Source organism: Loxodonta africana, chromosome 1, assembly GCF_030014295.1.
Source record: "Loxodonta africana isolate mLoxAfr1 chromosome 1, mLoxAfr1.hap2, whole genome shotgun sequence".
Taxonomy (NCBI): Eukaryota; Metazoa; Chordata; class Mammalia; order Proboscidea; family Elephantidae; genus Loxodonta; species Loxodonta africana.
In genome coordinates this window covers 219,391,805-219,463,893 of record NC_087342.1, presented here as the reverse complement: position 1 = coordinate 219,463,893, position 72,089 = coordinate 219,391,805, and the positions used below count along the sequence as shown (strand labels likewise).

The 72,089-nt window shown below is 43.1% G+C and overlaps 2 protein-coding genes across 3 annotated transcripts; both read left to right on the top strand.

The window, feature by feature from the left end:
- The first annotated feature begins 45,632 nt into the window (after positions 1-45,632).
- Positions 45,633-52,829, top strand: LOC100655023 (UL16-binding protein 1-like). 2 transcript variants are annotated; one of them, XM_010602827.3, is made up of 5 exons: positions 45,633-46,123; positions 47,741-47,974; positions 48,236-48,511; positions 49,088-49,195; positions 50,433-52,829. In XM_010602827.3, the coding sequence occupies exons 1-5, from the start codon at positions 45,919-45,921 to the stop codon at positions 50,447-50,449; spliced, it is 840 nt and encodes a 279-aa protein (XP_010601129.1). In that variant the 5' UTR covers positions 45,633-45,918; the 3' UTR covers positions 50,450-52,829. The 2 variants fall into 2 exon arrangements, with proteins under 2 accessions (XP_010601129.1, XP_010584580.1); XM_010586278.3 differs by having other exon boundaries at positions 45,634-46,123; positions 49,088-52,826.
- A 3,832-nt stretch (positions 52,830-56,661) lies between these two features.
- LOC104845422 (UL16-binding protein 1) lies at positions 56,662-59,933 on the top strand. Its single transcript, XM_064294922.1, is given in 5 exon segments — positions 56,662-56,722; positions 58,848-59,003; positions 59,006-59,093; positions 59,223-59,238; positions 59,342-59,933. Coding segments are annotated over 5 exon segments (612 nt in total). The 3' UTR covers positions 59,633-59,933.
- Positions 59,934-72,089: the final 12,156 nt, after the last annotated feature.

Here is a 72,089-nt window from a genome sequence, read left to right as displayed (position 1 = left end):
AAAAAAAAAAAAAAAATGCTGCCATCAAGTTGATTCTGACTCATAGTGATCCTACAGGACAGAGTAGAACTTCACCATAGGGTTTCCAAGGAGCAGCTGGTGGATTCAAACTGCTGGCCTTTTGGTTAGCAGCCATAGCTTTTAACCACTGTGCAAAAAAATCATTCATAGAACAACCGTATTATGAATCATATTCAGAGATGCTATACTATAAAACTTGGCTTTAGAGATAGAATCACTGGTTTTCAGAGTTGGAGGAAGCCTTGCTCTACCTCCTTTTTCCATATCCAGATAAGCAAACTAGACCAGAAGAGGTCACGTGACTTGTCCTGGTTCCCCTAGCAATAGCGTCCCAGGAAGAAACAGGACCCCCCACCACCATCACCACCTCTTCCGACATTGTTGCCCTTCCACTAGCCCACCTATATGCAGTAAGAATTTATTGTCTTCCAACTTGCTACGTGGAAGGTAAAACACCTAAAAGACACCATACTGTGACAAATGAAACATCCCTAATAAAAAAAGACAAGTCAGAAAATTTGGCAGAAAGAGAGACATTTCCAGTGGCGACAGGTTTTAGTCTAATTTGTTTTGGAATGAGGAAGACGCAAAGATTTACCCAGTCAGATGCTTTTCATTATTGGACATACTCATTAGTTAAATATTCTTGCTGACCCTAATTCATGTTTAGTATTTCAGCCACCAAGATTTCAAAATTTGCTTTGCACCTAAAATCATTATTATCAGCATTACAACCTCAATGTACAAACAGATTGCATTCAAAAGTTTATTTGTTGCCCTGACAGGGAGCACAACAGAGAACCCCTGAAGGAGCAGGAGAACAGTGGGATGCAGACCCCAAATTCTCAGAAAAAGACCAGACTTAATGGTCTGACTGAGACTAGAAGAATCCCGGCGGTCATGGTCCCCAAACCTTCTGTTGGCCCAGGACAGGAACCATTCCCAAAGACAACTCATCAGACATGGAAGGGACCGGACAATGGGTTAGAGAGAGATGCTGATGAAGAGTGAGTTACTTGTATCAGGTGGACACTTGAGACTGTGTTGGCATCTCCTGTCTGGAGGGGAGATGGGAGGGTAGAGAGGGTTAGAAACTGGCAAAATTGTCACAAAAGGAGAGACTGGAAGGAGGGAGTGGGCTGACTCATTAGAGGGAGAGTAAGTGGGAGTATGGAGTATGGGGTCTGTCACATAAGCTTATATGTGACAGACTGACTTGATTTGTAAACTTTCACTTAAAGCACAATAAAAATTATTAAAAAAAAAAAAGTTTATTTGTGCAACATTTTCTAGAACCTGGAACTTGTTTTCTATCAGAAATAATTCTACAAGTCAGAATTAGACTCCCAGCTAGTTCTTCCTAGGAATCTATTTAACTCATAAGGCCCATAACGTAGCTCAACTAGCACACTTAGCACTTTAAAAACGAAAACAAAAACCCATTCCCATCGAGTCAGTTCCAAGTCAGAGCGAACTTATAGGACAGAGTGGAACTGCTCCATAGGGTTTCCAAGGCTGAAAATCTTAATGAAAGCTAACTGCCACATCTTTCTCCCAAGGAGCAGCTGATGAGTTTGAACCTCCGATCTTTCAGCTAGCAGCAAAGTGCTTAACCACTATGCCACCAGAGACATGCCACCTGCCAGTCTACCTGTCCTCCAGCACCCATTTCAAGCTTACCTCCTCTGTGATGCATTTCTCAATCCCCAGATACGGTTTCTCCAAACACTTATGTTCTCATGACATTCTAGTTAGTTATGTTATTTGTGTCATGTATTTACCAAAGACAAGCTCCTCGAAGACAGGGCCTATCGCTCCCATGTCTTCTACTTCCTGCAGTGAATTACATATTGTGTCTTAAATGTCATAGATGCTCAACAAAAATATTTGCTGGATTAAATTGTATCATGAATTAAGATTACCAATTTAAATCGCAACTGGTAATAGTCGTATCACCAATATATTCACCCCAAGTAGAAAGGAGATAAATGTAAAATAAGAAATGCTAACCAAAGGGATTTGGTTCCTAGAATTGCCATAACAAGTTATCACAAATTGGGTGGCTTAAAACAATAGAAACTTATTCTCACAGTTCTGAAAGCTAGATGTCTGAATTTAGGATGCCATCGGGGCCATACTCTCTCCAACAGCTCTCAAAAAATTGATAGTTCCTTTCTCTTCTAGCTTCTGGCAGCACCAAGTGTCTTAGGCTGTGTTCTCTAGAGAAGCAAAGCCATCAAAGCATATAAATATCTATAAAGAGACTTATATCAAAGAAATGGCTTATGCAGTTGTAGAGGCTGGAACATCCCAAATCTGTAGGCCAGGCTGGAGGCATCTCCTGATTTATGTAGCAGCAGGGCTGGAGAACCCAAGATCAGTGGGCCAGAGAGCAGGGCTCTTGCTCACAGGCTGTGAAGACCAAAAAAAAAAAATCCCAAGATGGGCAGGCAAAACCATAGGTAAGCTGCTCAAGTCCCAAGAACCAGAAGTCAGATGAATAGGAGCTACCTGCAGGATCTAGAAGGAGCAAAAGCCCTTTAGCCTCACCAGAATGCCCACTTGTATTTGACACAAGTCACACCCCCAAGGAAATTCCCTTTCAACTGATTGGTTACTCATAGCAGATCCCGTCATCACTATATCAAATCTCATCATAGTTGTGATCACATCATCATCCAGCTGCCAAACTACATCATAACTGCCAAACCACTGAGAATCATGGCCCAGCCAAGTTGACACACAGCCTTAATGACTGATCACACCAAGCATTTCTTGGCTTGTGGCAGCATTACTCCAATCTGTGCTTCCATCCTCACATGACTTCCTTGTCTGTGTCTGGCAGCTTTGTAATTTTTCTCTTCTTATAAGGGCACCATTCATATTGGATAAAGGCCCACCCTACTCCTGTATGACCTCATGTTAACTAATTACATCTGCAAAGACTATTTCAAGGTCATATTCACAGGTACAGGGGTTAGTGCTTAAATCTCTTAGGGGGACATGATTCAATTCATAACACAGTCTTTCAAAGGTTTCTTTCAAGTCTTAATTAGTCACAATCTCATGGGGTGGAGAGAAGGGGGTGGAAGCTTCCTTTCCTGGGAGGATAGAGTGGGAATGAAGGAAAGACAGATATCCCTATCCCACCCCTGAACTGGGGCACCTGCTCACCAAACCCCATTCTCATTACAAGACTGATTTCTCAGGTATATTGAAAGGAAGGATCATGAATACTTTGGAAGATGGGAGGTGAAATGGCATTTCACCTGCCTCAGCTCCATCCTGCCATCAAAACCACTAATCACTATAAGGGCTGTTCCCTGGGCCAGCTGGGAGGGACAGACATCCTAACACACATACTTGTTTTACAAAATCACCCATCCACATCTTCACCCAGCAAACCCCTCTGATTTGTCAAGACCCAGTTCAAATGCTACCACCTCCATGACTCTTCATTCAGTGAATGTAGATTAAGTGCCTACACTGTGTTAGTCTCTGTGTTTGGTGCTGGAAACAGAGTGCTGAGCAGGACAGATATGGCTCCTGCCCTTCTGGAGCTCCTGTCCAGCACAAAGTGAGGTAGAGGCTGATGACAGGGGACACAATCACGACTAGGGAATCAGACCAGACTTCTTTGAGGAAGCGATGTCTTGGTGTTGTTACCCCTTCTGTATTGCCCTTGCCTGTTATCTCAGTGATCATGGAGATTTGGGACTGGCAACCTGTTGTCTTCTCCATTAACATGATGAGTCAAAAGTAGGGTCTGTGTCAACACCATACTGACCACAGAGCCTGGTACATGGCCAGTGCCCAGTGTTTGTGAAACCAGCGAACGAGCCTTGCTTCATGGAGTGGACAATGGTCACCTGAGAAGGACAAATATCAGCACATTGTATCCCAATCAAATCAAGGAGATCCCAGGTGAGCTCTCTGGGGCCACTGAGAAACAGCTCCCTGTGGACTTTGAACAGACAAGGTGAACTTGTGCTCCTGTGCTCTGCAGAAAAGATGAAAGTACTCTGTAGCCTGTGCTAATCTTGCAGAAGATTCTGATGGCCCTCAGGGGTTCTTTCTCATGTGAGTTACTTATCTGTTGGGTCATCTGCCTCTTGTCCTAACGTAGGAACAGCCATGATTCTGGTAGTACAATAACAGATTCATGAAGAATGGAACAAGTGTGAGATTAGAAGTTTCCACAACTGAGAAACACTAAATGACTCTCTTCCCCCAGTAGGTCCCTTTCCCTGGCCATTGCTAGTATTAAGGTCTCAGACGCATAGGCATGTTGTTCGCTCCCTGGCACAACTCCAGAGAGTGAGAAGTCATGTTACTGCCCTAGATGATTTGAAAATCAAGGCCAGCATGTAATGGTGTTTATCAACCTTCCTAGGGGAGGCCTCATCCCAGCCCCTGTTATTTTACCCCACACGAGGAGAGAACCCTTGAGGGCCATCAGAATCTTCCCCAAGATTAGCACAACCTGCAGAGTACTTGCCATCTTACTACAGAGCACGGAGAATTCATTAACATGAAATTAACTACGGGAGCGGCGAAAACTATTTGCCAACGGATGAGCTGGCTTCAAACTTGCCTCTTCCTACAAAAATTATTTTCTTCACAAGACACTGGTCCATCAAGCTTTCCAGCACGAGGCTCAGCCGTGACTTCAAAAGGGTTGACTGGGCTGGAGCCAGCAGGATCAAAACAAATTCCCCTTTCTGAAAATTGTCTCAGTGATATTTGAACTTCCACCAGTTGGGATGGGGCCAAGGCTGTAATAGCTGTAAACGGAAACTTGATAAGAAGTTCTAAAGAATCATAAACCAATTTCTCATTGGGGGCTTACTATTTTAAAATGTTCTTTATTTATTCTTCCATGCATTCTTTCACTCTTTTATTCATGACATTCTATCTGCCAGGCTGTGCAAGGTGACAGGGACACAGGGACAATGGGAAATGTTGCTGTTCTCATGGTGCTATCAGTCCATCGTGGAGAGAGAGACATAAACAGTAGGGAAGGAAAAGGAGGAAACCATGTACACCCACCACAGGAACACAAGGAGGGTTCCTAGCCTGGAGGGCTCCTGGGGGAGGTGACCTGGGAGCTGGGTGATAAATAGAAAGCAGGAAGAGTGAGGGGCATTGCAGAGAGAGGATATGTGAGTAAAGCACTTAACTTCTCTAAGTTTCAATTTCGGCATCTACAAAATGGGGGAAGGCATAAAAAAAAAAAAATTGACGTCGAGTCGATTTCAACTCATAGAGACCCTATACGACAGAGTGGAACTGCCCCATAGGGTTTCCAAGGAGCAGCTGGTGGATTTGAACTGCTGCCCTTTCGGTTAGCAACAGAACACTTAACCACTGCACCACCGGGGAAGGCATAGACCCAACCTAATGGTGTTCCTGAGGAGATTAGGCAGCAATGGTCAGCACAAGCCCTGACACAGACATAGCACTCAGGGGGCCCACACTGGCTTTAGGTTTTTCACTTACGGGGGATGGATTTATGCAGATCCTTCCAGGTGTTACCCATTCCTCCTTGTGTCCTGACTGTGAATTTCTAGCATCCATGAGCCAGAATCGGTTCAGCAGCAGAATTCTTAGCTTCCAGGTTCTATTCCCAGCCAACATACCTCAAGGGCAGCCACCATCAATCTGTCAGAGGAGGCTTGCATGCTGCTATGATGCTGAACTTGTTTCAGGGGAGCTTCTAGACTAAGGTGGACTAGGAAGAGAGGCCTAATTAATCTACTTCCAAAAAAATCAGCCAATGAAAACCCTATGGATCAAAACTACAATGAGATTTCATTTCACTTCAACAAGGCTGGCATTAATCCAAAAAACACAAAATAATAAATGTTGGAGAGGCTGTGGAGAGATTGGAACACTTCTACACTGCTGGTGGGAATGTAAAATCGTAAAACCACTTTGGAAATCGATTTGGCGCTTCCTTAAAAAGCTAGAAATAGAACTACCATACGATCCAGCAATCCCACTCCTTGGAATATATCCTAGAGAAATAAGAGCCTTTACACGAACAGATATATGCACACCCATGTTCATTGCAGCACTGTTTACAATAGCAAAAAGATGGAAGCAACCAAGGTGCCCATCAAGGGATGAATGGATAAATAAATTATAGTATACTCACACAATGGAATACTACGCATCAATAAAGGACAGTGACGAATCTGTGAAACATTTCATAACATGGAAGAACCTGGAAGGCATTATGCTGAGTGAAATTAGTCAGATGCAAAAGGACAAATATTGTATAAGACCACTATTATAAGAACTTGAGAAATAGTTAAAACTGAGAAGAAAACATTCTTTTGTGGTTACGAGAGGCGGAGGGAGGGAGGGTGGGAGAGGGGCATTCACTAATTAGATAGTAGATAAGAACTTCTTTAGGTGAAGGAAAAGACAGCACACAATACAGGGGACGTCAGCACAATTGGACTAAACCAAAATCAAAGAAGTTTCCTGAATAAACTGAATGCTTCGAAGACCAGCATAGCAGGGGCATGGGTCTGGGGACCATGGTTTCAGGGGACATCTAAGTCAACTGGCATAATAAAATCTATTAAGAAAACATTCTGCATCCCACTTTGAGGAGTGGCGTCTAGGGTCTTAAACGCTAGCAAGCAGCCACCTAAGATGCATCAATTGGTCTCAACCCACCTGGATCAAAGGAGAATGAAGAACACCAAGGACATAAGGCTATTACGAGCCCAAGAGACAGAAAGGGCCACATGAACCAGCGACTACATCATCCTGAGACCAAAAGAACTAGATGGTGCCTGGCTACAACCGATGACTGCCCTGACAGGGAACACAACAGAGAACCCCTGAGGGAGCAGGAGAGCAGTGGGATGCAGACCCCAAATTCTCATAAGACCAGACTTAATGGTCTGACTGAGACTAGAAGGACCCCGGTGGTCATGGCCTCCAGACCTTCTGTTGCCCCAGGACAGGAACCATTTCCAAAGCCAACTCTTCAGACATGAATTGGACTCGACAATGGGTTGGAGAGGGATGCTGGTGAGGAGTGAGCTTCTTGGTTCAGGTGGACACTTGAGACTATGTTGGCATCTCCTGCCTGGAGGGGAGATGAGAGGGTGGAGGGGGTTAGAAGCTGGTGAAAGGGACACCAAAAGAGAGAGTGGAGGGAGAGAGCGGGCTGTCTCATTAGGGGGAGAGTAACTGGGAATGCGTAGCAAGGTGTATATGGGTTTTTGTGTGAGAGACTGACTTGATTTGTGAACTTCTACTTAAAGCACAATAAAAATTATTTAAAAAAAAAAAAAAAACCCTGTAGATCACAACAGTCCAGTCCTGTTGTGCATGGTGCCACCATGAGTCTGGGCAACTTGACAGCAACCAATAACAACAACATAGCCAAGGAAGAAAGCAAAGATTAGCAGTGGAGGAAGACTGATGAATCGCCAACCACAGACGAGCTTGAAATTAGAATCGTTCCAGTTCAGCGACCTCCACCCGTTGCCCAAGTGCCTTCATGTGTTGGATGCCAGTCTTTATATAGCACTTCAAACTTCACTCTCACACCTGTTATCTGATTTCATCTTTCCAACCACCATGTGAGGCAAGTAAGATGGGTATTTGGATTTCTTCCTTTATTTATTTTTAAATAGATCTCTGTATTGATGAGGAACTGAGACATTAAATGCCTTGCCCAAGTCACACAGTTGGTTAAGGGCAGGTCAGGGACTAGAATCAGGGACTGCCTTATGCTCTTCATTGGACCACTAGACCATGCTTCTCTGAATTTTCTATTTGGCCAAGGCTGGGGTCAGGATGGGAAGAAATACCCAAAGTTAAAATGAAGAAGGAAGGTGTATAAATTCCAGATTACATTCATAACTCAGAAGTTAATGGAAGCCTTTTGCTATCAATGAGAGTTTTCATTTGCCTAGATTTTCATTATTTCTGAACTCTAGCACAGCCTATTATATCATAAAAGGTCATTCACATAAAGACCTATATCTGCTCCCTTGAAATTATGTTAACTGGTTAACAAAAAAAAAGTAAATAACAGAAATGTGAACAATTATCCCAGAAGCAGAGATTGGAAGATAATTTAAGTCATGTAGAATTTAAAACCTTTCCTGACTTTAAACCAATCAGCATCCCCTTGTTCTGTCCGAACAATTGCCTCTTGATCTATGTAAAGGTTCCTCATGAGCACAATTAAGTGTTCCAGAATTCCCATTCTTTGCACTGTTATCCGTAACTTGTTATGATCCACACAGTTGAATGCCTTTGCATAGTCAATAAAACACAGGTCAACATCCTTCTGGTATTCTCTGCTTTCAGCCAGGATCCATCTGACATCAGCAGTGATATCCCTGGTTCCACGTCCTCTTCTGAAATCGGCCTGAATTCCTGGCAGTTCCCTGTCGATATACTGCTGCAGCCATTTTTGAATGATCTTCAGCAAAATTTTGCTTGCGTGTGATATTAATGATATTGTTCTATAATTTCCACATTCAGTAGGATTGCCTTTCTTGGGAATAGGTATAAATATGGATCTCTTCCAGTCAGTTGGCCAGGAAGCTGTCTTCCATATTTCTTGGCATAGACAAGTGAGCACCTCCAGCGCTGCATCTGTTTGTTGAAACATCTCAATTGATATTACATTAATTCCTGGAGTTGTGTTTGTCAGTGTTGTATTCTTTCACCATACCTATTCAGTCTGTATGCTGAGCAAATAACCCAAGAAGCTGGACTATATGAAGAAGAACGGGGCATCAGGATTGGAGGAAGATTCATTAACAACCTGCGTTATGCAGATGACACAACCTTGCTTGCTGAAAGTGAAGAGGACTTGAAGCACTTACTAATGAAGATCAAAGACCATGGCCTTCAGTATGGATTGAAGCTTAACATAAAGAAAACAAAAATCCTCACAACTGGACCAACGAGCAACATCATGATAAACAGAAAAGATTGAAGTTGTCAAGGATTTCATTTTACTTGGATCCACAATCAACAGCCATGCAAGCAGCAGGCATTGGGCAAATCTGCTGCAAAGGACCTCTTTAAAGTGTTGAAGAGCAAAGATGTCACCTTGAAGACTAAGGTGCACCTGACCCAAGCCATGGTATTTTCAATCACGTCATATGCATGTGAAAGCTGGACAATGAATAAGGAATACCAAAGAAGAATTGATGCCTTTGAATTGTGGTGTTGGCGAAGAATATTGAATATACCATGGACTGCTAAAAGAAGGAACAGATCTGTCTTAGAAGAAGTACAACCAGAATGCTCCTTAGAAGCAAGGATGGTGAGACTGCATCTTACATACTTTGGACATGTTGCCAGGAGGGATCGGTCCCTGGAGAAAGATTTTATGCTTGGCAGAGTACAGGGTCAGCGGAAAATAGGAAGACCCTCAACGAGGTGGATTGACACAGTGGCTGCAACAATGAGCTCAAGTATAACAATGATCAGAGGACCGGGCAGTGTTTCGTTCTGTTGTGCATAGGGTCTCTATGAGTCAGAACCAACTCGACGGCACCTAACAACAACAGAATTTAACAAAGTTAAATTTCCATGAAGTTGCTTGTATTTTTAATTTTTAAGAAGTACCATCTCTGAAAATGGTTCAACTGAATAATATAATTTCAATGAATTAGTCCCTTTGTTTGTCTCCAATACATGTTATACCCTATGGTGCATTTCTTTGAGCCAAAATTTTCCTTGGGGGCTGACATCACTGTGTACATGCTGCAAAACCAAACCAAACCCACTGCCGTCGAGTCGATTCCGTCTCATAACGACCCTATAGGACAGAGTAGAATTGCCCCATAGAGTTTCCAGGGAGCGCCTGGCGGATTTGAACTGCTGACCTCTGGGTTGGCAGCCGTAGCACTTAACTACTACAACACCAGGGTTTCCATGTATGCTGCAGCAAGGTTAATCATTCCCAGGGGTCATCTTATTTAAGTATCAGAAAACCTGCAATGTTGACAGACTCAAGGCATGGGCTTCCTCTCATTCAGCAAATACTAGAAACCAGGAAGCACTTCCTACTGCATAAAGAATCCACAAGAAAATATTAAAGCGTTGTTGTTTGTTTTTATTTTATTAATGTAACTCTTAAAGCTTGAAAACAGTAATGAGATGAGGGTAACAACACTACACACAACCACTCCCACAAGGCATGCAATCAAGACAGCTGAAAACTGAGTTAAATTCCACTTTTCGCTTGGTTTTTACAGAAGACTAATGTCCTACCACTTGCGCATTTTCCTGCTTACACATTTTCCTCACACATTTCCCTCAACCCCATAACAAAGACTGACCTCCATTTTACCAAACATGATGTACTTAATGATCATGAAGATGGCGCAGGACCTGGCAACGTTTTCTTCTGCTACACTTAAGGTTGCCATGACTAGGAGCCAACTTGACTTAACTACAACTAGTGACAGTAACAAACGAAGGTTGGCCCCCTTCAACCTATCTTCCTCCTCACTCTTTACCTGAGTGCCCTCTGGTGTTAGTCTAAATTATGGCAACCAAAGTCACGGGCTTTTACATTCTTTCCAAGGGTTTCACAGTAGTTTCATCATCTCTTTCTTTTTGGTAGCCTCTAGAGATAAATTAGAATTATAAGACTTGGTAAAAAATAATAATAATAATAACTGATTGAGTGGTCCAAATCACTGGGAGCCAGACTCTGACCTGTTGAATGTAAGGTGCTGAGTAATCACTTCTCCCTGTGCCTCATTTCATCCATCAATGGACTCAGATATTGTTAGCTCATCTGACAGAGTGAGCAAATCATTTAGAACAACTCCTTCATCTTAAAGAAGAGAAATCAGGTTTCCAAGGGAAATGAAGTGGCTTGCCAAGGTGATATAATAAGTTGAGTTTAGTACTGAGATCTTCTGCTGTCATGTAATAATGAGACAAAATTTCCTATGCGTTTATCTTGAGCCAGGCACTATCCTATGTCTATTACATGCACCATCCGATATGAGTCTCCCAACAATGTTTTGAAGTAGGTACTATTATTATACCTACTTTGTTGTGGTTATTGTTGTTAGGTGCTGTCCAGTCAGTTCCAACTCATGGTAGCCCATTGTTCAGCAGAACAAAACGCTGCCATCCTCCTAATTCTTGCTATGTTGAGCCCATTGTGGCAGCCACTGTGTCAGTCCATCTCATTGAGGGTTTCCTCTTTTTTGCTGACCCTCTACTTTACCAAGCATGATGTCCTTCTCTAGGGGTTGGTCCTTCCTGCTAACTGTCCAAAGTAGGTGAGACGAATTTCCCTATTTTACAGGTAGGGAAGTTTAAGCTTTGAGAGAGAGATTGTGGTAACTTGTGTGCTGGAAGTCATACAAACTACAGGTTTTGAACCAGGCAGTCTGATTCCAGGGCCCATGCTTGAAAGCACTACAGATCTTACTACCTTTATAGTAATCTGTACCTAGATATAGGTATGTACATATGTAGATAGAAACATGCATATATACATGAAATTATGTGTATAATAGATCAATAAATATGTCCATCAGTTTGTCGCACTGTGGGGGCTTGCATGTTGCTGTGATGCTGGAAGGTATGCCACTGGTATTCTAATACCAGCACAGGCACCCATGGCAGACAGGTTTCAGCTGAGCTTCCAGACTAAGACAGACTAGGAAGAAGGACCTGGCAGTCTACTTCTGAAAAGCATTAGCCAGTGAAAACCTTATGAATAACAGCGGAACACTGTCTGATATAGTACCAGAAGATGAGCCCCTCAGGTTATAAGGCACTCAACAGACGAATGGGAAAGAGCTACCTCCTCAAAGTAGAGTCTACCTTAATGACACAGATGGGGTCAAGCTTTCAGGGCCTTCATACACTGATGGGGCACAACTCAAAATGAGAAGAAAGAGCCTCAAACATCCATTAATAATTGGAACCTGGAATATATGAAGTATGAATCTAGGAAAATTGGAAATCATCAAAAATAAAATGGAACACATAAACATTGATATCCTAGGCATTAGTGAGCTGAAATGGGCTGGTGTTGGCCATTTTGATTCAGACAATCATCTGGTCTACTATGCCAGGAACGACAAATTGAAGAGGAATGATGTTGTATTCATCTTCAAAAGGAACATTTCAATATCTATCCTGAAATACAGCGCTGTCAGTGATAGGATAATCTCCATACACCTATAAGGAAGACCAGTTCACACTATTATTCAAATTTATGCAGCAACCTCTAAGGCCAAAGAAGAAGAAACTGAAGATTTTTACCAACTTCTGCAGTCTGAAATTGATCAAACATGCAATCAGAATACATTGATAATTGTTGGAAATTGGAATGCAAAAGTTAAAAACAAAGAAGAAGGATCAGTAGTTGGAAAATATGATCTTGGTGATACAAATGAGGCTGGAGATCTCATGACAGAATTTTTCAAAGCCAACGACTTCTTCATTGCAAATACCTTTTTTCAACAACATAAACACGACTAAACATGTGGCCCTCACCAGATGGAATACACAGGAATCAAATCTACTACATCTATGGGAAGAGTCGATGCAAAGCTCAATATCATCAGTTAGAACAAGGTCAGGGGCCAACTGCAGAACAGACCATCAATTGCTCATACGCAATTTCAAGTTGAAACTGAAGAAAACTAGAACAAGTCCACGGAGCCAAAGTATAATCTCAAGTATATCCCACTTGAATTTAGAGACCATCTCAAGAATAGATTTGACATGTTGAACAATGATGACCGAGGACCAGACGAGTTGTGGAATGACATCAAGAACTTCATACACGAAGAAAGCAAGAGATCATTAAAAAGACAGGATAGAAAGAAAAGACTAAAATGGATGTCAGATAAGACTCTGAAACTTGCTCTTGAACATCGAGCAGCTAAAGTGAAGGGAAGAAATGATGAAGTAAAAGAGCTGAACAGAAGATTTCAAAGGGTGGCTCAAGAAAACAAAGTAAGGTATTATACAGATGTGCAAAGACCTGGAGATGGAAAACCAAAAGGGAAGAACATGCTCTGCATTTCTCAAGCTGAAAGAACTGAAGAAATAATTCAAGCCTCGAGTTGCAATATTGAAGGATTCTATGGAGAAAATATTAAATGACTCAGAAAGCATCAAAAGAAGATGGAAGGAATACAGAGTCACTATACCAAAAAGAATTGGTGGACGTTCAGTCATTTCAGGAGGTACCATATGAGCAGGAACCAATGGTACTGAAGGAAGGAGTCCCAGATGCACTGAAGGCATTGGCGAAAAACAAGGCTCCAGGAATTGACAGAATACCAACTGAGATGTTTCAACAAATAGATGCAGAGCTGGAAGTACTCACTCATCTATGCCAAGAAATTTGGAAGACAGAAACCTGGACAACCGACTGGAAGAGATCCATGCTTATGCCTGTTCCCAAGAAAGGTGATGTCACTGAATGCGAAAATTATCGAACGGTATCACTAGTATCACACACAAGTAAAATTTTGCTAAAGTCATTCAAAAGTGGCTACAGCAGTATATTGATAGGGAACTGCCCAGAAATTCAAGCCAGATTCAGAAGAGGACACAGAACCAGGCATATCATTGCTGAATCTCAGATGGATTCTGGCTGAAAGTAGAGAATACCAGTAAGATGCTTACCTGTGTTTTATTGACTATGCAAAGGCATTCAATTGTGTGGATCATAACAAATTATGGATAACATTATGAAGAAAGGGAATTCCAGAACACTTAATTGTGTTCATGAGGAACTTGTACATAGATCAAGAGACAGTCATTCGAACAGGACAAGGGGATACTGAGTAGTTTAAAGTCAGGAAAGGTGTAAGTTAGGGTTATATACATTCACTGTACCCATTCAATCTGTATGCTGAGCAAATAATCTGAGAAGCTGGACTGTATGAAGAAGAGTATGATATCAGGATTGGAGGAAGACTCATTAACAACCTGCAATAGGCAGATGACAAAACCTAGCTTGCTGAAAGTGAAGAGGACTTGAAGCACTTACTGAAGAAGATCAAAGACCACAGCTTTTAGTATGGATTATACCTCAAGGTAAAGAAAACAAAAATCCTCACAACTGGACCAATAAGCAACATCACGATAAACGGAGAAAAGATTGAAGTTGTCAAGGATTTCATTTTACTTGGATCCAGAATCAACACCATTGGAAGCAGCAGTCAAGAAATCAAAAGAGGCATTGCATTGAGCAAATCTGCTGCAAAAGATCTGTTTAAAGTGTCAAAAAGCAAAGATGTCACCTTGAAGACTAAGGTGGTCCTGACCAAAGCCATGGTGTTTTCAATCACCTCATATGCATGTGAAAGCTGGACTAGGAACAAAGAAGACTGAAGAAAAATTGACACTTTGAACTGTGGTGTTGGCGAAGAATAGTGAATATACCATGGACTCTCAAAGAACGAACAAATCTGTCCTAGAAGAAGTACGACCAGAATGCTCCTTAGTAGCAAGGATGGTGAGACCACATCTCACATACTTTGGACATGTTATCAGGAGGGATCAGTCCCTGGAGAAGGACGCCATGCTTGGTAAAGCAGAGGGTCAGCAAAAAAGTTGAAGACTCTCAATGAGATGGATTGACTTAGTGGCTGCAACAATGGGCTCAAGCATAATAACGATTGTGAGCATGGCACAGGACTGGGCAGTGTTTCATTCTGTAGTACATAGGGTCGCTATGAGTCAGAACCGACTCAATGGCACCTAACAATAACAGATCGATAAATAATGTAGACTGTGATATTGCATATTTTAAAAACTTTAACTAGATGACATCGTAACCATATGTATCTGTGGTCTATAGAAAAAATGGCACTTATTCCATCTTCTTTCTAGTGCATCTTCCTATACTGCGAGTTGAAAGCAAAAAATAACATATCCCAGATTCCCTGGCAACCAGGGAATGCCTAGCTGGTGCAAAGGGTTAACACGCTTAGCTATTAACCGAAAGGTTTAAGTTCTCCCAGGGGTGGCTCACAAAAAGAGGCCTGGCCATCTACTTTTTAAAAAATCAGTCATTGAAAACACTGTGGAGTATAGTTCTACTCTGACACACATGAGGTTGCCATGAGGCCTAATCAACTTGCTGTCAACTAGTGACTTGCAACCAGAGTTCTGGATGTGATTCAGATTCTCTCAATCAAATGTGGGACCACTGAAGCAGAGGCAAGCTTCCGAGCTTCTTCTGGCAAGCATCATCATGGGAACAATTGGTTTTCCCACAGCAGCATTAGCATAGGTCCCAGGCTGGTCACTGCTGTTGAGGAGTTATAAATGAGGGCCCATGGCACCCATTTAATGGTGCAGATCAAGCCAGCACTGAGTATGATTCTGGAGCCAGGAGGAGCAGCTGTGTTTTCTCATTGTGGTCACTTTCTGATCATGATAGTTTCCTGACAACTTCCCTATCTTTGTGGCTTCTTAATTGCGGCAGTAGTGCTGCGGTCATTGTTATGGATTGATTTGTGTCTCCCCAAAATATATGTTCAAATCCTAAGCTCTGGTACATTATTTGGAAATAGGGTCTTCACAGATGTAATCAGTTAACATAAAGTCATACTGGAGCAGGGTTGGCCCCAATCCAATATGACTGGTGTCCTTATGAGAGGAGGAGAAGAGACACAGAGACAGATTCAGAGAGAAGACAACCATGTGCAAACGGGAGGCATAGATTGGAGCTCTGTTGCCACAAGCCAATGAATGCCTGGGACCACCAGAAGCTAGAAGAAGCAAGGGAGGGTCTTCCTCTAGAGCCTTCAGAAAGAGCATCACCCTGCTGTCTCTTTGATTTTAGCCTTCTAGTCTCCAAAATATCCATTTTAGTCCTCTCTTTCTTTCCTGTCTTTTTAATGACCTTTTGATTTTTTCATGTATGATGTCCTTGATATCATCCCACAACTCATCTGGTCTTCGGTCATTAGTGTTCAATTAATTAAGTCTATTGTTGATATGGTCTCTAAATTCAGGTGGGATATACTCAAGGTCATACTTTGGTTCTTGTGGGCTTGTTTTAATTTTCTTCAGTTTCACCTTGAACTTGCACCTGAGCAACTGATGGTCTGTTCCACAGTCAGCCCCTGGCCCTGTCCTGGCTGATGATATTGAGCTTCTCCATGGTCTATTTCCACAGATATAGTCGATTTGATTCCTGTGTATTCCATCTGATAAGAGGCACATGTATAGTAGCATTTACGTTGTTGAAAAGGGGTATTTGCAATGAATAAGTCATTGGTCTTGCCAAATTCTATTATGTGATCTCCAGCCTCATTTCTTTCACCAAGGCCATATTTTCCAATTCGTCTTTGTTTCCAATTTTTGCATACTAATAATCAATTTTTTTTTTTTAATCACTGATAGTTATCAGCGCATCTTGATTGCATGTTTGATCAACTTCAGACTGCAGAGGTTGTTAAAAATCTTCAACTTCATCTTTGGTCTCAGCATTTGCTGCATAAATTGGAATAGTAAACCAAAAACCAAACCAAACCCATTGCCATCAAGTCCAGTCCAACTCATAGTGACCCTGTAGGACAGACCAGAACTGCCCCATAGAGTTTCCAAGGAGCGCCTGGTGGATTTGAACTGCCAACCTTTTGGTTAACAGCTGTAGCACTTAACCACTACATCACCAGCATTTCCAAAATTTAATAGCAATCGTGTTAATTGGTCTTCCTTGTAGGCGTATGGATATTACCCTATCACTGACACCCTTGTACTTCATGATAGGTTTTGAAATGTTCTTGCTGACAGTGAATGTGATGTCAATTTGTCATTCTCAGCATAATAGACCATATGATTGTCTGATTCAAAATGGCCAGTACCAGTCCATTTCAGCTCACCAATGCCTAGGATATCCATGTTTATGCATTCCATTTCATTTTTGATGACTTCCAATTTTCCTAGATTTATACTTCATACATTCCATGTCCCGACTATTAAAGGATGTTTGCAGCTGTTTCTTCTCATTTTTGAACCATGTTTTCTCTTGAATGTAGAGTAGCTAAACAAATGGAACTAATTATGAAGTAAAAGAGCTGAACAGAAGATTTCAAAGGACAGCTCGAGAAGACAAAGTAAAGTAATATAATGACATGAGCAAAAACCTAAAATTAGAAAACCAATAGGGAAGAACACTCTCAGCATTGCTCAAGTGAAAAGAGTTGAAGAAAAAATTCAAATCTTGAGTTGCAGTACTGAGGGTTTCTATGGGCAAAATATTGAATGACACAGGAAGCATCGCAAGAAGATGGAAGGAATACACAGAGTCACTATACCAAAAAGAATTGGTTGACATTCAGCCATTTCAAGAGGTAGCATATGATCAAAAACCAATGGTATTGAAGGAAGAAGTCCAAGCTGCACTGAAGGCATTGGTGGAAAACAAGACCCCAGGAATTGACGGAATACCAATTGAGATGTTTCAACAAACAGTTGTGGCACTGGAGGAGCTCGCTTGTCTATGTCAGCCTGGCCAACCAACTCAAAAAGATCCATGTTTGTGCCCATTCCAAAGAAAGGTGATCCAACCGAATGCAGAAATTATCGAACGAAGCTTTAAAGGAGCTGTGAAGTCTGTTAAAATGTGATTTTGATACAGTATATGAAGAACTTGTATTTTTTAAGTGGTGGTGAGCTTAGAAAAACTAGAAAAGAGATTTTGTTGCCTATTCTTGACCACATGTATTATTGTCACTGAGAATCAAAAGCAATTGCATTTGCTAAAGCTACATTGCACCATCTTAGCATAACGCACACAAGATGTGAAACAGATCTGCCTTGAAAGAAAATTTTGGAAAGAAATATTGTTTCTCAGTGTTATTCGTAAACTCAGGATAGGAGTTTGTATTTGCAGTAGGACATAAATGAAACAAATCCCCCGTCCCTCAACACACACGGTTTTAGGCTAATCCAAAATTCGCTGTGGTTATTAATAACTGGCAGTATTTTTCCCAGAAACGAGAGAGTAAGAATGGCACTTGTCCTAAAGAACATTAATAAAACCACATTTTAAAATTATCATGGGCTTGACTATACTATATAAAAAAAAATAAAAAATATTATTTATTTTATTTTATTTTATTTTTTTTATTATATACTTGGTTCTAATTAGTGCTTAATCTTTTGCTAGAATGAATAGTATTCACCAAGTCCCTGCTTACTCTTTTCTAAATATGTTTACCCACTCTTGAATACTATTCTTCACTGTTAATATTTATCTATTGAAAACATTAATAGCATTCAACTAACATGTTTTAAAAGTGTTTTGTCCCCCAAATTTACCCAACATTACGTGTGGGTAACTAATAGTAAGCTTAATGTCATTTGGGGATATTTTTGTATCTGCGTCACTTTCAGGAATCACAAGTAACATTTTAAGATTATTCGAAACACTTTCCAACCACATAATTATAGTTCCTTTTATTCTCTTCCTGTTGAGAGATGAGAACTTTCATAACTTGTTTAAAGTAGTTTTTTTTTAATTCTTCACTTTCAGAATCTTAGGTGGCTGTTAGTTACACTGGCAAAATAATTTGAATGCAAGATTTTGACCAGACATAATTGAAAATATTAGAAAATGATGAATGTTTAAACAAACTAAAAGATGTCAGGTATTAAAAGATCATATACTCAATTTATGAGTAGCAGCCTGAAGTTTGATGCTTATTTTTACTATTTTGAGATTTTTAAGCTTGGCTAGGGGATAATTCTAACTAAATAGACTGTCCACCTATGACTGTCTTCAAAAACATATTCACAAATGTTTCCTTCTAATTTTAGTGATCCTCTGTTTAAAAAGTTTCTGGAAGGAAATGAAAATTTTTAATTTTCACTGACTTTAGCAATAGTATGTCAGTGTATCATAACAGCATATTTTACAGACTTTCTAGAAGGTTATCTTTAATGTTATAAATGATTCCTACTTCTCTTATGCTTATCATTATGCAAATTACATGCCTGTCACTCCATTTACTCTGCTGCTTAGCTGAATGATTTTTATTTATTATGCCAAAACATGTCAAAACCACAACCTCTCTGGGTGGTATATTTGAGAGGACGTTCATCTTGTTGTCGTTGTTGTTGTTAGGTAACGTCAAGTCTGTTCCGACTCATAGCGACCCTATGCACAACAGAAGGAAACACTGCCTGGTCCTGCACCATTCTCACAATTGCTGTTAAGTCAAGCCCATTGTTGCAGCCACTGTGTCAGTCCATCTCATTGAGGGTCTTCCTCTTTTTTGCTGATCCTCTACTTTACCAAGCATGATGACCTTCTCCAGGGACTGATCCCTCCTCATAGCATGTCCAAAGTATGTGAGATGAAGTCTCTCCATCCTTGCTTCTAAGGGGCATTCTGGTTGTACTTCTTCCAAGACAGATTTGTTTGTTTTTTCACAGTCCATGGTATATTTAATATTCTTCGCCAACACCACAATTCAAAGGAGTCAATTCTTCTTTGGTCTTCCTTATTCATTGTCCAGCTTTTGCATGCATACGAGGTGATTGAAAACACCATGGCTTGGGTCAGACGATCTTAGTCCTAGAGGTGACATCTTTGTTTTTTTTAACACTTTAAAGAGCTCTCTGGCAGCCGATTTGCCCAATGCAATGCCTCTTTTAATTTCTTGACTGCTTCTTCCATGGGTGTTGATTGTGGATCCAAGTAAAATGAAATCCTTGACAACCTCAATCTTTTCTCCGTTTATCATGATGTTACTTCTTGGTCTAGTTGTGAGGATTTTTGTTTTCTTTATGTTGAGGTGTAATCCATACTGAAGGCTGTGTTCTTTGATCTTCGTCAGCAAGTGCTTCGAGTCCTGTTCCCTTTCAGAAAACAAGGTTCTGTCATCTGCATAACACAGGTTGTTAATGAATCTTCCTCCAATCCTGACATGATATTCTTCTTCATATAGTCCAGCTTCTCAGATTATTTGCTCAGCATACAGATTGTATAGGTATGGTGAAATGATACAACCCTGACACACACTTTTTTTGACTTTAAACCACACAGTATCCCCTTGTTCTGTTCAAACAACTGCTTATTGATCCTGTACAGATTCCTCATGAGCACAATTAAGTGTTCTGGAATTCCCATTCTCCACAATGTTACCCATAATTTCTTATTATCCACATAGTCAAATGCCTTAGCATAGTCAATAAAACACAGGTAAATATCTTTCTCTGCTTTTAGCCGGTATCCATCTGACAGCACCAATGATATCCCTGGTTCCATGTCCTCTTCCAAATCTGGCTTGAATTCCTGGAAGTTCCCTGTTAATGTTCTACTGCAGCCACTTTTGAATGATCTTCAGCAAAATTTTACTTGCATGTGATATTAATGATATTGTTCTATAAATTCCACATTTGGTTGGCTCCCCTTTCTTGGGAATAGGCAATATGGATCTCTTCTAGTTAGCTGGCCAGGTAGCTGTCTTCCAAATTTCTTGGCATAGACGAGTGAGCTCTTCCAGGGCTGCAACTGTTTGTTGAAACATCTCAGTTGGTATTCTGTCAATTCCTGGAGCCTCGTTTTTAGCCAGTGCTTTCAGTGCAGCTTGGACTTCTTTCAGTACAATTGGTTCCCAATCATATTTTACTTCCTGAAATATTTGAACGTCACCCAATTCTTTTTGGTATACTGACTCTGTGTATTCTTTCAATCTTCTTTTGATGCTTCTTGTGGTGTCTAATATTTTCCCCGTAGCATCCTTCAGAACTGCAACTTGAGGCTTGAATTATTTCTTCAGTTCTTTCAACTTGAGAAATGCTGAGCATGTTCTTCTCTTCTGGTTTTCTATCTCCAGGTCTTTGTACATGTCTTTATAGTATTTTACTTTGTCTTCTCGAGCTGTCCTTTGAAATCTTCTGTTCAGCTCTTCTACTTTATCATTTTTTCCTTTTTCTTTAGCTATTCGACATTCAAGACCAAGTTTCAGAATCTCATCTGACATCCACTTAGGCCTTTTCTTTCTCACTTGTCTTTTTAATGACCTGTTTCTTTCTTCATGTATGATGTCCTTGATGTCATTCCACAGCTCGTCTGGTTTGTGGTCATTAGTGTTCAACACATCAAATCTATTCTTGAGATGGTCTCTAAATTCAGGTGGGATATACTCAAGCTCGTACTTTGGCTCTCGTGGACTTGTTCTAATTTTCTTCAATTTCAGCTTGAACTTGCATATGAATAATTGACGGTCTGATCTGTAGTCAGTCGCTGGCCTTGTTCTGGCTGATGATGTTGAGCTTTTCCATCATCTCTTTCTACAGATGTAGTCAGTTTGTTCCTGTGTATCCCATCTGACGAGGTCCACGTGTATAGTCGCTGTTTATGTTGGTGGAAAAAGGTATTTGCAATGAAGAATTTGTTGATTTTGCAAAATTCAATCATGCAATCTCTGGCATCGTTTCTATCACCAAGGCCATATTTTCCAACTACTGATCCTTCTTTGTTTCCAGCTTTCACATTCCAATCACCAGTAGTTATCAGTGCATACTGATATCATGTTCGATCAATTTCAAACCGCAGAAGTTGGTAAAAATCTTCGATTTCTTCATCTTTAGACCTAGTGGTTGGTGGATAAGTTTGAATAATACTCTTACTAACTGGTCTTTCTTGTAGGCATTGGGATATTATCCTATAACTGTTAGCATTGTACTTTAGTATAGATCTTGAAATGTTCTTTTTAAAGATGAACGTAACACCATTCTTCTTAAAGTTGTCACTTCCAACATAGTAGACCATATGATTGTCGGATTCAGAATGGCCAATACCAGCACATTTCAGCTCACTAATGCCTAGGATATCAATGTTTATATGTCCCATTTCATTTTTGATGAGTTCCAATTTTCTTAGATTCATATTTCATACATTCCATGACCTGATTATTAATGGACATTTGCAGCTGTTTCTTCTCATTTTGAGTCATGCCCCATCAGCAAACGAAGTTCGCAAATGCTTGACTCCATCCACGTCATTAACTCTGACTCTACTTTGAGGAGGCAGCTCTTCCCCACTCGTCTTTTGAGTGCCTTCCAACCTGGGGGGCTCATCTTCCAGCACTATATCAGACAATGCTCCACTGCTATTCATAAGGTTTTTACTGGCTAATTCTTTTCAGAAGTAGACTGCCAGGTCCTTCTTCCTAGTCAGTCTTAGTCTGAAAGCTCAGCTGAAACCTGTCCACCATGGGTGACCCTGTTGGTATTTGAGTACTGGTGGCATAACTTCCAGCGTCACAGGGACACACAACCCCCCACATGTGCGGGGGGGGGGTTCATTTTAATGGCTAATTATTACTTTCTCCACACAGTGAAAACATGGACCAATGTTTCTTATTAAATCGTTTTTTTGTTGTTGTTCTTTTCATATTGGTATCATCTGCAAAAATATCAAGGGATTCAGTTCTATTCTTTGAACAACTGTGTATGCAAATTTATTTGCTGTATATATACTCTATTTTATGTACTAGAAGTATAAATGGTTTATGATAAACATCCAAAGACCTTTTACTCATAGGAAATTAAATTAACATTGTGATGATTTCCAGACTGTAGACTCAGACTGATTGGGTTTAAATTCTTGCTCCATCACGTACTAGCTTTGTAACTTTGAGCAATTTACTTAATCTCCCTGTGCCTCCATGTTCTCACCTGTAGATATAGGGTAATATTGCTACCTACCTCAACTGGATTTTTACGAGGATTAAATGAGTGAATATATGTAAAGCTCTTAGAACACTGTCTGGCCCAGAATAGGGAACAGTAAACATAAAAATCTGTTATTTCTCTATTACCTTAGAGTATAAATATCCCATTTAAAAGAAATAAAAATCTCTCTTGATCAAATCATACTGAAGGAAATATTTCTTATATTTCTTAAAATAATAGGTACTAGCTAGTATTTATCTATTGCCTACTGCACACCAGGCACTGGGTTTAGATATTCTGTATACGTTACCATTAATCCTCACAAATCAGATGTCATTCCCATATTAAAAAAAATGAGGAAACTGAGATTCAGAGAATCAAAGTAACTTTCCCAGCGTCAGAAAGCTAGTAACGCTGCCTTCACAACGTTAAATTGGAGTATTAGTGATTAGCACTTCTATCACTTACTGATAATTTTATACCTATTAATTCTAAGTTTCGCTATGAGATTGAAAGTAAAACTCTAATGATTAGAATCCTTGCCTAACTTAAAAATCTACAATTTTAAACCAATTATAGATTTACAACTATTAAATAAAAAATTAAAGTTATACGAATTCCTTCTTCATGCTCCCTCTTCTCTCAAAAAACACTATTCCCCCTTACCTCTGTGCATGCTTAGTGCGTGACTCAGGTGCCTTTCTCTTTTATTTTCCCCCAGGCCATGCCCTTCACCGCTCGCGCTGCGCCCCATCCGAGCAATGGTTACAGAACCCACGATGAAGCCTCCCTTTGTAAGAAGAAAAATATCGCTGGCAGCAAACTTTGACTCAGCTGTGGAGTACCAGTGACCGGTTTAAGGTTTCACAGAAGGGGAAGCAGAGAGATTAAATATTACAGTTGGAGAAATGGATCTTTTCAGCTTGCAGAATGATTGCAAGAAAGGCTCCTTCCAAAAAAAAAAAAAAAGAGAGAGGAAGAAAGGAGAATTCAAAGAACATTGGGTAAAAATGCCCTGCAAGCAGAAATCAAACAGAAGGCAAGCACACTACTTTGAAGTAACATTTAATGACATGAGATGAGAAAGATTTTGACATTAGCTAAAATGGACGCCACCACCTGAAGGAAGCAATTTCTCTTAAGCATTCAATATTGCGGAAGAAAAATAGTAAGAGGAAATGTCTTGCAGTACACTAATAAGTCAGAAAGATTGGAAAACAAAAATTATCTAATTCCATAGAGGTCATGTTAAATCAGTAGCAGATACCTGCTAATTAAGTAAAATATTTTCATGTGCATCTGCCTTTTTTAAAATAAACATTAACTCACTGTATTTACAATTTTCATCCATGGTTGCAGAAATCAGAGGCTTAAATGTTGTTCATCGTTGTTGCCCTTGTTGCTTACGTGTTAGTTTGTTGGGGAGAGAAGGGTCCTTAGCTAAAATACTTTTCAAAAGATTTGAAATCATTTTATTTCTAGCAGAGATTTTTCCTGGTTTAAATGTTAGTCATCGTTGCTGTTGTTGTTTGTTTTTCAGTTTACTGGGGAGAGGAGGACCAAAGCCAAAATGTTTTTCACAAGATTGGAAATCATTTCATTTCTAGCAGAAAAATTTCCTCCTTTGCTTGCTCCACTGTTGCTATGTCACATGGTGTCTGCCCGCTAGAGCTGAGCAGTCGATTATGCAGTTTCTAGGCAGAAAAATGCTCTCATAGAAAGTAAACGTCTAGGCATCCCACGAGGTGTCTCTGGCAATGCATGTTTTCATTGCTCATTTGTACTCTTAAAGGTACAATTTCGAATTTTCAGATATTTTCCTAGGTTTCCATTCCTTATGTTAAATTTAAAATTTATGATTTCTTCTCCAAAGCAAAGAATCTCTATAATTCTGTGAAGGTACAGTGTGAAAAATAATTTAATTCATTAAGTTTCTGTTAGAGTCATAAAATTATCTAGCAGTGTTTGATTCGTTCAGCTGAGTTCAGAGTCAAAATGACACTGTTATTCTAAAACTTAGCTACTTATTTTTAAAGCCTAAAAAACTACTCTACTGCCGTCGAGTCGATTCCTAGAGTTAATAAAAGTGTTTCCAATGACTAAAAGGGATTGGATATTTTATTAATATATCTCTCATATTTATAATCAATCTAGGATTGTGTAGGCTGGCTCTATGAAATTTATGAATATGAAAATAATCGTCAGTGAAAATGAATGAATCTAGCTCCAGCATTCACTTTATCTAAAAGTGAAAACGTGTTCACTGGAAAATTCATTAACTTTTTCCCTCTGCACACCTGAAAATAGCACCACTTGGGAATATAGTTTTCTACAGAATTTACAGGTTTTTAAGACAGTTCATGGTTGAAGTAATATCATTCATCTACTTTTCATCCTTTTTTTTTTTAATAATATTTTATTGTGTTTTGGGGGAACGTTTACACAGCAAATTAGGTTCTTATTGAACAATTTCTGCACAAATTGTTCAGTGACATTAGTTACATTTTCGCATTGTGTCAACATTCTCTTTAATTCTGTTTTGGTCGTTCCACACCAGTAATCTAGTTTCCCCGCCCCCTTATCATCTCCTCTTTGCTTTAGAGTAATTGTTGACTTTTTGGTCTCATATAGATGGTTTTTTAACAGAACACCACACTCATGAGTAATATCCTTTATTTCGTGTGCCAATCTGTTATTAAATCATTAATTTTAAATTTAATATAAGGAATGGAAACCTAGGATAATCTGACACCAGTGGATAGTTTTGGTTCAAGATCTGAACAGTATCTCAGGGTGATACTTTCAGGGAGAACTCTAGTCTCAACTGGTCCAGTAAGTCTGGACTTTTTAAGAACTTGAATTCTGTTCTGCATTTTAATCCTGTTCCCCCAGGGTCCATCTATTGTAGCCCTGATCAAAATGGTCAGTAGCGGTACCGAGCACCACCTAGTTCTTCTGGTCTCAAGGTAGATAAGGTCATGGCTCATGTAAGCTATTAGCCTTGTAGACTAGTTTCTTCTCTGAGACCTTGATTTCCTTCTTTCTGTTTTGCTCCTGATGAGTAGAAACTAATACCATATTTTTATGCAAATAATGCACACCTTCTACATTCGTTTGCCAACCCCACCTTCTCACACTATGCTAATTTTTTTACAGCAACGTGTAAAAACAAATGGCATACCAGTGCTTATGTAAATACCCACAAAGAAGGAACAGTTGGCAAACAAGCATAGAAGGCAGACGCTATTTGCGTAAAAATGTGATAGTTGTATCTTAGACATCTGCTTTTAATTCTATAGCCTGGGAACATGCTTTAAATTTGGCCATATGCCTACATGTTTCTAATAAACTCCCAAAGATGGGAAATTTAAACTATATATTTAAAAAGAAGGGGAATATTGTATGTAAGTTATATCTCAATAATTTTTTTTTTAATGTAGGGGGAGTGAAGGTTAGTAGTAGCTGAACAAAAGAAAAGCAATGAATTTTTTTTTTTACAGATGCATCTATGAGAAGGTTTAATAATTTGTTAAAAACCTTCTTCCACCTGCATGAGACTAGGATCAGCAGCCTAGTATAGTTCAAAATTCACTGGATGGAGATGACAAACCAGCACAGGCTGCTGGATCCTTCCTCAAAATTAACCCTGAGAAACTACAGAGGTAGGAAGGAAACAGATTGACTACAGACTTCCTGATTGCAAGAGGCAAATAGTATTATTTCTAAGGTATCGAAGGAAAAGAACTTAGAGTCTTGAATTTATATCCAGTCAAATTCTCCTTTCAATAGGAGGGAACGTGTATTAGTTTTCTATTGCCGCCATTACAAATTACCACACACTTAGTTGCTTAACTCCCTACATATCTACTATCTCACAGTTCTGTAGGTCAGAAGTCTGAGTTGGCTCAATTGATTGCTCTGCTCCGAGTTTTACACAGTCAACATCAAGGTGTCAACCAGTTGGGTTCTTATTGGGAGGCTCTGGGAAGAATTTGCTCCCAAGCTCATTTGGATTGTTGGCAGAATCCACTTCCTGCAGCTAATAGTCTACATAAGCCACAGCCTCATCTACCCTGAGACCAAAAGAACTAGATGGTGCCCGGCTACCACTACCAACCGTTCTGATCAGGGCCACAAAAGATGGACCCTAATTAAATGAAAGAAAAATGCAGGACAGAACTCAAATTCTTTAAACATCCCGACTTATTGGACCAGTTGAGGTACTCTTTAGACCTTGAACTCAAAAATTCCCTGAAGTGACCTTTTAAGGAAATAACAGATTGGCACACAAAATAAATGTTATCATCTGTGAGTATGGTGCTCTGTTAAAAAATGATCTATATGATATCAAAAGGTCAACAATTACTCTAAAACAAAGATAAGAAGATAAGAGGGCAGGGAAAACTATTGCGCTGGAAATAGAACAACCAGAACACAATTAAAGAGAATGTTAACACGTTGTAAAAAATGTAAGGAAAGTCACTGAGCAATTTGTGCAGAAGTTGTCAAATGGGAACCTAATGTGCTTTGTAAACTTTCACAGAAAACACAATAAAATATTATTTAAAAAAAGAACCCAGTTCATGTAGTTGCAGGACTGAAGCCCTACTTCCTTGCCGGCTGTCAGTTTGGGGCCTTGCTGGCATCCTGGAGACTTCTCTCAGTCCCAGCATGTGGCTCCTACATCTCAGAGCCAGCCTTGGTACATGGAATCTTTCTCACACGTAGATTCTCTCCACCGTCTCCTTCTGCGGCTTCTCGCCTTGCAACCAGCCTGAGGAAATTCTCTGCTTTTAATGGCTCATATGATTACAGCGGGCCCAAGCAGATAAACCAGAATAATCTCCCTGTTTTAAGGTCAACCATTAGCAACCTTAATTACATTTATAAAGCCCCTTCACAACATTACCTAGATTTGCTTTGAATAACCAAAGGATGAAAATCTTTGGGGAGGTCATCTTTGAAATTCGGCCTGCCACAATGTATTAATAATATTTTTGAACATACAAAACCTAAAGATTTGCCCCACAAAGACCCAAGTTGAAAACACTTTTTGGAGAAAGTGCTCCAATAGTAAGAGAAACACAGACCAGAGATGTGACAAGAGAAATAAGGAGGATGTGTAACAAAACAATTTGTTAAAGTGGGAGAGCTAAAATCAAAGGGAAGAAAACATACATCTATAAAAAAACGCAGAAATAAAATTCTTCACCTATCAGGGAAATTGGGATATGGTGGCATTCAAAAGGAATACGAAAGAATCTACAGGGTTTATTATTATTATTAAGGATAAAACAAAAATGATAAATAAATAAATATAAATAAACCGTAGTTTGTGTCCTAGATTAAGGGCACCCATCATGAGAAGAAAAATACAAGATACAACTCGTAAACCAGCAAGGGGGGAAAAAAATCACTGTAGTAAATGGAAAGCAGGAATGGAGGAGAAAATGAATCAAAAAGAAAAGAAAGTAATGAAAATAGAACGGCAGAGATAAGTCCTAATATAGAAGTAATGACAATAAATGCAAATATCTTAAACTTGTCAATTAAAAAACAGAAATTCTAAATTAAGTTAAAAAGTAAGTCAACAATATACATTGTTTTCAAAAGATGCCCTTAAAATGAGAAGAAACAGAAAGGTTAAAAATGAAAGAGTGGGTGAGATGTTTATGGATTGGAAGACTTAATATTGTTAAGAAGTCAATACTACCCAAAGTAATTTACAGATTCAATGCAATTCCTATCAAAATTCCAACAGTCTTTTTTGTGGAAACGGAAATGCCAGTCCTCAAATTCATAGGAAATTGCAAGGGTCCCCAAATAGCCAAAAAATCTTGGGGGGAAAAAAGAACAAAGTAGGAAGACCCACACTTTCGAATTTCAATTTTCAAAGTGATAACAATCAAAACAGCATGATACTGGTATAAGGATAGACATATAGATCAATGAAATAGAATTGAGAGTCCAGAAATAGATCCATGTATCTATGACCAATTGGTTTTCAACAGGAGTGCACATTCATTCAATGGAGAAAGAATAGTCTCTTTAATATATGGTCGTGAAACAACTGGACCTCCACTGCGAAAGAATGAAGTTGGACTCATACTTCACACCATACACAAAAATTAATTCAAAAATATATCAGTTACCTAAATAAATAGAAGAACAAAAACCATAAAACTCTTAAAAGAAAACGTAGGGGTAAAACTTCAGGACCTTCTTTTGGCAATGGATTCTTAGATATAATTCTTGGATAATCCACTATCATTCCTCAATCTCCAGCTATCATCTATTATCATTTATGCAGGTTAAATGTGAACTTAATAGGAATCACCTCCCTTAGGTCTTTCAAGGCTTTGGAGGAATCACTATGTTTCATCAGTGTCTTAGTTTCCTAATGCTGCTGTAACACAAATACCACAGATGGGTGGCGTTAAAGAACAGAAATGTATTTTCTCACAGTTCTCAAGGCTAAAAGTCCAAATCAGGGTCTTGGCTATATTGATTTCTTCCTTGTTGGCAGCCCCAAATATTCCTTGATTCCTTGGCGATCCTTACCCAGGAATCTGTCTTTCCCTCTGTGTGTGTTCCTGTATCTATTCTGGTCTTGTTATAATTCAGAAATGATTACGTTTAAGATCCACCCTACACTAGTATGACCTCAACTGATTAACTGACTACATTATATTGTATTTATGGAAGGTGATTACATTACATTGATTACACTATGGAAGGTAATCTGCTCTGCCCAAGGCCAACTGATTTAATCACAGCATATAGCCACAATTCTAATACGTATTTGGGGGGAGGGGGAGACACAATTTAACCCATAACAACCAAGAATGTGGTACTGTTTGGGTTTACAATTTTCGGTGGAAGGAAGCTGTCCCAAGGACCTACACTTGGCCCTTTCTACCCTGACAGACCTCACTCCACAGATCACAAAGCCAGTATAGCAATTCTGCCAACTAAACATTCAGGAACTGAGGAAATAACCGTAGAGTAAATTGGCAAACACATTTTTCAGTATGAGATGAAATCAGGCCAAAAGCTCATCTAATTTCCATAATTTCCAACAATGACTGTTTGACCACAGTGGTGTTTTGGGTCCCAAAAAAATCTTTGGCTCAGAGCCATTATCCTGGTAATCCTCTCAAATTATAGATATCACCTCTCTTCAGGGCAGTCACATTGGTTAGTCCCTAAGATGAGGGCTAAGTAGACGATTCCATTGTATGTGACTGTCTCAGGGTCCCTCATTAAGTGGAAGCCCCCCTCCCCACCTTCATTCAAGGGGTTCAGTCTGAGAACTGGCTCAAGTCTGGAATTTACATTAGAGGCTATAACTCTTTTGGGATGGCCAAAGTCAGGTCTGTGTTCATCGGATCTACAGACTTCTCAATGATTCCGACCCAGGGAAACTTTGGTAGCTGCTGTTTTGTTTTGGGAACCCCCAAAAGAAGATCCTGAGACAAGGTTTGTGTGCAGATACTTTATTTGGAAAGAGATACCAAAAAATAGGCGAAGAGGTGAAAAAAAATTTAAAAGGTGGGAAAAAAAAGTCAACAACGGGTTATGCTAATAAGTGGTTGGCCACTGTGGGTAACTAGGAACCTTCTGAGACACCATGCTGAAAACATGACAGAATCGCCCCATTAGGGGGTAGCCCAAGCCCATTGCCATCAAGTCAATTCCGAGTCATAGCAGCCCTATAGCACAGACTAGAACCGCCCCATAGTGTTTCCAAGGAGTGGCTGGTGAATTGGAACTGCCGACCTCTTGGTTAGTAGCCGAACTCTCAACCACTGCACCACCAGGAGGTGGGGAAGCTGTCAATTTACTCAGCAATTCTCACACTGCATGGGTGTAGAGTTGCCCCCAAGGGTGTTAACTTCCTTATATTTCTGGATTGTACCTACTGTGAGGTTGGCAAAAGTATCAGGCAATGAGACATGGGGGTGATCAGCACTCCAGACTGGTACAGGTTCTTTCACGAAGGATTGATAGTCAAATAAATCATGCCCTCCATGAAAATCAATTTTTTCCCAAACCCTTCTTAACTAACTCATGGGGTATTATTCCCATTTGTCCCTAACTGAACTTTTGTTCTATTTCTTGCCAACACAGTGTGGTTTTCTTATGCTAAGAAAACACAAACAAATCTCTCTTGGAGGAAGTACAGCCAGAATGCTCCCTAGAAGGAAGGATGGTGAGACTTTGTCTTATGTGCTTTGGACATGTTATCAGGAGGGACCAGTCCCTGGAGAAGGACACCATGCTTGGAGAAGTAGAAGATTAGCGAAAAAGAGGAAGCCCCTCAATGAGATAGACTGACAGAGTGGCTGCAACAACGGGCTCAAACATAGCAATGATTCTGAGGATGGCATACGACCAGGCAATGTTTTGTTCTGTTATACATAGGGTTGCTATGAGTCGGAACTGACTTGATGACACCTAACAACAACAAAAGGAGGACATGTTGTGTCCAAGAGTCAGCCAAGAGAAGAAGGCGGTCTCTTTGGTTGGGGGGGAAGATCTTCCCAACTTGCAGCCCAAGATGATTTGTCAGAATGAGCAGAACTGTCCAACACTCGTGAATAATGGTTCTCTCATCTCTGATGAGGCGAACACCACCTGGACAATGCTTCAAGAATGAAGGAGAAGGGAGAATACCCCAGAGGCTTCGCGGAGCATTTCAGGAAGGTCTCTGGAGGAAAGCAAGTGAAAAATGCTCGGCACATTAGGAAAAACTGCAGAAGATGACAGGTAACTGAGCCAGAGAAAAAAAGGACTTGCAACACCTCTCAGATCATATCTATCCTCTTTGCTGTGACTCTGTGTTGTGTCTGTGTGTACACGTGAGCACAAATGAGAGAGGGAGAGGCTATTTCTCTTGAGGGATATTCACCCTGGAGGTTCAGGGATTGCCATAAAGATTTCTCACACATCCTCCTTGTCCTATCTCAGGTCTCGACATCTCTTCCTCAACAAAACCCTATGGTCCAGCCTCTCGGTATGTGAACGGGTGTAAATAAGGACCAAACACAAGGAACTACTTACCCAGAACCAGAAGTCATTTTCCGACTCAACAGGTGAGGATTTTACTCTTCATCACAGATGGACTAGACGTGAATTTTAAGTTATTAAATGTTCTTTAAATGCTGGTTGGTTGAATGGATGTATGAATGACTGAATGAAAGATTCAGTTGTGATAGGGAATGGGCAAATGAAGGCTACAAACATTTGCAGAAAGGGAAAACAACTAAACCAAAAAAAGAAAGAAAACAAAAGGCTGCTGTCAAATCGACTTTGGCTCATGGCAACCCCACATGTGTCACAGTAGAACTGTACTCCACAAAGTTTTCATGGGTGATTTTTCAGAAGTAGATCACCAGGCGTTATTTTCAAGATGCCTCTGAGTGGGCTTCAGCTTCCCACCTTTTGGTTAGCAGAGTGAATTAACCATTTGCCCACCTAGAGACCCTAAACCTTAACTGTTGTTGTTGTTGTTGGGTGCTGTCAAGTCAGTTCCGACTCATAGCAACCCTATGTACTACAGAATACTGCCCAGTTCTGCACCATCCTCACAATCATCGTTATGCTTGAGCCCATTGTTGCAGCCACCGTGCCAATCCAGCTCTTTGAGGGTCTTCCTCTTTTTTGCTGACGCTGTACCTTACCAAGCATGATATCCTTCTCCAGGGACTGATCCCTCCTGAGAACATGTCCGAAGTATGTAAGATGCAGTCTCCCCACCCTTGCTTCTAAGGAGCATTCTAGCTGTACTTCTTTCAAGACGGATTTGTTCATTCTTTTGGCAGTCCATGGTATATTCAATATTCTCTGCCAACACCACAATTCAAAGACATCAATTCTTCTTCTGTCTTCCTTATTCATTGTCCAGCTTTTGCATGTATAGGATGCAATTGAAAATACCATGGCTTTGGTCTTCAAGGTGACATGTTTGCTTTTCAACTCTTTAAATAGGTCTTTTGCAGCACGTGTGCCCAATGCAACGCATCTTTTGATTTCTTGACTGCTGCTTCCATAGGTATTGATTGTGGTTAAATGAGGATAAATAAAGTAAAATGAAATCCTTGACAACTTCAGTCTTTTCTCCATTTATCATGATGTTGCTCATTGGTCCAGTTGTGAGGATTTTTGTTTCCTTTGTGTTGAGGTGTAATCCATACTGAAGGCTGTGGTCTTTAATCTTCAGCAGTAAGGGCTTCAAGTCCTTTTCACTTTCAGCAAGTGAGGTTGTGTCATCTGCATAATGCAGGTTGTTAATGAGTCTTCCTCCAATCCTGATGCCCCGTTCTTCGTCATATAGTCCCACTTCTCAGGTTATTTGGTCAGCATACAGATTGAATAAGCATGGTGAAAGGATACAACCCCGAAGCACACCTTTCCTGACTTTAAACCATCCAGTATCCCCTTGTTCCGTTCCAACAAATGACTCTTGATCTATGTACAGGTTCTTCATGAGCACATTTAAGTGTTCTGGAATTCCCATTCTTTGCAATGTTATCTGTAATTTGTTATGATCCACATAGTCAAATGTCTTTGCATAGTCAATAAAACACAAGTAAACATCTTTCTGGTATTCTCTGCTTTCAGCCAGGATCCATCTGACATCAGCAGTGATATCCCTGGTTCCACGTCCTCTTTTGAATCCGGCCTGAATTTCTGGCAGTTCCCTGTAGATGTATTGCCGCAGCAGCTTTTGAATGACCTTCAGCAAAATTTTACTTGCATGTGATATTAAACATAATTGCCAGATTTGATTGGATCACCTTTCTTGGGAATAGGCATAAATATGAATCTCTTCCAGTCAGTTGGCCAGGTAGCTGTCTTCCAAATTAAATCTTAAGTAGAAAGTAAAAACCATCAGAAGCCTCTAGGTTGCTGTATACCTTAGTTTCTGGACCTCCTCACAAGACAAAACTTGGCAAGAAAAATTCCTGCCTCAGGGTCCCACACTTTTTCTACCGAGGAGTTACTCCGGTTTCCAAAGGATCTTGGGCTCCACTGGGATAGAAGCTATTAGAAAACGTATCATTTAACAGTTAACTGCTTTCCTCAGTTTGATTCAAGTGTACTGTGGGGCCCAAAAACCAAAATCATGTAAGAAAGGAAAGCGTCTGAAAGGGAGTGCAGATTTGAAAGGATAGAAGGGTCAGGAAGAAAGGGGTGGAGAAAGAGGAAGTGACTCACTTGAGACAGAAGGATTTAACCATTCCAGAAACTATTGCTAGAAGCAGCAGGAAAGAATCTAAGCGGGCTGACTACTGAGCAACCCCCCCCTCAAAAAAACCCCAAGGATGACTCAAAAACTTCTCAGCTCAGAGCGGAAGAGACTTCAAAGGGAAAGCCTTCCAGCTCAGGGCCTGTCCTCGAAGTAATTCACTCTCCAAATACGGCTGGCCTGGGCCCTGGCTCAGAATTAACTTCTTAGCTCAGCCGATAACACTCAAGGCGCTAGCACCCAGTTCACTCCTCACCTCCTGCTTCTGCTGTACCTGCCAGGCTGGGCCTTGGAGGCGAGGACCATCGAGTTCTGCGCCCAGGGAAAAGGCGTCTTCTCTGGGCTCCCGCGCTGCTGTCCTAGCCCAAGTCCGGTTCGCTGGCTGGTTCCCGTGGAGTCAGCATCCACTGCGCTCTTGCATCAGAGGCAAGCCCCCTGGCTGCGAGCCAAAGATGACTCAGAAAAGCCTCCAGGCTGGGAGCCAAAGATGAATTTCCTAAAATCCCCTGGCCAAAGATTGGGTAGGCCCTTGCGTAAATCACCCCACACGTACCAGGCCCGGCTCTGCGCTCAGGGTTTGCCCTCGGCTCAGGCGGCAGGACCTCAGGGCCGCTGGCTCCGAGCACCCAGTTCACTCCTGCCCTCCTGCCTCTGCTGCAGCTGCCGGGCTGTACCTGGGCTGGTCAGTTCTGCGGCCAGGGAGAGGGGGTCTTCTCTAGGCTTCAGCGCAGCCGCCCTAGCCCCAAGTCTCCTTCGCGGGCTGTTTGTTACCGCCTGATTAAGAAGCAGAGGGCAAGAAAGGAGGCGATGTCGATGAAAAGAAATGCTAGAGCAATTGAAGGGGGCCAGAAGGGGAGAGAATAGGCGGATGCTGGGGGGACTGCAAGAGCTCAAACTTCCTCCCACCCCCGTCCCCCCTCCCGAGTCCTCCCAGGACCCTCTTACCCCAGCATCTCTACCCCCACCCCTGCTGCACACTGCACCTCACACCCCACCCACCTACACTCCTTTCTCCCCAACTCTCCCACCTTTCAGCCCAACCTACCCTTCCAGCCCCTGCAACCCTCCCCTTTCCTGCCCACTCCAGGCCCCTCCCACCCATGCCCCTCCTACTTTCCCCACCGCCTCTCCCCATCCCCCACCCATGCCCACAACCCCACTCCCCAACCGCCCACCTGTATGCCCTCCTACCCGCCACCCCTGAGGAAGTGGGAAGCAGGATCCACACTGGCCTGGTCAGGCACAGGGCAATGCTCACAGGACCCACAGAAGGCTAATCCTCACACAGTCTTTTAGGCACAACCAGCAGAACCAGCTGCCATCCAGTGGACTCAGACTCACCACGACCCCATGAGTATCAGAGTAGAACTGTGCTCCATAGGATTTTCAATGGCTGATTGTTCAGAAGTAGATGGTCAGGCCCTCTGAGGAGCCTCTGGGTGGCCTTGAACCTCTGAGTTTTCAGTTAACCTTTCAGTTAGCAGCAAAGGGCATTAATCATTTGTACTACCTGGGGACTCCTTTCCACACAAATCCTTCCTTACATCCCACGTGCTCTTGTCCTTAATCCTCACACCAGCTTCTGGGCAAATCACTATATACTCTCCCCAGGCCCTCACTTCCCCAGCCACGTCCACCCCCTTCCCCACTCAGTCATTGCGCCACCACCCATCTTACACATTTCTACCACCCTTCCTACCCTACCCCATGCACCCCACCCACAAGGGTCTAACCATCTCTCCACCAACGGGCAACTTATCCCCCTGCCTAAGGACACCACCCCCCCAGCAAAAACACCCAACCCTCACCAGGAGAGTCTAAAGTTGGAGGGATGGGAAGCAAATTCCCCAAAGCATGATGGTAAATAGGGGCATTACTGCTCCTCCCCTTGATCCCAGACCCGTATAGTCTAGGTACCTACTGGGGAGACAGCATCATGTAGTGGTCATTGATTTAGGCAGCAGTGGGAAACTTTTACTGAAAACAGATGGATGGTAATCAGCACACATAAGAGATGTGTTTGTGTATCAACTACTCAACCCTGCCTCATAGAGCAAAGGCAGCCAAGGACAATATGAGAACTGAGGGCTGACCAAATGGTTAAACACGGCTTGCCTGCTTACCAAACCATTCCTGGTTTGAACCCACCTAGAGGCTCTGTGGGATAAAGTCCTTGTGACCTGCTTTCCTAAAGATTACAGCCAAGAAAACCCTATGGGGTAGTTCTACTCTGTCACTTGGGATTGCTGTGAGTCGGAATCGACTCAATGGCATGCAACAACAACTTAGTTTACCAACCCCCAGATTTAGGGTTACATTCAGTGCCCCAGCAATTGGCACCCTGTCCCCTGAGTATCCTCTCCACAGGTGCCTCAGATGCAATTAAGAGCCAGAAACATCCTGTTTGGTCTGTGCCTTGGGGGTGGTGCCAATGTGGTGGAAAGAGTGCCTATGGCTGTGGTCCTCCTGTGACCTCTTCTTGGTATCTAAGTGGATTCCTGGTTTCAGGTGGGACAGAGGGGCACTCCATGCAGTCAGAGGGTGAGCTGAGGTGGAAGTGCAGCAGTGCTGGACATTGTGGACATCTGGACCCTTGCTAGGGCCACACATTAAAGCCCACTGGCCCTGCTCGTGCTGATGCAGGAAGAACCCCCGTCTCGTGATGGATGGCTGCTGGGCCTATCTGACCTAATCCCTCAGTGGTCAATAAGCCTGACTTGTGATGGCAGCTCTCAGGCTCACGGTCACTTGATACCCCAAGGCCAGATACCCTGTCTCTACCAGGCCCAGTAGCACCCCAGGAGGCACGTTTCAAATGGTGTGCATTGCTCTCTGCAAATGACATGGCCTCGCTCCTGAACACAAGGGATCTGAGTTGTGACCCTCCAATTAGCATTCACCAGAAAGTCCACTTAGCAGCTTTTCCTATCACAGGCACCTCTTGTATCATAGGTTCCGTGGGGTCTAGGGTGCAAGTGACAGGTCCAGATGTGCTTCCTCACTTACTCATTGTGTGTCTGCTTTCTGGATACGATAGCAGAGTTGAGTCTGCAATGGAAGCCCACGGCCTGCGAAGCCTACGATATTGACTGTCTGGCCCTCAATGAAAATGGTTAGCCAATGTTTGTTCTAGTGCCCAGGCTGGGAATTAAATGGGGATGTGATGGGACCACATTTCCTCATCCTGTAAGGTTTTGAGGTGGTACTAAATGCTGTCATTTCCCTAGGACAACGTACTGTTTTAAAAGTACTGTCTGGGAAAGAAAGAAGGCAGTGTCAGAAGCTTGCACTTGGCCTTCCCAACTATGGTAGCCCTGACTGCACAGGTGACTCACTAGTTAGGAAGATGGTACATTCCAGTTACATATTCAGGGAAGTGAAACCGTGTGAGTCTATGGACCAGGGAAGCCCCTTTGAGCAAGAACAGAACTAGGTCTCCAAATTATCACTTGGTTCCAGGCGCCCCCCTTCAATAATGGAGGTGCCATGATGGGTATTGATGCCAACTCAGACCCTTTGTCTAACGTGAACATCTAGCATTTTCTGCTCTCCAGAGAACAGTTACCCTAGGAAACGTCCATAAGTCGCTTTGGGGAAGGATGGAGGAATCGTAACATTTGCTGTAGAGTTGAAAAGTCCCTCCTCAGTGGACCTGGCCTTCCCTCTAGGATCGAGTTCTGGATCTGAGAACTAGCTCAGTTCTGGAAATAGGCAAAGGATTTGGCTTTTTATTAGGGTGCCTGCTTCCAGTCTCCTGATCATCCATCCTTATGTATGCTTTGCTTTTTAGCTCTTTAAATCAAGCAGTATCCAAGCAGACTTCCAAAGATTTTTTCCTCTAGGATTTCCATGACCTATTAGCCATGGGCAAAGTTCTCTGAGGGCCAGGTCTCTGGCTGGCATTCCAGCCACTGCTCGCATTATGACTGTTGCAACTTCCTTGTTTTCTGACCGTTAACCATCTCCAGCTGGCATCTCTTGTTTCAGAATTTTTATCATCCCCATTACAACTAAGGAGCCCAGTACTGGGACACTATCCTGTACTGTCAGACCTGGCGTTCAGAGAAAGTCATCACTGAGATCTTGATAGTGCTGATGCGCTTCTCATCCCTGTGGACTTTAAACCTTGCTAAACAGGGTCCTCTAGGCCTCCTCATGGGCCTTAGTGGGTAGATGTTTTTCTGGCTTTTCATACTACGTCCACTGTGGCATGCGCAGGTCTCTAAGTCTTTGCATCTCTCCCTCTCTATCTATCTGAGAAGTTCTGGATTTTCTATTTCACGCAGTGTGGACCACGGCTTCCAAGGGCTATCCCTGTAGCACATTAGCATTGTCTCCTGGGGTCCTTGCCAACATGGTAAATCCTGTGACCTGGGAGAGTATTCCCATAAAAATAAACCCTCCTGATGCTAGTTCATGTTGTCCCACCACCCCCACCATGATCCATCACCCTCAGAACATGGTTCCACGGACTCCCATCTCCTCCAGTGCATGCTAGCTGCTTCTGCAAAGCCTCTGGCACACAGGCCTACCCTCACAGGGCAGGCCTAATGCTGCCCCCCAACCCCACAGGTGATAGGCCGAGTTGATGTTAGCTAGTGGACAGGAGGGGAGAGGGCACATCATGAGGGGAGGGTATGTTGTCTTGCAAGGCCTCTTCCTCATCCTCAAGAAGGGAGGCTCTATCCTCTAATAGCGAGGAGTAGAGCACTGCTGCATGACCCAAGGGCCCAGGGATCTGGGCTTCAAAGTTCCTGTGTGCATCTGCCCAGCAAAGCCCCTTTGGATTCTCGCTCTTTCCCCATCAAGGCCCTGGCTTTGGAGGAGGAAACCTCCTGGGGTTGAGACTTCAGCCCCTCAAGAGACCTGCTACTCTTACAGTTATGTGCTGGCCTGACCTCAGACATTGCTGCTCTCAAGGCACAAGCAAAGGCCCTTTCTATGCTGTTCAGAAGGCTTAACTTCCGTTGAATGGTTTTTGAGGTGCTTCTTAGAAATATTGTGGTAAATTATACATAACAAAACATTTGCCATTGCAACATTTGTTTTTGAGGTATTTTAGGGCATGCTCCAAGGGACAACCTGTGGGGAAGTCAGGGACAGGACTGAAGAGAGAAAGAAGTTACATTCTGAGGCCATACCAACAGGTGCCAATCTCACAGGAAATTCAGGTGCTAGAATCATCCCCATTGAGGCAAGGGGACTGGGCTTTGTACCCGCACTGTCTTAGTTCTCTAGTGCTGCTATAACAGAAGTAACACAAGTGGGTTGCTTCAACAAGCAGAAATTTATTCTCTCACGGTTTAGAAGGCTAGAAGTTTGAACTCAGGACACCAGCTGTAGGAGAAGGCTTTCTCTGTCTGTCGGTTCTGGGGGAAGATCCTTGTCTCCTTTCAACATCTATGGGCTTGGCCTTCCTTGGAGATCTCCATGTGTCTTGGCATTAATCTTCCGCTGGGTCTAAGAGGTTCTCAGCACAACGGCCTGGGATCCAAAGGACATGCTTTGCTCCTGGCTCTTCTATTTTGGTAGTAGTAAGTCACTGCCTCTCTACTTGCTTTTCTCTAATTTATCTCTTATAAGACAAATGGTGATTTAGGCCACACCCTAGGAAACTCCCCTTACATTGGATCTAGGCTGTGACCTGAGTAAGGGTATTGCATCTTACCCTAATCCTACCTCATTAGTATAACAAACATAACCTAATCCTCCCTCATTAACCACAGGCAGTGATTAGGATTTACAAAACATAGGACAATTACATCAGTTCAAAAAATGCATGACAAACACACAATACTGGGAATCACGGCTTAGCCAAGATGACACATATTTTGGGGGCACACAGTTCAAGCCATAACACCCACATTGACCAATCTTTGTTCCCTTGCTGCCCCTGAGCAAGGGATAAAACTTAGGTAACACAGCTCCCTTTGGCTTTGGACAGCTGCCATAAGGGACATAGCTGAGAACTGTCAGCACCTACTTCCAGCAGCTAGGGCATGGAAATCTTGGTCCTGAAGGGGAACATCTGTGAGGCTCACAGTATCCACTAGAAATAGGTACAGGCTGAACAACAGGATTCCCTCGAAAATGGGCCCCTCTCATTCTTTTTGCTCTGAGTCACCTCTCTAAGCCACTTCCCTGAGCCACCACTTTGAGTCATTTGACCAGTGCAAAACAGTCATTAACAATTAGTCCTTCAGCAGGGAAAAGAGTCCCCGAGGTGAGGTTACTCAAGTACCAGCCATTCAGCTCTGCTGCAGGTCCCATCTGATCTGGTCAGTTCTCCAAAAGTTTGTCTCATCTGTACCCTTTCTCGCCTCTAATAAAATTTAATCAACAGAAGATTATTCCCTTGCCCTGAGCCTCTCTCGAGGTTTCAGCATAGCAAGACCTTTAAGAGACTTTTGGTTCGGCTACTGTACTCCAGTTCAGTGCTGCCGTCCCCTTAGTACACTGAGGCCCAATCAGAAAGGCGTTAAAAATGGTAAAGAAGAGCCACCTCCGGCCTGGCAGAGGGACCTTGCTCCAAAGCCAGAATGCAAGGAGACACTGGAACTGAGCCAACTGCCACAGGAGCTGCTGGTGGTGGTCCTGAGCCACATGCCCCCGCACCCTCTGTTCGGGAGTCCCCGCCAAGTGCGCTGGTGCTGGTGCCCCTTAGGGGATGACGAGGCCCTGTGGTTGCTGATCCAGGCCCAGAAACACAGCACCTTCCCTCCACACCACCCCCCCCCCCCACCCCAGCCCTTTTTGCACAATCAGGCCTTGTCTCCAGGGCAGAAAGTTTCAGAGGAAACCTCACAAATATAACACCCCTGATGCCAGGAAGTGGGAAAAAAAAAAAAAAAGAAAGCCACAACCAGGGCCCCTGAGCAGTTTTGCTTTGTTACGTCCTTCATTCACAAACACTATTTTTACTGAGTGCCTACTACTCTGTTTTCTAAGCAGCAGGAATACATCAGAGAACAAGAGACCAAAATCTTTATCCTCATGGAGTTGATATTCTTGTAGGAAAGGCAGGAAAGCAATCACGTAGGAGTGTGATATGAAGTGTGTTAGGAAGCAGTTCAAAACTCGGTCAGGTCAAGGGCGACTGACTGGATTGCCAGGGGAGGAGAGGTGCTGGGATGTAAACCAACCAGCAGCGCTGCACAGCCTCACTGAGAGGAAGGCCACGGACCACAGTCTGTGGACAGCTGGTAGACAGCGGCATACCAAGTTCCCAACAATCATTGTGGTGTGGTTAAATGTGTGTGTGTGACTGTACCTCAAATTAGCATGTTTTTATTAATCATCCTTTGATAAACATTGTGTTTTCCCTAGAACCAGTGGAAGAACTCTCAGTTATGCAGTGGCCCTCCCCCATACCCACAGATGCTCACAGGCTCAGCAGCACGTGTGTTTTAAGAATAAGTTCCTAATTGTCTAGAATTGTGACTGCCTGCTTCTGGCAGAGTTCACATCTCCAGCCCCTATGGTACTACATATCTCTGCATTTAAATAGTAAAGTCAAAATAAAAATGATACCACAATCATTGGAAGGCTGACCAGATTCGTGAGCAGTAAAAATACTGTTGTAATTTTTTTTTAAGCCACTAGATGGAGGTGGTTTCTTCTTGAACAAAACATAGCTGATATGAGAAAAAGGATAATGGAAGGTGGAAGGATGTATGAGGAGGGGGATTTTGATGTTTATGGGGAATATGTGTGCGGATGGAAGTTTGTGTTTATGTTGTATAAGTGAGTCGGCCTTAGCTGCCCAGGCAGGCTCTCTTTGGTGGGAACAAGGGGCAGTTAAACGAAGAGCAGATGACAAGTGAATAACTTAAGATGGATATGAGTGGGGCCGGGAGGAGATGGAGGCCTGTTGAGTACAAGAGTCAGCCAAGAGAAAGTGTCTCCTTGGATGAGGGGGGAAGATCTTGCCAGCTTCCACCCTAAGATGATTTGTCAGAATGGAGCAGAACTGTCCAACACTCAGGAATAATGGTTCTCTCATCTCCGACCAGGTGAGCAGCACCTGGACAATGCTTCAGAATAAAGACAAGTGACAGCACCCCAGAGAATTAGCAGAGCATTTCAGGTCTCTAGAGGAAAGCAATGTGAGAAAGGTTTGGCATATTGAGAAAACCTGCAGAATCTGAGTCAGAGAAAAGGACTTAGCAACACCTCTCAGATCATATCAACTCTCTTTACTGTGACTCTGTGTTGTGTCTGTGTGTATGTGTAAGCACAAATGAGACAGGGAGAGGCTATTTCTCCTGATGGATATGCACCCTGGGGATGTGGAGATTGCCATAAAGATTTCTCACCCATCTTCCCCATCCTATCTCTCATCTTGCCATCTCTTCCTCAACAACACCCTATGGTACAGCCTCTTGGATGTGTGAATGGGTGTAAATAAAGGCCAAAGTTAAGGAACCACTTACAAACCGAGAACCAAAAGTCATTTTTCAGACTCAATAGGTCATGATTTTACTCTTTATCACAGATGTGCCAGACATGTGAATTTTCAGTTATTAAATGTTATTTAAATGCTGGTTGGTGGGATGGATGAATGACAGACTGAATGAAGGATTCAGTTGTGATAGGGAATGCAAAAAAAAGGCTACAAACATTTGCAGAAAAGGAAACCTTAAATAAACCAAAAAAAAAGATTCTGTCAAATCAGCTCTTGGCGACCCATGTGTGGAGAGTAGAACTGCACGCCACAAGTTTTCAGGGTCTGCTTTTTTGAAACTAGATCATCTGGCCTTTCTTCTGAGACACCTCTGGGTGGACTCCAACTTCCCACCTCTTGGCTAGCAGAGTCAGTTAACCATTTCCACCACCCAGAGACACTAAACCTTAAATAAAAAGAAAAAAAAGGAAAAACCAAACCCATTGCTATCAAGTCTATTCTGACTCATAGCAACCCTAAAGGACAGAGTAGAACTGCTCCATAGAGTTTCCAAGGAGGGCCTGGTGGATTCGAACTGCCGACCTTTTGGTTAGCAACCATAGTACTTAACAACTACACCACTAGGGTTTCCAAACCTTAACTGTTGTTGTTGTTAGGTGCCGTCGAGTCGGTTCCGACTCATAGAGACCCTATGCACAACAGAATGAAACACTGCCCGGTCCTGCGCCATCCTTACAATCTTTGTTATGCTTGAGCTCATTGTTGCAGCCACTGTGTCAATCCACCTCGTTGAGGGTCTTCCTCTTTTCCACTGACCCTGTACTCTGCCAAGCATGATGTCCTTCTCCAGGGACTCATCCCTCCTGACAACATCTCCAAAGTATGTAAGACGCAGCCTCGCCATCCTTGCTTCTAAGGAGCATTCTGGTTGTACTTCTTCCAAGACAGATTTGTTCTTTCTTTTGGCAGTCCATGGTATATTCAATATTCTTCGCCAACACCACAATTCAAAGGCATCAACTCTTCTTCAGTCTTCCTTACTCATTGTCCAGCTTTCACATGCATATGAGGCAATTGAAAATACCATGGCTTGGGTCAGGTGCACCTTAGTCTTCAGGGTGACATCTTTGCTCTTCAACACTTTGACAAGGCCCTTTGCAGCAGATTTGCCCAATGCAATGTGTCTTTTGATTTCTTGACTGCTGCTTCCATGGCTGTTAATTGTGGATCCAAGTAAAATGAAATCCTTGACAACTTCAATCTTTTCTCCATCTATCATGATATTGCTCATTGGTCTAGTTGTGAGGATTTTTGTTTTCTTTATGTTGAGGTGAAATCCATACTGAAGGCTGTGGTCTTTGATCTTCATTAGTAAGTGCTTCAAGTCCTCTTCACTTTCAGCAAGCAAGGTTGTGTCATCTGTATAACGTAGGTTGTTAATGAGTCTTCCTCCAATCCTGATGCCCCGTTCTTCTTCATATAGTCCAGCTTCTCGGATTATTTGTTCAGCATACAGGTTAAATAGGTATGGTGAAAGGATACAACCCTGACGCACATCCTTCCGGACTTTAAACCAATCAGTATCCCCTTGTTCTGTCCGAACAACTGCCTCTTGATCTATGTAAAGGTTCCTCATGAGCACAATTAAGTGTTCTGGAATTCCCATTCTTCGCAGTGTTACCCATAGTTTGTTATGATCCACACAGTCAAATACCTTTGCATAATCAATAAAACACAGGTAAACATCAAAAAAACACAGGTAAACACCAACATAAAACAATGAAACACAGGTAAACAGGTAAACATCAATAAAACACAGGTAAACACAGGTAAACACCAACATAAACGGCGACTATACACATGGACCTCACCAGATGGAACACACAGAAATCCAATGGACTACATCTGTGGAAAGAGACGATGGAAAAGCTCAATATCATCAGTCGGAACAAGGCCAGGGGCCGACTGTGGAACAGACCACCAATTGCTGATATGCAAGTTCAAGCTGAAACTGAAGAAAATCAGAGCAAGTCCACGAGAGCCAAAATATGACCTTGAGTATACCCCACCTGAATTTAGAGACTGTCTGAAGAATAGATTTGATGCATTGAACACTAGTAACCGAAGACCAGACGAGTTGTGGAATGACATCAAGGACATCAACCATGAAGAAAGCAAGAAGTCACTGAAAAGACAGGAAAGAAAGAAAAGACCAAGGTGCATGTCAGAGGAGACTCTGAAACTTGCTCTTGAGCATCGAGCAGCTAAAGCAAAAGGAAGAATTCATGAAGTAAAAGAACGGAACAGAAGATTTCAAAGGGCCTCTCGAGAAGACAAGATAAAGTATTATAATGACATGTGCAAAGAGCTGGAAATGGAAAACCAAAAGGGAAGAACAGGCTCAGCGTTTCTCAAGCTGAAAGAACTGGAGAAAAAATTCAAGCCTTGAGTTGCAATAGTGAAGGGTTCCATGAGGAATATATTAAATGATGCAGGAAGCATCAAAAGAAGATGGAAGGAATACACACAGTCATTATGCCAAAAAGAATTAGTTGATATTCAACCATTTCAAGAGGTGGCATATGATCAGGAGCCGATGGTACTGAAGGAAGAAGTCCAAGCTGCTCTGAAGACATTGGGAAAAAAACAAGGCTCCAAGAATTGATGGAGTATCAATTGAGATGTTTCAACAAACACATGCAGCGCTGGAGGTACTCACTTGTCTATGCCAAGAAATATGGAAGACAGCTTCCTGGCCAAATGATTGGAAGAGATCCATATTCATGCCTATTTCCAAGAAAGGTGATCCAACCGAATGTGGAAATTATAGAACAATATCATTAATATCACACACAAGCAAAATTCTGCTGAAGATCATTCAAAAACAGCTGCAGCAGTATATCAACAGGGAACTGCCAGAAATTCAGGCTGGTTTCTGAAGAGGACGTGGAACCAGAGATATCATTGCTGATGTCAGATGGATCCTGGCTGAAAGCAGAGAATACCAGATGGATGTTTTTTTAAACCTCAACTAGAAGGTGAAAATCATCAGAAACCACCAGGGTGCTCTACACCATGGTATCTGGACGCGATCACAGGACAAAACTTAGCAAGAGAAATTCCTGCCTGAGGGCCCCACGTTTTTCCTACCAAGGACTTACTCTGGTTTCCTGAAGATCTTGCCCTCCACTGGGATAGAAGCTATTAGAAAACGTATCAGTGACGAGAGGACAGTTAACTGCTGTCCTCAGCCAGCTTGATTCAAGATCAGAGTGTACTGTGGAGCCTGAATATCTTAAATCGTGTGAGGAAGGAGAGTCTGAAAAGGAGTGGAGACCGGGAAGAAGAAAGCGGTCGGGAAGAATGGGAAGGAAAATAGAACGGTGTGCTGCTTTCAAACCTTGGATGGCACAGGAAAGGGGAGGAACTGGCTGAGATGAACAGAAAACCCAAGGACCAATCAAAGCGGAAGTCTCCAGGCTTCTGAGTCTTGGCCACGTGATACACCCTAAAGGGCTCTTTCCCAAAAGCTTGCTAGCGGCTCAGGGGTTAGGACCTCATGGCTCTGGCTCTGGGCACCCAGTTCGCTCCCGGCCTCCTGCTTCTGCTGCGGCTGCCGGGCTGGATCTGGACGGCGCCGACCGGTCACTCCGTGGTGCAGAGCGGGGAAGGCGGGGTTCTTTCTGGCCGCTGCTGCCACGGGTCCTCTCGGCTGGCTCGTCCCGAGGCGACAGTTTCCCGAGGGGCTGTTTCTCGCCTCCTGGGTAAGGAGCAGGGACGAAAAAAGAGGGGACGTGGGTGAAAAGCACTACGGGGAGATGGAAGGGAGGGGGGCGGATGGAGGGAGCCATGGGCTTCGCGGAAATGTTGCCCAGGGGCGTCACTAGAGCAGGACGACGAAGCGGACGCATCAGGTGATACCGTCAGTGGGGATGGCACTGCCCCTTGCGTCCCGGGGCGACAAGGGCGCTGACTGCAGGGGAATGCGAGCTTCGGACCCAGGGCCTACTTGCAGACCTGGAAGAAGTGACTGCCAAAGCGCTCCGAAGTTGGAACCTGAAGTTGGAGTGGAAAAGAAGCGGCCTGTTTAGCTTGCCGGAGTGGGCACCCAGGCTTCTCGGAGCAACCCCTGCAGAGGACAAGAGGCAAGGGGCGGGAAAATATTTTGGGGCGCAGAGAAAAACAAGGGCCCTGGCTGGGGCCAGGGCGGAGCGCTGCGCGGCCGCGGCCGCCTGGCCTGGAGCTGCAGTCATTCATTGAGGTTTCTTGGGTGACGTAAGCCCTCTTCTTGCTCAGCCTCACCTCCTCTCGCCCTGGCCTGGCCCCCGCCCAAGGAGGGAGGAGCAGAACTGCCTGCTTCTTCCCGGGCCCAGAGAAGCCCAAAGCTTGGCCATGGTGAGCATGCTTTGAACTTAAGAGACAAGGGCTTGCAAAGTCTAGACCCTGGAGAAGATTTCTACAAGGAGGGCCCCCAACTACCCGCCTCCCACACCTTCCCTGCTTTCAAAGATCCTCCCCACCCCCCCCCCCCGCCCAGTTCCATCACTGTTAAGATGCTAAAATGACTTTGGCAACCTTCCCAGAAAAGGAGCTGCCCCAGAGGGCATGGTGTGGAGGTGAGGATGGGGTTAACACCTTCAATCTTGGAGACATGGAGCGGAACAGGAGTGGAATGGGGAGAGAAAGACTTCCCTTCTCCAGGAGACCCCTCGGCTTCCAGACCTGATATCTAGAACTGAGAAATTGTTTCCTTTGGCTCCATTAAACATGAAAACATAGACTGTAAATACAGCTAGGCAGTGTTATGACTTGTAATTTAAAGGAGTCATCTTAATTTTGCGAGTTTTTTATGTCACTACTATTGCCATTACATTCAGTGACATCTATGGGGTCCACTCTTCCCCTCCACCTTGGCTTCAGCCCCAGTGACACTCCCCAGGCACTGGGCCCAGCAAGTGCAGACACCTGGGGCCCCTGTGCTGCCAACAGCCAGGCTCTTCTGCTTGAAGCCCATCCTGGGGACCCCTGTCATTGTCATATTTCTTATAGTGCCTGTTTCCATTCTGTTCTGTGGAAGTGTCAGCTCCTGGAAGACAGACATTGTCTTTTGTTTTCACAAATCTGCCATCACCACCTAAGAGGGTGGCATCAGGGTTTACCCAGTAGCATTTCTCACAGAACCTCAATGAGTCACAGGGACAACGGGGCTGAGGAAGTATTAAGGAGTTTGTGGTGCAGGGTAAGTGCCAAGAAGGGGAACTCCTTTCTCTGCCAGCCAAGCCCTGCACAGGGATGCTCTTGATGCCATGTAGATTGGGGGAGGCTGTCTAATGGGTCCTCTTCGCCCCGTCCCAACCCTCATCTGAGATTTTCTCTCGTAGATGCACACTTTCTTTGCTACAACTTCTCATCTGGACAGCGATCATATAAGATTCAAGGCCAGGTGGATGGAAGGACTTTTCTTCACTATAACAGCAAAAATGTCACAGTCGTGGGTCACCTGGGATTGAAAATAAGCAGGACAGAGGAGTGGAAGGATCAGATGGAAACTCTGACAGATGTGGCAGATAACCTCAAACAGTTTCTGCCCAACATTAACCGGGAGAAGATCAGGGGTAAGTCTGAGAATGCCCTCTGCTTGGAGGGGTCAGCTGGGTGAAGGCAGAAGAACAGGTGTAGAAGGAGTGTGTGGCCATTATTGAATTTGTGCAAAAAAAAGACATTGAAAGTTGGTCCAAACAAGAGGTCACTCAGCACGGGCAGGACTTGGAGGACAGAGCAGGGCCAGGACATAAAAGGGAAACAAAGGAGGTGGATGTAGGCAAAGGATTGGTTAGGACTAGAAGGTGATCTCTGTCCATGGCGGGGGGGGGCAGCTCCTCTCACCCTGCAGGCCCAGATGTGTTGTTACCGTGAAGGAGATGGAAATACCACAGCATTCTGGAAGTTTGGCTTTGACGGATATGTATTCCTCGTCTTCGACCCCGTGAACAAGAATTGGACAGAGGGGCATCCAGGATCCAGAATAATGAGAGAGATATGGGAGAAGATCAGGGATTTGAACAAGTTTTTCGAGAATACCTCAAAAGGAGACTGCCAGAGATGGCTTGAGAAGTTTTTGGGGCACTGGGAAGATATGTTAGAGCCAAAAGGTAAGTAAGAAGTAGAGAAGGAAATGGTAGCTTCCTTTTCTGTGTTTGTGTGTGTGTCTTTGAGAAACAGATCCAGTCCTCAATGAGTTCTTCTTGGGAGAATAATGGACATAGGGATTTTCACCCCATCCTCCCTTTCCCTTCTCACCTCGTGATATCTGTTCGTCCCTGCAGACACCTGTGGTCCCTTCACTGTGGATCTCTTGCTGGCCTCAAACATGGGGACATCATTGTTTCCAGATCTTTTCTTCTTTTTGTTCCCTCTTCTTAGAAAAAAAAATAGAGTCGCTTTTTATTCCAGTGGGTGTATTTCTGGACCCCTTCACAACCACTTCATATTTCAGCTCCTGCTAAGCCTTCACGGCATCTTTGTTCATCACCTCCTCTTTGGGCTCAGCCAGAGTACTTGCTTGTATTGTAAGCTTTTGCCTCCATCACTAAGTGTCAGCTCTGTGAGGACAGGCCCATCTCATAACGATCTTCAATGACAGGACCTGTCACAGCGGCTGCCACATAGAGGAGGGTTAAAAAATGTGTGTCTGGCCAAGGGCTTTCACTCCTCTGTTTCCATTTCAGCACAAGTCACCATGGCCTCAGCCACAACCCAACCCAACGTAGCCATCACGCCAAGCCCTGGGATCCTCCTCGTGACCGTCGGCTGCTCAATCCTGCTTGCAAATGAAGGCTGAGTCCTTTAGCTTGATGGGTTCTGCGGGCAGAACTGAGAGGGTGGCACGGGGCAGGGAGCCTGGTGTGAATACTCGGGGTAGGTGGATGCTAGAATGCTATCCCTCTGCCAGCCACTGAACCTTCTCAGCATACATATGACACATGGTAAATACCACCTCTTACCACTTGATAGCAAAGACATGGGCTTACTCAGCCCTGAGTTTTGATGAATCATTACTGCCAAAGGTCAGTGGAATGGGAAAGGCCCAGACCTAGGCCTGGGAGCTGTTGCTACTAACGCAGCTTAGCAAAGTCAGGCTTGATGCAGACCAGGGTCTCTGTTTAGGAGCAGCCCACCTGCTGGGAGTTGTGGAGACAGCAGGAACACAAGGCATGGGCAGTACTGAAAGTTCAGTGAGGCCACAACCTGTTTCCTCTACATGATGGAATCAAGAATGAGTGGATGGTATCCATCAATCAACAAAAGAAGTGCCTGGAATTACCCAAGAAAAAGGGGACTGACTGGAAAGGGCTTGGCAAGCCCAATCCAATAGACTCAACTCAATTTTGTATTCTCACAGAGAATGTTGTGGGTTGGTAGCAGCAATCAAGGCAGAACCTGGTTCAGAACTAGGTTCTGAAGGAGGGAATCCTGCCTCAGCCTTGGTGCAAAGCATATGGCAGCTGGTCTTATGCCAGACTCCAGATTTTGAGCCAGCTGAGTGCCTACCCATGTGAATAGAGTGGACTCAGGAGAATGGTGGGGCAGAGCTACACCAGGAATGGATGGGGTGGAGGCAGGAACATTCACATTCATATCTGTGTGCTGCCACCAGGGCAAAGAGAGGCTGAGAGAGAAGGGGAAAGAAAGTTATTTGCCTGCCAATCTACCCAGGTTGGAGGACCCAGGATGCAGGCCCCTCTTTTAGTACAGGGCTTCCTCCTGGTCCTGCAGGCCCTGCCGTGGAAGGAGAGACCAGGACCTGAGTAAGGGAGCAGATGGATTCACCCTTTGCTCCAGTCCTGAGCGCTAACCACCTGTAGCTAGGCCTGGCTGATTCTGTTGATGCAGAAAAAGAGGCAGGAGCCTGATAGAGGGTGCAAGACACAAGGCAAGGGGGGACAGAAGGGAAGCACATGGCCCTTAATGGGGTAGGCTCTGAGATGGGGAGAGATCAGGGAGGAGTAGCCACAGAGAACTGACCCAGAATCTCCTCAGCCACTTACACAAACATGTGTTTCCCTTCTAAAGGAAGAGGATGCTGCTAAGAAGCCCTGTGATCTGTGGTCTAGTTCGACCACTCTCCCTACTGGCCTGGCAGCTTCTGCATCACCTGCTCTTCATCTCTCAACCATTAGGAGGGTCAGACCTTAGGGCAGATCCAGAGCTACAGCACGTCCTGATGATCCTGAAGATGTAACATTCCATCGGTGACTATCCCACCATGCCCTTTTCCCAGTCTTATTGTGCCTTTTTCTCTTGGCGCTACTGAAAGAATGCACTGGACTTTCTAACTCTGTGAATAAGAAATCCCAACCAAGAGAACATTTTCCATCTTCACTCTGGTTGTGGAAAATGGAGTTCTCAGAATCCCCTCTGTATCCTTGGGATGGGCAACACCAGTTAAAGTACCCTGTGCAAGCTTATCATCTCAGAGATTGTTTCCATGTCCTGAGAAAGAATCTCCCTTCTGTAAAAAAGATCAAAATTTTATCCATCATTTAATTCCTTTACTAACTGATTAAACAATATTTAAATAAATATCTCTCTTTTCTGAAAAATTGAATTACTTGTAAATTTCGTCTTAAGTCTTACTAGACAATTGTTAGTACTTCCTTCTTCCTCCACAATGTGGGGAAAAGACTACCAGTGGTTCTGCTGGAAATCAGTTTGGCACTTCTTTTAAAAGCTAAAATTGAACTACCATATGATCCAGCAATCCTGCACCTTAGAATATAACCTAGAGCAGTAAGAGCCCTCACACAAACAGATATATGCACACCCATGTTTACTGCAGCACTGTTTACAATAGCAAAGAGATGGAAGCAACCAAAGGGCCCATTAATGGATGAATGGATAAACAAATTATGGTATATTGACATAATGGAATGCTATGCAACAATGAAGAACAACAATGAATCCGTGAAACATCTCATAACATGGAGGAATCTAATAGGCATTATGCTGAGTGAAATTAGTCAGTTGCCAAAGGATAAATATTGTATGAGACCACTATTATAAGAACTCAAGAAAAAGTTTAAACACAGGAGAAAATATTCTTTGATGGTTAGGAGGGTGGGGAGGGAGGGACAGGGTATTCGCTAATTAGATAGTAAACAAAAACTATTTTGGTTGAAGGGAAAGACAACACACAGCACAACTGGACTAAACCAAAAGCTAAGAAGTTTCCTAAATACAACAAAACACTTCGCAGACCAGAGTAGCAGGGGCAGGGGTCTGGGGACCATTGTTTCAGGGGACATCTAGGTCGACTGGCATAATGATATCCTTGACAACTTCAATCTTTTCTCCGATTATCATGATATTGCTTACTGGTTCAATTGTGAGGATTTTGTTCTCTCTATGTTTAAGTGTAATCCATAACAAAGGCTGTAGTCTTTGATACTCAACAGTAAGTGCTTCAAGTCCCCTTCACTTTCAGCAAGCAAGGTTGTGTCATCTGCATAACACAGGTCGTTGAGTCTTCCTCCAGTCCTGATGAGGCATTCTTCTTCATGTAGTCCAGTTTCTCGATTATCAGCTAAGCGTACAGATTGAATAAGTATGGTGAAAGGATACAACCCTGACGTACACCTTTCCTGATTTTAAACCAAGCAGTATTCTCTTATTCTGTTGAAACGACTGCCTTTTGATCTATGTACAGGTCCTGCAGGAGCACAATTAAATGTTCTGGAATTCCCAATCTTCACCATGTGTCATGGATTGAATTGTGTCCCCCAAAATATCTGTCACTTCAGCGGGGCCATGATTCTCAGCACTCTGTGAGTGTCCATCATTTTATGTGATTGTCCACCATTTTATGTGATTTTCCTATATGTTGTAAATGCTATCACTATGATGTAACAAGATAGATTATCAGCAGTTATACTGATGAGGTCTACAAGATTAGGTAGTGTCTTAAACCAAAATCTTTTGAAATATAAAAGAGAAAGGCAAGCAGAGAGACATGGGGGACCTCATACCACCAAGAAAGCAGTGTCAGGAGCAGAGTGCGTCCTTTGGACCTGAGATTCCTGCACTGAGATGCTCCCAGACCAAGAGAAGACTGATGACAAGGACCTTCCTCCTGAGCTGACAGAGAGAGAAAGCCTTTCCCTAGAGCCTGTGCCCTGAATTTGGATGGACTTCTAGCCTACTGGACTGTGAGAGAACAGACATCTCTTTGTTCAAGCCATCCACCTGTGGTATTTCTGTTACAGCAGCACTAGATGATTAAGACACCATGTTATCCATAATTTTTTATGATCCACACAGTCTACTGCCTTTGCATAGTCAATAAAACACAGATAAACATCTTTCTGGTATTCTCTGCTTTTAGCCAAGATCCCTCTCATGTCAGCAATGGTATCCCTCCTTCCACATCCTCTTCTGAATTCGGCTTGAATTTCTGGCAGTTCTTTGTCAATGTATAGCTGCAACTGCTTTAGAATTTTTTACTTGTGTGTGATATTAATGACATTGTTCGATAATTTCTGCATTCTGTTGAATCACCTCTCTCTGGAATGGGCACATATATGAATCTCTTCCAGTCAGTTGGCCAGGTCGCTGTCTCCCAAAATGTCTTGGCATAGAGGAATCAGTGCTTCCAGAGTTGCATGTGTTTGTTAAAAGATCTCAATTGGTATTCCATCAATTCCTGGAGCCTTTTTTTTTTTTTTTTGCCAATGCCTTCAGTACAGCTTGGACTTCTTTCAGTACCATCAGTTCTTGATCAAACACTACCTCCTGAAATGGTTGAATGTTGACCAATTCCTTTGGTACAGTGATTCTGTGTATTCCTTCCATCTTCTTTTGATGCTTCCTGCATCTTTCGATTTTTTGCTCATAGACTCCTTCAGTATTGCAACTCAAGGCTTGAATTTTTTTCTTCAGTTCTATTCACTTCAGAAATGCCAAGCATGTTCTTCCTTTTGGGATTTCTAACTCCAGATCTTTGGACATTTCATTATAATACTTTATTTGCATTCTCAAGACACTCTTTGAAATCCTCTCTTCAGGTCTTTTACTTCATCATTTCTTCTGCTCACTTTAGCTACTGTAAGTTCTGGGGTAAGTTTTAGAGTATCTTCTGACATCCATTTTGGTCTTTTCTTTCTTTCCTGTCTTTTCAATGACCTTTTCCTTTCTTCATGTATGATGTCCTGGACGTCATCCCACAACTCTTCTGGTCTTCAGTCATTAGTGTTCAACGCCACAAATCCAATCTTGAGATGATCGCTAAACTCAGGTGGGATATACTCAAGGACATACTTTGGGTCTAATGGACTTGTTTTAATTTTCTTCAGCTTCAACCTGAATTTGCGTATGAGTAATTGATGGTCTTTCTGCACCTAGTCCCTGGCCTTGCTCTGACTGATGATCTTGAGCTTCTCCATCATCTCTTTCCACTGATGTAGTCAATTTTATGCCTTTGTATTCTATCCAGAGAGATGCATGTATGTGCTCGCTGTTTATGTTCTTAAAGAAAGGTTTTTCCAATGAATACATCGTTGATCTCGCACATTTTATCATGTGAATTCTGGAATCATTTCTATCACCACGGCCATATATTCCAGCTACAATCCTTCTTCTTTGTTCCAGCTTTCACAGTCCATTAATCAATAGTTATCAATGCATCTTGATTGCACGTTTGATCAATTTCAGACTGCAGAAGTTGGTAAAACCTTCTGTTTCTTCATCTTTAGTCCTAGTGGTTGGTATGTAAATTTGAATCATACTTGTATTAACTGGTCTTCTTTGTAGGCATATTGATATTATCCTTTATCTGACAGTGTTGTTTTTCAGCACAGTTCCTGAAATGCTCTTTTTGATAATGAATGGGACACTGTACCTCTTCAATTTGTCATTCCCTACATGCCCATATGATTATCTGATTCAAAATGGCCAATACCAGTCCATTTCAGCTCATTAATGCCTAGGATATTGATATTCAAGCATTCCATTTCATTTTTGACAACTTCCAATTTTCCTTGATTCATAACTTCCTACATTCCACATTCCAATTATTAATGGATATTTTCATCTGTTTCTTCTCATTTTTAGTCATGCCACATCAGCAAATGAAGGTTCCAAAAGATTTACTCCATCCAAGTCATTAAGATGAACACTACTTTCAGGAAGCAGCTCTTCCCCAGTGTATTTTGAGTGCCCTCCAACCTGAAGGGCTCATATTCCAGCATTATATCAGATGATGTTCCACAGTTATCCATAAGGATTTCACTGGTCAATTTTTTCAGAAGTAGATCTCCAGGTCCTTCTTCCCACTCTGTCTTAGTCTGGAAGCTCTGCTGAAATCTGTCAACTGTGAGTTTTGTTGTTGTTGTTAGGTGCCGTTGAGTCAATTCCGACTCATACTGACCCTATGTAAAACAGAACAAAACAGTGCTGGTCCTGAGCCATCCTCACAATCACTGCTGTGCATAAGCCCATCATTGCAGCCACTGTGTCAATCCCTCTTGTTAAGAGTCTTCCACTATGGGTGACTCAGCTGCTATTTGAACTAAGGGTGGCATAGCTTCCAGCATAAAAGCAACACACAGGCTACCACAGCATGACAAACTGACAGAAGAGTGGTGGTTCTCAACCATATAGACCACTAAAGTCAAAAGTTTGTTTTAAACTATGCCTTTTACAAAGACATGTCACTAGAAGTTTCTCAGTTAAGCTCATCAAAAACAAAATAAAAAATATGGGAAGGAGGACCCACTGTGTTTCTTAGGTCCCAGTCCAGGACACTGTGAGGTTAAGACACCTGTCCTGAGCCATTAAGATACTTGCCTCATGCCCCAAAGGACATGATCCTAGGTCTTCAGACATCAAGTCCTGCGTTCATCCCATGACACTCCGTCCTTTATGCTCACATAAAGTATGTGCTCTGTTCATGTTTGTGGTCATTGTTAATGAACTTGTTGGTATTGTTGCCCCAACTCTCCACTCTTTTACAAAACCTAAGCAACTTGCCCAAAGTCATTAGTATCTACAGCTTTACACATTTTCTTTGCCTTGTTCTTTTGTGGAGGAAATGACCTCTTCTCTCCCTGAGTTCACTTCATCTGTGCTGTTGGTGTCCCTCATCTTCAGGAAGAGGGTGTGTTTGGTTCAGGGAGGGGTGGGGTCCGCCTTGTGCGGATTTGAACATGTTAACTAGATTAGTCAAGTTTTTCTTTCTTTTCTTTGATGTTAGTCTCTCTTGAATTCAGGTGTGTGTGTCAGTCTTGGTGCGTTCACTTGTGGGGGGTGTATGTTACTCCAAGGTAATATCTCTGGGAATCTCTATTCATGTGTTTTGTCAATTTCCTATATGAATCCTCCTCCCACAGCTGTTCTCCTCCCTTCAGATCCCACTTGGTTAAAGAGCTCGCCCTTTCCCCTCCACATTGGATTCAGCCCAAGAACACACTTCCCGGAAACTAGGCAGGTGCAGACACACCATGACCCTTCTGTTGTTATCAAGGCCCAGTGACTGTGCATGAATCCCATCCTGGGTGTCCCTGTTGTTGTGACTTCCATTAATACACAGTGTCTGCTTCCATTCCTCTACACTGGACTGTGAGGGCCAGAAGGACAGACACTGTCTTGAATGTTCATGAATCTCCTATCATCAGCACTGTTAAGAGTCCAGAGGTGCATCAGAGTTCACCATGTGGCATCTCTCACAGAACCTCAAAGAAAGTCACATGGAAGACAGAACTAAGGAAGAATTCCACAGCTGGTTATATAGGGGCTGTGACAGGAAGGGGCCCTTCTTTCTCTGCCACTAGCCCTGAAGCAGGATTCTCTTGATGTCACAGAGATTAGTTCCAAGAAAACCCAAACCCTTTGCTGTCGAATCAATTCCAACTATTAGCAACCCTATAGGAGAGAGTAGAACTGCCCCTCGGGTTTCCAAGGAGTGCCTGGTGGATTTGAACTACTGACATTTTGGTTAGCAGCTGTACCTCTTAACCACTACGCCACCAAGGTTTCCAGAGGTTCAGTCGAGGGTGGCAAATAAATCCTCTTTGCCCCACCTTAGCCCTCACCTGAGATTAACCCTCACAGACATTCATTCTCTTTTCTACAACTTCACCATCATTTCTAAGTCCTCATTTGGACAGCCTTGGTGTGAAGTCCAAGGCCAGGGACATAAAAGTTTGTTTCTTCACTATGACAGTGGTAGCAACAGGCCATAACCTTGAGGCCCCTGGAGATGATTGTGCATGTCATGAAGGTGGGTTGAACAACCGAGATTCTGAGAGCCATGGCAAAAGGACTGAAAAAGCAACTACCTGACATTAATCTGGAGAATTACATAACCAGAGGTAAGTTTGAGATGACCCAGTGCATGGAGATGGTCAAGAGGGTGAAGACAAGAGAAGAACAGCTATTAAAGGGATGGTTTGCTATTGTGCTTGTGTTACAAAAAAGTAGAAGTTGGCCTCAACCAAGAGGCCTGCAATAAGGGTGAGCCTTGGAAGACAGAGTAGGGCAGGAAAAAAGAGACCAGAGGAAGTGAATGACAGGTGGGGGCAATGGATTGGATAAGACTAGAGGGTGATCCGTCTCCAAGAAGGGCAACTCCTCTCACCATGCAGGACAAGATGTATTCATCAGCAAGGGGCAGGCAGGTGCATCAGTGCATCCTGGCAGTAAGACTTTGACAGAAATATGTTCCTCCACATGGACAGGGAGAAAATAAAGTGGACAGAGGTTCATGCTGGCTTCAGATCAATGAAAGAGAAGTGGAAGAAGAGTAAGGATGTGACTATTCTTGAAGAATATCTCAAAAGGAAACTAGGACCTGAGTAAGGGAGAAGATGCATTCAGTTCTCACTCTAGGCCTGAGCCCTAGCCATCTGTAGCCAGGTCTGGGCTGACACTGTTGATGCAGAAAAGGAGGGAAGATGGATGGGTACAGGCTGCAGGACACAGAGTAAAGGGGAACAGAAGGGAAGTACATGGTCTCAGTGAAGGCAGGCTATGAGATGGGGAGTAATGAGGAAGGGAACCCCAAGAGAACTGACCCAGCTTTTCCTCAGTGACTTGCATAAACATGTGTTTCCTTTCTGAAAATGGTACCAAGAAGCCCCAAGGACTGTGGTCTAGTCCAATCACTTCCTCTCCCTACTGGGCCGGTAGCTCTTCTATCGCCAGCTCTTCATCTCTCAACCATTAGGAGAGTCAAATCTTAGAGCAGATCCTGAGCCTCCAGCAGGTTCTGCTGATCCTGCAGATGCAACATCACAGTCCCCGTGCCCATGGATGACAATCCTCTTCTACTCTTTCCCTGATCATATTGTGCCTTGTTCCCTTGGTGCTACTGATATAACTCTTGCACTGGACCTTCTCATGGCTGGAACAGGAAATCTCAGCAAAGAGAACATTTTCCATCTTCTCCTTTGTTGTGGAAAACCAAGTAGTTTCTGAATCATGACCATGTCCTTGTGAATGATATCACCAGTTGCATGTTGTATGCAACCTCAGAAGGGAAATACCTCAAAAAACATGTGATTGTCCACTGCAATGTTGTTTGTCACAGCAAAGTCATTACCACTAACAGCTTTGCACATTGTCTTGTTCTTTTCTGGAGGAATGATCTCTTCTCTCCCTGAATCAAACTCATCTGTGCTGTTGGGGTTCCTCACCTGTAGGGGGAGGGTGTCCCTTGGTTCAAGGGGGGAGGGAGGTGGACTGTTTTGCGGTTTTCTACCTGTGACCTAGGTTGTTGAAGCTTTTCTTCTTTATTTTTGGTGTGAGTCTCTGGGTTTCAGATGTGTGAGAGACAGTCTTGGGTGCTCACATGACGCATATGTTGTTACAGGGCCAAGGTTCTCTGAGACACTCTAGTCCTGGGTCTCACCAATCACTGTATGTGTCCTTTCCAGTTGGCTGCTCTCCTAAGTCCCTGGAATAGTGTGGAAACCTTGCTTTTGGAATTCTCCACCCTACCACCCCTAAGTAATGAAGTCCTCTCTTCCCTTCCACCTTGGCTTCATGTCCAGTAGACCTTCCCTGGGCACTGGGCCCAACAGGTACAGACACACAAGGACCTCGTTGCTGTTGCCAGGTTCTTCTACAGGAAGCACATTCTGGGGGTCCCTGTCATTGTCATTTTTCTTATAACACAGTGTCTGTTTCCAGTCTTTTCTGCTGGAGGGTGAGCTCCTAGAGGACAAACATTAACGATATGTTCACAAATGTCCCATGAAAAGTCTTCAGGGTTGCATCAGAGTTCACCGTGTGTCATTTATCACCATGAGACACAGGGAGGGCTGTGCTCAGGAAAAATTCAGGTGTTGATGGAACAGGGAGTGCCAGGAAAGGGCATTCCTTTCTCTGCCAGCCCAGCCCTATTGTGGGTGCTATTGTTGTCATGGAGACAGTGACAGGGTATCTAATGGGTCCTCTTCTCCACACCACAACATCACCTGAGATATTCTCTCACAGACACTCACTGTCTTTGCTACAACTTCACCATCATGTTTAAGTCCCCACCTGGACAGCGATGCTGTGAGGTTCAAGGCCAGGTAGATGAAAAGATTTTTCTTCATTATGACTGTGGCAGCAACAAAGTCATAACCTTGGGTTCCCTGAGGATGAAGATGCCACAAAGAAATGGGAAAAACAGACCGAAACTCTGAAAGATATGGGAGCTGAGCTCAAAAAGCTACTGCCTGACATTAAACTACAGAAGTAAGTGTGAGAAGGCCCCATGCTTGCAGATGGTCACATGGGGGAGGGCAAGAGAAGCGCAGATGTTGAAGAACTGGGTGCTATTATTGTCTTCATGTTTTAAAAAACTGTAAGTTGATCCCACTCAAGAGGACCTTCAGCAAGGGTAAGGACAACTCAAGGCAGGAAGTAAGAGTGGAGCAGAGGAAATGGATGTCAAGCAGGGGAACAGAATTGGTCAGGACGAGAAGTGATCTCTCTCTCCTTAGGGGGCAGCTCCTCTCACCCTGCAGGCCAAGATGGGTTGTCAGTGTGAAGCAGGCAGGCACACCAGAGCATCCTGGCACTTCTGCTTTGACAGACAGATGTTCCTCCTCTTTGACTTGGAAAAAAAGACGTGAACAAAGGTGCATCCTGGAGGCAGGTTGAAGAAAGAGGAGTGGGAGAAGGACAGGGATGTGAGCAAGTTCTTCAGGAGAACCTCACAGGGAGATTGCAACAGATGGCTTAAGGAATTTTGGGGGCACTGGGAGAAAATGCTGGAGCCAACAAGGAACTGAGAAAGGGGAAAAGAAGCAGTAGACTCCTTTTCTGAGTGTCTGCGTGTACTTGCTTGTGTGTGTGTGTGAATCCATTTCGCAGTGAATTCTTCATGGGAGGATAATGGACACAGGAATTTTCACCCCATCCTCACTTTCCCTTCTTACCTGCTGACATCTCCTCACTACACACACCTGTGCTCTGTTCACCTTGCTTTTCTTATACGCTCCACACATTTGGGCATCATGATGTTTCCAGAACTTTTCTTCTTACTATTCTTTCTTCTTAGAATCACTTTTCTTTCTCAGCTCTCTTGGTCAATTTCTGGAAATTGTTCATATCCACCTCAAATGTCAGCACCTATGAATCCTTCAGTATTGTCCTCATTCATCACTTCGTCATCAGCCACAGCAAGAGTGACTGTGAATTGTAAGCTTTTGCTTCTCTCACTGAGTATGTGGGCTCCTTGAAGACAGGTCCATCCCATATTCACCAGGACCTCTCACAACGGCTGCCACATAGTACAGGGCTAACAAAAGTGTGCATTGTTTGGATCACCTGTGTTGACAGGAGCTGAGGAAGGCGTCTCCTCAGGTTTGGGAAATGGGCAAGGGCTTTCACTCTTCAGGTTTCTTTTCAGCACCACCACCCATGGCCTCAGGCACAGCCAAATCCAAGGCAACAGCCATTACACTGGGCCCTTGGATCTTCCCCATGACCCTCACCTGCTCAATTCTACTTGACATCCAAAGCCAAGTCCTTTAGAGTGACAGGTACTGTGGGCAGAATTTAAAGGGTGGCATGCGGCAGGTGGCCTGGAGTGAGGACTGGGGAGAGGGGGAACCCAGAGTCCTACCTTTGCCCCAGCCACTGAACTTTCTCATCCTGCATATGAAATATAATGAATACAATCTGTAATCCTTTCATAGGAATAACTAAGTCTCTCTCAGCCCTGAATACTGATAAATCCTTACTCTCAAGGGTCAGTAGAAAAGGAAAAAAGCCCATACCAAGCCTTAGTGCTCTTGTTGCTAAAGGGAATTAGCAAAGTCAGGCCTGATGCAGACCAGGGTTTCCTTCTGGAAATGGTCCAAGTACTGGGTGGTGTGAGACAGCAGGAACACAAGGCATTGGAGGAATTCAAATGTGCGCAGCAATGACTTGTTAGCTCTAGATGATAAGATCAAGAGGAAGGGGATTCCATTCACCAGGCTAACCTGAGAAGGGTGGGTCCTACACCTAGAATATGAAGCTGAAAAGGGTTTTGCAAATACTTTGAGTTCGTGACTGCATTCCCACAGAAAGTGGCTTGGGTTTCAGCAAGTAAGGCAGAACGCTAACAGTAGAGCCTGAGACAGGACCAGGTTCAGAAGAGGCCAGGTCTCAGTGGGCAGCCTCATGCCACACTCCAGATCTCTGAGCCAGCTGAGGGCCCACCTGTCTGAGCATAGTAGACTCCGGACACAGGTGGGACCAATCTAGACCAGGTTCAATGACATGGGGGCAGAAACAGTCAGAGATGTGTGCTGCACCCAGGGTGAAGAGAAGCTGGGAGAGGAGGGGAAAGAAGAATGTTTGCCTGAAACCCTGCCCAGGTAGAGGAACTAGGATCCAGGCTCTTCTCTTCGGACAGGGCTTCCCTTGGTCCTATAGGCTCTGCCATAGAAGGGACAAGCAGGACTCAAGTAAAGAAAGCACATGTATTCACTCCTTGCTCTACTCCTGGCCTCAACAGACTGTTGCAGAGCCTGGGCTGACTCTGCTGATGGGGCAAAAGAGGGAGGACCCAGGGTGAGGAGGAAACACAGGGAGGTACATGGCCCTTAGGGGAGGAGGATATGAGATGGGGAGTGATTGGGGAAGGGTAGCCAAGGAGAACTGAACCAAGATTTTGCCATGGAGAAACGTGTTTCCTTTTGAAGGCTGAAGATGCCACCAAGAAATCTGAAAGTTTCTCCATCACCTTCTCTTTATCACTCAACCACCAAAACCCACCAAATTCACTGCCGTTGAGTCCATTCTGACTCATACTGACTCAGTATAAGACAGAGTAGAACTGCCCGAGAAGGTCTCCAAGGTTGTAGATCTTTACGGAAACAGACTGTCATACCTTTCTCCCATGAAGCAGCTGGTGGGTTCAAAATGCCAACCTATCAGTCGGCAGCTGAGCACTTTAGCCACTGCCCCACCAGGGCTTCTCTCAACCACTGGAAGGGTCAAACCTTAGAGCAGGTCCTGATGATCCTGAAGATGTAACATTCCATGGGTGACTATCCTACTGTGCCCTTTTCCGGGTCTTATCGTGCCTTTTTCTCTTGGTGCTACTGACAGAATCCTGCACTGGACCTTCTAACTGTGTGAATAAGAAATCTGAACCAAGAGAACATTTGTATCTTCTCTTCGGTTGTGGAAAATCAGGTAGTTCTGTGAATCCTGTTCATATCCTCAAAATGATGCTGTCAATAATAAAACATTGTATGCACCTCAGAACCTCATGGATTGTGTCTATGTCCACAGGAAGAAACTCCCCTTTTCTTAAAAAAGATCAAAATCATTTTATCATTGGTTTCTTTAGTAATTCATTACCCTGTAGTACTGTTTAAATAAACATCTCTACTTTCTCAAAAACTTAATGACTCACAAATTTTGTCTTAAAACAAATAATTATTGCCACTTCTTCCACACTATGAAGGGAAAAAACCAGTGATTCTGCTAGATTGCTAATGAAAACAGAGAATGTAAAGATCTCACTTAAATGAGCAATCAAGCCACCTGGTTCTCAGTGTTGAACATTATCTTGGTACCCTGGATGTGAGCAAATATTCTTGGCATGAATGAAAGAGAATTTTTCTGGTTTTCCCAAGCACAACCCACTCTCAATCCCCAGCACTGACTTGCCTCGTCAGTCCTTGTATTCTTCAGTGAGAAGTACATCTTCGAGGCAGAAAAATCTTCATTTTTAAAAAGCTGTTTTATTCCCCACACCGACAAAGGATCAGTATCCAAAATATATAAAGAATTCCTACAAATAAAGAAGAAGAAGTCTAATTCTCCAAAGGTACTGGGCAAAGGCTTGGACATCTCATAGATGGCCAATAAGCCTATGAAAAGACTCAAAATTTCACGAATTATGGAAGGAATGCACTTTAACGGAACAAGAACATACCTTTACACACCCATCAAATTTGCAAACATCTAAAAATATTTCAACAATAATCACTGGATAGAAATGAAATAACAGAATTCTCTTATATTGTTTGTAAGACTGTGAACTGAATCACCATTTGAAATATAATTTAACCATGTCTAGTAAACTGGAAGTGTAATGATGGCATGTGGGTGGTGTCTGACCTTCTCTAACTTCACAAGGGAAAAGGAAAACCAATATCAACAGCCCAAGGCTGATTCCTATGAGATGGAGGTCAGACATGCCTCCTCTCTCTACCATCTTTACCAATTCTGACAGCAACCATCCCTCCCACGGTACTCTCTACTTCTCTGCTGGGTTCAGTAACTCATTGCAATGGTCAGGCAGAAATCACAGACAATACTCATGATTGTGAGGTTTATTAGGGAAGTAACCTGTTAACCTGTTGCTGTTGAGTCGCTTACAGATTAGAACTCCCCCACAAGGTTTCCAAGGAGCAGCTGGTGGATTCGAACTGCCAACCTTTTGGTTAGTAGTTGAGCTTTTAATCACTGCACCACCAGGACTCCTATTAGGGAAATAACAGGTTACAATTCAGGCCCAGAAACACTCGGGATACAGTTCTTCCTTCAGGACAGCCTGTTCCCAGTCATGCTCAAAGGCACACCACCCTCTGGCCCTAGGGCTCTGTCCTGCTCAGGCAAGTGTTACAAAGTTCTTTTAGCCCCTCCCTAAGTCCCCAGAAACCCTGGTGCACTAGTGGTTAAGTGCTACAGCTGCTAACCAAGAGATCGGCAGTTCGAATCCAACAGGCACTCCTTGAAAACTCTATCTGTCCTATAGGGTCACTATGAGTCAGAATTGGCTCCATGGCAGTGGGTTTGGTTTTTGGTTTAAGTCCCCAGAGGCACCCCACGCACTCAGCTTATTCCGTGGGCCAGGAAGCCCACTGAGAGGTCTCCTACTGGTCTCCCACCCTCTTGAGGGTTACAGCTCTCTCTGTCTGTCTGTCTGTCTGTATCCCGGTTCCAGGAGCTTCTCAGTGCAGGGATCCCGAGTGCAAAGGACACCATTGTCCACTCCTGGCTATTCTTCCTTACTGGGGGTGGGGGGGTGTACCCAGAAAAACCCAGTGCCGTCGAGTCGATTCTGACTCATAGCGACCCTATAGGACAGAGTAGAACTGCCCCATAGAGTTTCCAAGGAGCGCCTGGCGAATTCAAGCTGCTGACTCTTTGGTTTGCAGCCGTAGCACTTAGCCACTACACCACCAGGGTTTCCTGGGGGGGAGTGTAGGATCCTCTATTTCCTGTCTATGGGGTGGCACATTTCAAGCCCAGTAGGATGGCAAAACCCACCAGTCCATTTGGTGGGCTACAATTACCCTATATGCACCAAAAAAGAAAAAGAAAAAAAAAACCCATTGCAGTCAAGTTGATCCCAACTCATAGAGATCCTATAGGAAAGAAGAACTGCCCCATATTGTTTCCAAGAAGCAGCTGGTGGATTCAAACTGCCGACCTTTTGGTCAGCAGCAGAGCTCGTAAACGCCGTACCACCAATCACCTGGGTGGGAGTTACAAAACTATGACAAGAAAGGTCATACAAAAGTGATTCATCGCGCCACAGGAAGATACGATTATCCTACCTCACAGCAATTCAGTGTTAGCTACAATTTTGTAAATATTTACCAAAAGCTTTTAGATATTTGATTGATTGTTGTAGTGTTGTTTGTCTTATCAAAAAAATTAGCAACAATGTAAATATTAATCAGTTTAAAAAAAAAAACTGCCATCCAGTCAATTTCAACTCATAGTGACCCTACAGGACAGAGCAGAACTGCCCCACAGGGTTTCCAAGGCTGTAAATCTTTACAGAAGCAGACTGCCACATATTTCTCCCGTGGAGCAGGTGGGAATGTAAACCACTCTGGAAATAGATTTGGCACTTCCTTAAAAAACTAAAAATAGATCTACCATACGATCTAGCAATCCCACTCCTTGGAATATATCCTAGAGAAATAAGAGCCTTTACACAAACAGATATAATGTACACTCATGTTCACTGCAGCACTGTTTACAATAGCAAAAAGATAGAAGCAACCAAAGTGCCCATCAAGAGATGAATGGATAAATTATGGTATATTCACACAATGGAATACTACACATCAATAAAGAACAATGATGAATCCATGAAACATTTCATAACATGGAGGAATCTGGAAGGTATTATGCTGAGTGAAATTAGTCAGCTGCAAAAGGACAAATATTGTACAAGACCACTATTATAAGAACTCAAGAAATACTTTAAACAGAGAAGAAAATATTCTTTGATGGTTACTAGAGACAAGAGGGAGGGAGAGGGGTTTTCTCTAATTAGATAGCAGATAAGAACTATTTCAGGTGAACAGAAAGACAACACACAATACAGGAGAGGTCAGCACAACTGGACTAAACCAAAAGCAAAGCAGTCCCCTGAATAAACTGAATGCTACAAAGGCCAGCGTAGCAGGGGCAGAGGTTTGGGGACCATGGTTTCAGGGGACATCTAAGTCAATTGGCATAATAAAATCTATTAAGATAACATCCTGTATCCCACTTTATAGAGTGGCGTCTTGGGTCTTAAAAGATAGCCAGTGGCCATCTAAGATGCATCAACTGGTCTCTACACACCTGGAGCAAAGAAGAAGAACATCAAAGACACAAGGTAATTATGAGCCCAAGAGGCAGAAAGGGCCACATAAACCAGAGACTACACTAGCCTGAGACCAGAAGAACTAGATAGTGCCCAGCTACAACTGATGACTGCCTGGACAGGGAACACAACAGAGAACCCGGGAGGGAGCAGGAAAGCAGTGGGATGTAGGCCCTAAATTCTCGTAAAAGACCAGACTTAATGGTCTGACTGAGACTAGAAGGACCCTGAAGGTTTTGGTCCCCAGACCTTCTGTTAGCCCAAGACAGGAACCTTTCCCGAAGCCAACTCTTCAGACAGGGATTGGACTGGACTATGGGATAGACAATGATACTGGTAAAGAATGAGCTTCTTGGATCGAGTAGACATGTGAGACTATGTTGGCATCTCCTGTCTGAAGGGGAGATCAGAGGGTAGAGGTGGTCAGAAGCTAGCCAAATGGACAGGAAAAGAGAGAGTGGAGGGAAGAAGTGTGCTGTCTTACTAGGGGCAGAGCAATTAGGAGTATATGGCAAGATGTTCATAAATTTTTGTATGAGAGTATAACTTGATTTGTAAACTTTCAATTTAAGCACAATAAAAATTAAAAAAAAAAAAAGATTTCTGTTTCAGGCCACTTGGCCAGCTAGATAATCTGAACCATTGTCAAAAAATCAAACCACCAAAATGCTGGTTGAAAACTTCTAAATCTTTCAAATACATTAATAATGACTTCCGTTTCACACACCAGTTCAGTGGCCTCTGAAATCTAAATCTCTCCACTTCTTTAAAATTGATACAAATCACCAAAGAAGGCAAATAAAACACCCACAAATCATACATACAGCAAAAATGGAGACTGAAAATATCTAAATCCATCAGATCCTTTTGCTATTGGGACCACTGGTGCAACTTGAATGGGTTCTGAGGATTCGATGGTAGGAATGTATCCACATTAAATCTATTTTGAAGGCTGTATTAAAGAAAATTAGAACAAGTGCACAAGAGCCAAAGGACGACCTTGAGTATATCCCACCTGAATTTAGAGACCAGCTCAAGAATAGTTTTGACGCATTGAGTGCTAATGGCCAAAGACCAGATGAGTTGTGGAATGACATCAAGAACAGCATACAAAAGAAAGCAAGCGGTCATTAAAAATAGGAGAGAAAGAAAAGACCTAAATGGATACCGGAAGAGACTCTAAAAGTTGCTCTTGAATGCTGAATAGCTAAAGCAAAAGCAGATTTTAAAGGGCAGCTTGAGAAGGCAAAGTATTGTAATGAAATAGGCAAAGATCTGGAGATAGAAAACCAAAAGAGAACATGCTCAGCATTTCTCAAGCTGAAAGAAATGAAGAAAAAATTCAGTAAGTAGGAATACTGAAGAATCCTACAGGAAAAATATGAAATGATGCAGGAAGCATTAAAAGAAGATGGAAGGAATACACAGAGTCAGTACACCAAAAAGAAATAGTCGACGATCAACCAAGTAGCATATGATCAAGAAACGATGGTACTGAAGGAAGAAGTCCAAGCTGCACTGAAAGTATTGGCGAAAAACAAGTCTCCAGGAATTAATGCAATACCAACTGAGATGCTTAAGGAAACGGATGCAACGCTGAAAACATTCACTCTCTATGCCAAGAAACATGGGAGACAGCTACCTGGCTAACTGAATGGAAGAGATGCATATCCGTACCCATTCCAAAGGAGAGTGATCTAACAGAATGCAGAAATTATTGAACAATACCGTTAATATCACACGCATATAAAATTTTGCTAAAGATCATTCAAAAGAGAATGAGGTAGTACATCAATAGGGAACTGCCAGAAATTCAAGCTGGATTTAGAAGAGGGCGCGGAACAAGGTATATCATTGCTGATGTCAGATGGATCATAGCTGAAGGCAGAGAATACCAGAAACATGTTTACTTGTGTTTTATTGACTACACAAAGGCATTCGATTGTGTGGATCATAACAAATCATGGATAACATTGTGAAGAACGGGAATGCCAGAAGACTTAATTGTGCTCATGAGGAACATCTGGTTAGACCAAGAGAGGCAGCGGTTCAAACAGAACAAGTAGATACTGTGTGGTTTAAAGTCAGGAAAGATGTTTGTCGGGGTTGTATCCTTTCATCATACTTATTCAATCTGTATGCTGAGCACATAATCTGAGAAACTGGACTATATGAAGAACATAGCATCAGACTGGAGGAAGACTCACTAACAACCTGTATTATGCAGATAACACAACCTTGCTTCCTGAAACTGGAGAGGACTTGAAGCACTTACTGATGAAGATCAAAGACCACAGCCTTCAGTATGGATTACACCTCACCATCAAGAAAACAAAAATCCTCCCAACTGGACCAATAAACAACATCATGATAAACGGAGAAAAAACTAACCTTGTCAAGGATCTCATTTTTTAAATTCACAATCAATGCCCATGGAAGCAGCAGTCAAGATATCAAATGACTCACTGCATTGGATAAATCTGGTGCAAAAGGCCTCTGTTAAAAAGCAAAGGCGTCACTTGAAGGACTAAGGTGCACCTGATCCAAGCCTAGGTGCTTTCAATAGCCTCGTATGCATGTGAAAGCTGGACAATAAATACAGAAAACCAAAGAAGAATTGATACCTTTGAATTATGGTGTTGGCAAAGAATACTGAATACACCATGGACTGCCAGAAGAAGGAACAAATCTCTCTTGGAAGAAGTACAGCCAGAGTGCTCCTTAGAAGCAAGGCTGGCCAGACTTTGTCTCACATACTTTGGACATGTTATCAGAAGGGAGCAGTCCCTAGAGAAGGACATCATGCTTGGTAAAGTAGAGGATCAGTGAAAAACGGGAAGACCCTCAAAGAGATGGACTGACACTGTGGCTGCAACAATGGGCTCAAGCATAACAATGATTGTGAGGATGGTGCAGGACCCAGCAGTGTTTCCTTCTGTTGTATACAGGGGCGTTATGAGTCGGAATCTATTCAACAGCACATAATAACAACAACGTTGTGATTATAGAAGCCCTGGTGACAAAGTGGTTAAAGCGCTCAACTGCAGTTCATACCCACCAGCCATTCCACGGAAGAAAGATGTGACAGTATGCTTCTGTAAAGACTTACAGCCTTAGAAACCCTGTGTGGCAGTTCTATTCTGTCCTCTAGGGTCGCTATGAGTTGGAATTGACTAGACTGGAAGTGGGTTTGGGTTTTGATTTGGTACAGTATTGTGGTTATAGAGGACAGTGGTGATTCAGTGATAGAATTTTCCCTTCCCATGCACGAGACCTGGGCTCGACTCCCAATTAATGCACCTCATGTGCAGCCACCACCTGTCTGTCAGTGGAGGCTTGAATGTTGCTATGACGCTGAACAGGTTTCAGTGGGGCTTCCAAACTAAGATGGATTAGAAGGAAAGTGCTAGTGATCCACTTCCAAAAATCAGTCAGTGAAAACCCTATGGATCACAACAGTCCAATCTGCAACTAATCACGGGGGCGGCTGGAAGTCGCCAGTGAGAGATGCCCACTACCTGCTCTGCACCGGGTCCCAAGCTAGCTTCAGCAATTCCCGAGTCCCCTGGGATGGAAGTAGGACCCATCACGTGCCCTGAGCCATTTTCCTGGCCTTGGAGAGGGAACAAATTAATAAGCAGGAAAAAATAATCTGCCAGTCTCCCTAAGCTGGGGCAGGCACAGCTCCTTTGCCTGGGCACAGGCATAAGAGGTCCACAGACTTTGAATGCCTTTCACCCATGCATAGACCCGTGGGGTCCCCTTTCAATAGTGTAGGCCCTCATTAGCACAGTACAACAAAGTACATACCTGAAGGCTAACTTCAACTGTATCAGCTATATCGTGGAGTGGCAGGTTCATGACATTTGACACTGTTCTGCCCATTAAGCAGGGTCCTCACCTACCTACATCAGGGGCCTGAAGACTGGTGGCTCCACCCATGCAACCCAGCCACCTGTGACAGGGTTCTAAGAATAAGTGGTACCTCCCACTCCTTACAACCAACAGCATTGGGTGTCCATAGTCTGGCTGCAAAACCCACCCACCTACGCCCTCTAGGGAACAGGGACACGCTTTCCTCCCAGACACTCAGGCATAGCCATCAGTCCCCTGCCTTGCTCATTGCATAACCTCCCGCTGCAGCCAGGTACCTGTGCCTACTCCAAGCACCCCAGCCCCTCTAGGACTGTAAGTGACAGCATGCACCACATACTTGGTAACCAACCACCTGGATATCTGAGCTGAATCCATACAAGCATAGCAAAAGGGTTCCTGGGCTCACATACCAAGTAACAGATCTAAACAACTAGTGACAGGACATTAGAGCTTCAGAAGCACCAATAATCAAACTAGCTCACAGGAGCAGCCTATTTGGGCATATCAAAACAAAACAAAACAAGAAGCTGGGACACAGTAAGGAAACATAAAATAAACAAATACAATAACTTATTGATGACTCGGAGATGACAGTCAATATCAAATCACAGAAAGAGGCAGATCATGATGACTTCAGCAAGCTCCCAGAACAAAGAATCAAGAAACGCTCAGGAGGAAGATAATGTCTTAGAATTACTGGAGGTAAAATACAAAACATTGATATACATAACTCTTCAAGAGATCAGGAAGGAGATCAGGCAAAGTGCAGAACAAGCCAAGGAACAAAGCAATAGAGGAACTTGAGAAGATTATAGAAGAACATAATGACAAATTAAACAGGTTTCAAGAATCCAAAGAGGGATGGCAAACAGAAACCCAGAAGATTAACAGTAAAAGTTCAGACAACTCAATAGGAAGTCATAGGAGCAGAATTGAGGCAATGGAAGTCAGGATTAGTGACGTTGAAGATAGAGCACTTGACATCAACTTATTTAAGGAAAAATCAGATAAAAGAATTAAAAGAAATGAAGAAATCCTAACAATTATGTGGAACTCTATGAAGAGGAATAACCTACGAGTGATTGGAGTGCCAGAGCAGGGGGGGGATGACAAAAAATACTGAGAGAATTGTTGAAGATTTGTTGGCAGAAAACTTCTCTGATATCGTAACAGATCCGAAGATATCTATCCCAGATGCTCATCAAACCCCACACAAAATAAAAAAAAAAAAAATTTTTTTTTTTTGGGTCCCAAAAAAACTCACCAAAATATATTATAATTAAACTTGCCAAAACCAAAGGCAAAGAGAGAATCTTATGAGAGTCTGGGGATAAACAAAAAGCCATCTACAAAGGAGAGTCAATAAGACTAAGCTCGGAGTACTCAGCAGAAACCATGCAGGCAAGAAGACAATGGGATGACATGCATGAAACCTTGAGAAAAAACTGCCAGCCAAGAATTATATATCCAGCAAAACTGTCTCTCAAATATAAGGGCAAAATTAGGGCATTTCCAGATAAATAGAACTTTGGGGAATTTGCAAAAACCAAGCCAAAATTACAAGAAATAAGAAAAGGAGTCCTCTGGTTAGAAAATCGGTAACATTAGACAACAACCTAAGACTAGAACAACCAGATAGACTCAGATAGAGTGGTCACAAAAATTCTATCTAAGCTAAAACACTGAAAATAGGGAAACAGAGACATCAGTATGCAAAAGAAGACAACATTAAAACAAAAACCAAACCAAAACCAAATCCATTGCCATCGAGTCGATTCCGACTCATAGCAACTCTATAGGTCAGAATAGAACTGCCCCATAGAGTTTCCAAGGAGCGGCTGGTGGATTCGAACTGCTGACCTTTTGGTTAGCAGCTGTAGTACTTAACCACTAAGCCACCAGGGTTTCCAAAACAAAAAAGAGGGACTGAAAACTGAAGTCATAGACCTTTCATATAGAGAGGAAGTCAAGGTGATATAACGAAATTAAAGACTGGTTTAAACTTTAAAAAAAATAGGGGTAAATATTAAGGTAACCACAAAGGAAAATAAGAAACCTACACATCAAAATAAAAAAACAAGAAAAACATAAAGACTTAGCAAATATAAAATCAACAGCAATGAAAAAGATGAAAAGAAAATGCATAAAGAAAAACAACTCAGCATAGAAAATTAAGTGGAACAAAGAAATTGTCAACACACACACGCACACACAAACCATCACAATGACAGCACTAAACTCATACCTATCATGCCCTGGGGAGAGGCTGGCTGGATGAAAGTGACAGACACAGGCCCAATCCTTGGTCCCAGGGAGAGACGGCATGAGTAGGATAGACTCAAACCTTGGAGAAATGGGACACAAACTCAGGCTGATGCTGAGAATTCCCAGAGTAATGTTCTAAAATAACCGAGGGTAGTTAACCCACCTGAAGCGAGGTCAGGACTGGGAGAACAGACCTGGGGCCCCATATTGTTCTTAGGACAGAGCTCCCAGACTTTCTATTCTCATGGTATTCTCAGTGCCTCGGTACCTTTCACAGTATCCCCAACCCAAAAGAAATGCCTAAAAATTCTGTTTATTAAGTAGTTAGGACCAAAGAATAAGTATGTATGTCCTGGCAATGTACTGGTCATTTGAAAAAATAAAACAAAGTCCTCCCACCTTGCAGGTCAAGATGTTGTGAAAGAAAAATAATATGTTTATCTCAATCTTCAAAAACCACACTTAACTTACCGATGGGATGAGTGTACCTGTTG

What these genes read in the sequence shown, in the direction of transcription:
- LOC100655023 (XM_010602827.3), top strand. Translation starts at nt 45,919, where the DNA reads ATGGCTCTGGCTCTGGGCACCCAGTTCGCTCCCGGCCTCCTGCTTCTG. An exon ending in TAACCGGGAGAAGATCAGGG is followed by an intron (nt 47,975 to 48,235) that starts GTAAGTCTGAGA and finishes GGGGGGGGGCAG; the next exon opens with CTCCTCTCACCCTGCAGGCC. An exon ending in AGATATGTTAGAGCCAAAAG is followed by an intron (nt 48,512 to 49,087) that starts GTAAGTAAGAAG and finishes TTTCCATTTCAG; the next exon opens with CACAAGTCACCATGGCCTCA.